Raw genomic sequence first — 54330 nt, 5'->3', positions numbered from 1 at the left:
AAAACTTGCATTTACAGAGGATACTGAAACCCAATTTGCAACACTCACACTAGCTACTCAAGAACACTAGAAGAAAGTTAACTAAGCCTTCATAATAGATGATCACAGTGAGTATAAAATAAGGTCACCTCTAAGCACCAGAGTGAAAGCTCATCTCTAAAGAAAGATATAGTTAAGTGCTTGATACCAAGATACAATCCTAAATTTGAACCCCTTTTCCGATGGAAGTCTCAATCATGCCGACCCTCCCTTCCTGATCATTGCACTTAGGTAGAAGCCACTTCAAAATTGCTCATTGTTAGACCTCCAAAAACTAATTCTGGGGGGTAACAGTTCCCAATCCAAGACCTGGACTTCAGTAAAGAGCCCTCTCTACTGGAGAATGACTTTTAAAAACCATACCCAAATTGAACAATTAGAGATCTCTATCGTCATGTTACTAAGCACCACCTAGAATAGAAATACACACATCTTCCCCACTCTCCTATTGTAAAAAGAAGTCACATTTAAAATATGCATTATTTTCCCAGTTTAGTCATAGGTCCCCGAAAGTCTGAAGTCTTAAATGCACAATTAAAATCCATCTAAAATTTCAAACCACTCTGCTATTTTTCTCACAATAGACCACACTCAAATTAGGCTACAACCTCTTTCATACCCACAACCTAGTTCTTCTAAGAAAAGAAGAAAGGAAAAACAGCAAAGGCCTACCTGTTGCGGTTTTATACAATCCCAGTATTTAGCTAATTAACTGACTGGACTAGTAAATTAGCATGAGGGTATATGAGGAACATCTATCAGCTTAGACTACTAGGGGATGTGGTGTTTTAAGATGTTCACAAATTTCAGTGGCTGAATTACTCATGGGTAGCTGGAAGTAGTGTTAAAAGTTCTATCTACAATTCTTTAGGAATACCAGGAAAAGTCTGAGTCTCTCAGTCATGAACAAGAAATGAAGTTCAGTGCATCGCGGTCATAAACTCAAGAAGTAAGTCTGCTATGCCACAAGAATAGTAAGTCTTGCCATAGTAATACTTGCCATAGTAAGTCTGCTTTGCCACACAAGAAGACAACAAGAAGTAGTAGAGTATTACAGTGAGGAGATATTCAGCTAAAACAGCTGAGCGAGAGAAGAAATTCTGGATTTTTCAGTTTAAACAGATATTTGTTGGTAAATCCTAGTTTATTTTCTGATTTTGTGGAAGAAACACTTGAGTTTGTGAAATGGAAGTTCTAGTTATGCTAAGCCAAATTTATCTCTAAGATCATTTTACTGAAGACAATGTAACTTCAAAGTGCAAAAAAGAAGAAAAAAGTTTCTAAATCCATTAAGATTGTTGAAGGACAACTGAATGCTCAGATAATAGTGGGATGGATATAGTATATAAACCTGAATGGAACAGAATTATCTATTGCCTCATTTACAAACCACAAGTATTTTAAAGCAAGAAATGAATAGTTAAGAATTTCTTAAATCTTACCCTATCATCATCATCACAGTCACATTCTTATTAAATACTAGAGCTACTTCTGGATTTTTTTAACCTCTTTTTGTTCAAAATGGAACCAAAAAGAAAATTCTCATTGGATAAATTATTAGAAATGTTGTTCACATACTTTGCTTACAAAAAACATTTTTGGTAAATGAAAAACTTTAATAACCATTTCAGTAAAGTTTTATTTGTTAATAAATATTTCCCAAATACTATTGCAAAAAATGATCTTTTGAATACTAGAGAATGAAAAGTTTGAAAAAATTGCACTGAAATATTTGTAAACAGAAACATTTTACATTAATTTATTTTGAAAAAAAATCCGTAAAAAAACAACAACCACCACCACCAAAAATGTTAAACTAAAATTTTCAACAACAAACTTAACTTTGCCCCTTGGATTTGTTTTTGTTTTCTTTAGTTTTTATCTTAATTTCAGCACCTCCATATTTTCTTTTAAGGCATATGCTGTTGATTGGGAAACACTAACCAGGTAATATATCTGACAGTAGATTTTTTTAAAATTACATTAACTGTAATTTAATAGGAAAAGTAACTATCATCGTATAGTAAAATGTACACATATGAACGTGTACTTGTGTAATTTTTCTTTTCCAGAGATGTTTTTGACCTGTTTGTATCTTGATATTCTCAATGGAAGAATAGTGTTTGTTTTGGGTCAGATTATTGCATTATAGTCAAGTATCTTTTGTACGTGATAAGCGTAACTGGGTTGATTTTCAGAGACTGAACAATTCCGTAACTCATACTGACTTTGGCCCAGATCCTCAAAAGTGTCCATTGGTGCTTAAATACATTTGAGGATCTGGGCCTTTTGGCCCCAATCCTGCAAAAGCCTTCATGCCTGCTTAATTTTATGGTCAGTGAGTAAATCTTTTTGAAATCAATGAAACTACATAAAGCTAAGTAAGCACACAAGTCTTGGCAGGAGGAGGGGCCTTCTCTTGAAATGGTGTATACTCAGCACCTCTGAAAATCTGATGCAATGTCTTTCAGAAATATGAACAGATAATTTAAATGGAACTGGGATTATCTAGTGTCTGGAGTATTTTCAGTTGTGTGACAGTTTCATAATGTACAATACCAATGATGAGGGATCTCTTACTGTTTTGTAAAGCAATCTGTACATTTACAACACTATGTAACTGAAGAACTGAGAACGCTTGTTAAAAATAAGTGTCAAGGTCTAACATTTATTTGGTTTTCACCACACTTACTGAAAGCTGAACTGTGCTGTGTGACAACTGGCAGCTGATCTATGTGACTGCAGCAGATGGCTCAGTTCTGGCACAGAGCTACCACATGGCTGTTTGATTCCCCCCCCCAAGACGTTTCCTAGCAGTACCAAGTAAGAGTAGCAATCCAGCTATCTTTGGACAGTAGCACTGAAGTCAAACTCCAGCCTCTGCTGCTGACTGTATAGTCAGGCTGTCGGCCAATATCAACATGCATAGTGTGGATGCTTGGGTAGGTACTGCTGCTGCTGCAAAGCCAGATGTAGAACAATGCAAGTTTGCAGTGTACGGTACTAAAATCAAGGGCTTAACTTAGCGCTGAACTGAATAAAGCCTCACAAGTATTATTCCCAGCTAGTCCACGGCCACAATGTTTCCAGTAGATTGATGTTCCTGAAGCCTCTAGGTCCTACTGAGCCTAGAAAGAAGTGAGGTGAAGTGAGGTCCTGCTAGCTGAGCCTAGAAAGAAGTGAAGAAACTCTCACCTGAGAAAGCCCTACCAGTGGTGAAGAGGGATCAAATTCATGAAATAAGTGCCACACCATTGATCCTAGTGGTACAGTCCAAAGAGAAGGACGGTCTCATAACTGTGATCCTGACTGTATAGGGCTTTAATGATTATCAACACCTTCAATCGCATCTACAAGGGTAAATGGCCCTAATCCTGGTTTATTTAACATTACCATTTAACAGCCAAACCACAACAGTCCTCTCCTCCGGAAAGGTGAGATGGTCCAGAAGACTCCCATGGAGATTCAACCCACGGAGCTTTCTTCAAATCACCCCCTCAGGGAAAGATTTGGGGAGGATCACAAAGGAGGCTGAGTGTAGCACACCAGCCCTGTAGATCTCCTGCTCCTGATCACACACACCATCAAGATCACCGTGGCCCTAGATCCCATGCTGGTATTGTATCAAGCGGCAGGTAGGCACAAGTGGGAAGGTGGTCATGGAGAAAGTAGATCCTCCTATAGGTCCAGCAAAGCCCAGTCCCTACTGTACATTGAATGGGGGAATGCAGCGGAAGGAGGGGACAGTAATTGGCATGCAAAAGTGGTGACTAATGGATGCAACTAACTCCTCTCCCCTCGTTTGCCTGCTCATTCAGCCGTTGCTTGTATCTCTACGTTCTTCAGGCTTCATGCGCCAAAAGCTTAGGCGCTCCCAGCACTAGAGGAGTCAATTAGGCACCTTTATCTTTTTTTCCCTCTCACTTTTCCCCTCATAGTTGAACTACAGCAAGTTCTCTGGAGTTTCTTCCATTGATTTAGTATTAATCATAACGGACTAAAGAGCACAAGGAAGGAAACCAAGCATTAACTCGGTGTAAACCCGTTCCCCGCCCCCTTACCGTACCGGAGCCCGCCACGCTGCCCAACAGGAGCGGCAGGCCAGAACACTGCCCGCGCAGCTGCAGGGGAGGGGGGACAGTGGGGGAAGGGCCCCCGGGCCGTAGTTTGCCCCCCTCTGATATAGTCTAATTTGATTAGACTGCAGGGCAAGTGGAGACCCTCAAGAGGTCAGTATTAAGAGATTTCAGCTCTCGGTCACTGATTCAAATCCAACCCAGGTGAGCAGTGAAAGCTGTTGCCAGCCAAAGGCTGTTAAGTGATCTCTATGAAATGAGGCGCTGAGCTCAGGGTGATGGCAGGCAGCCATCCATCCCACCGAAAAAGGCATCCTCCTTGTTGGCGGGCTGCAGGGCTTGAATAGGCTATAGTGACCTTACTACTGTCAGTGCCCTACTACTATGCTCAGTGCCTTCCATGTCAGTCTCTTCGATCTATGTCTGCAGCAGGCACCAGTTATGTTAAAGTGGGGAAAGTAATTAAACTTTGACTTAACAGCTAGAACTCTACATTCATTTTTAAAAAGGATTTGAAGAGGAGAAAGGAAAAGTGATTGATGTTGGGTGAGGAGACTCATCTCACAAGATGTAATAACGAATACTGTCTAGTTTCTCTTGACTCACCAAATAGAGGACCCTTCCAAGACTAGAGATCCAGAACCTGATAGGGTAGAAGAAGAGACCAAGACTAACCAGACAGCTTTCTATCAAGCCCCAACTTCTTCCTCCTTCCCTCCCTTTTTCCCCAGTTGATCTAATTTAGTAAAGCAGAAGATACCTGGTACAGACATTGAACCATTCATAAAACTGCTTGTTTGCTGATTAGGTCGCCATCTGCAGGTCATTTACCAGTTTTAGCTCATATTTATAAAAATACATAGAGAAGGAAGCCTTGTTTTTATTATTCAGCCTTACAGAAAACAGAAATATACATACTTTTTACAAAACTAAAGCTATGAGAAACCCTCAAAATCTGTGCGCCTGGCAGAAAAATGGCAAGTTTGCAGGCCCCAACAGTGTGGAATACGCCACCATGTTTAGGAACCCAAAAAGTCTTTAAAAAAAAAAAAAAAAAAGTGCAGTCCTTTTCCCACACAGGTGACTTTAGGTAAATCGGCGTTTGCTGGGCTCTGGTACTGACAATGCCATCATGTCCACTTTACTGGAGAACTCAGCCTCAAGAGTATTCTAGAGGAGAAAGAAGCAAGAGAAATCAGTGGCAATGCAAATAACTTTTACATCATTGTTAGACAAATATGTCTCTAACGGTCAGCCCCATTGGACATCATTTGTATGCATTAACCCAGCTGACTGAAAGAGCCTTACTCGTGTGGGATGTTTATCAGTACTCAGTACAGAGCACAGTTAGTTGAGAATATAATAGCATTTAGCAGCTCTTGAACAGAGAAAAATGAGTCATTACAAACAGCCAAAATTAGCATTACTAATCCAAATGATGACCCAAAAAGATATACAGTATTCTTAAATATTATGACAGTGTTGCATTGTTCCCAGGACAATCTCCAAATATCAAACCCAATAAAGCATCCATTGTTTATGGACTATAACAAGACAAACTTGTTTGTTATACTAACATCTAGAGAGCTTATCGCCAGGAACCTAAAAGGCTAAATCACAGTAATTATTTCCAAACTGACACCACTGGTCCATGCTGTGTGATCCTCATGGTCCTTGGAATGCAACATTTTTAGAACCAAGCAGCTGGTGAACAGGGGGTGAATAGAGAGCCCATGACACAATCTCTTACAATGTGATGCACAGAACATGAATGTTGGAGAACCTTGTACTCTTGTTTTACTGAGATTAACATACAAATTCCACACGTATGCACAAATGATAGTCATATGTGGTGGGCTTCCCATCATGCTCGGAAGGATTACTAGACACAGATAGGCTGCCAAAGCAAATTACTAAGGTGAAAAAACTCTCACCTGAGAAAGCCCTACCAGTGGTGGAGAAGGATCAAATTCATGAAATAAGTGCCTCACCATTGATCCTAGTGGTACAGTCCAAAGAGAAGGATGGTCTCATAACTGTGATCCTGACTGTATAGGGCTTTAATGATTATCAACACCTTCAATTGCATCTAGAAGCAGGTAGGAAGCTAGTGCAAAAACTAAAGCACAGGTTTTATGTATATATTAGTCCATGACACTCAGGAGGAGGGCAGCTGCAGTCCCATGTGGACTTCAAAAGGAAGCATATACACAGCATTTAACAGCAATCAAGCCTGCAGGTGACAAATGCATGGACGACCATTGCGCAGTCTGTTTTATATAGAAATGGCCTTACTCCTGTCCAGCTGCTGATTAAAAAAATGCATTACAGGCCACAACTACCCTCTGAGAATCCAAGAGCAGCGAGTGATGTATCCAAAAGGGCCTAGAGACTGCAAACCATTTTAGCAAAAAGCACCCTCGAAAAGTGGCGCAAAACTTCCGCACAGTTCTTCAAAGCTATTTAGGGGACTAACTTCCACTGATTGCAGTGAGAATAAGGCATCTAAAGAACTCTGAAAAGCTGGGCCTTCCCTCAACATCTGTTCCTCCCTATCAACAAGAATCACTTCTATCTAATCTGAGCCACATTTATACCCAGATCTTTATCTCTGGAGAGCATCAAGATTAGAATCTGAGGCAGATGAACCCGAACCTAACCATCAGCTACGTTGGAGTTTTAGATGATTTTTTTCAGGAAGTGACAGTGTCCATTTAAATCTCTGTAAGTAACAAAAGCTCCTACCAGCTCCCGCTTTGCTTCTTCAATCTTCACTCGAGCAAGAGAAGGATTCTAAAAGGAAGAAAAATGGCACGTTAACTGCAAGTAGCGACAGTCCTATTTCAGCTTGAAAACACAGAGTTTCTCCTCACCCAAAAGATTTTAATAAAGGATAGGAGAGGAGTGGGGGCTAAACAAATGGTCTCCATGCATTCCCCCAAGATGCAAAAAGTGCTGCAATTAAAGATAGAAAAACCCCAAATGTAATGGATTTTGAAAGAGCTGTTATGAGGCCTAATGTTAAAAGAAACATCTCCATGAAATTTGCAAAATTGTTGATCAAGAGAGCCTGGCTTTAAACATTTCCAGCAGTGTTTGCAGCCCAGACACTGGATAGGAAGGTGCCCACATGTGCACATAGCCTGCTTGTAGGAACACTCTTCGCCCCACTCAGCATCTCAGGCACTCAGCCAGTGATAAGAGAAGCACAAAGGCTCAGGGGCAGGGGAGGCCGAGCCTTCCACATTCACTGAAAGCAAGATAGGGAAAATGGGAAGATTAAAAGCCAATTTTGGTGTCTCGAGTCCCTTGACAGAACAAAGCAAACTGCCTCTGGGGACTAGGATAGAGCCAGGCCCCACCCCTTCCCCAGGAATGACACAGCAGGAAGCTTTCTGTTTTTGTAGCAGGGGTAGCAATGGTCATCTAAGGCCGTGGGTCTCAACCAGGGGTACACAAACCCCTGGGGGTACACAGAGGTCTTCCAGAGGGTGTCAACTCATTTAGATATTTGCCTAGTTTTACAAAAGGCTACATGAAAAGCTCTAGCAAAGATAGAACAAACTAAAATTTCATATTGACAATGACTTGTTTATACTGCTCTGTATGCTATATCAGTGTTTAACAACCGGGGGGGGGGGGGGGGAGGAGATCACGATTTAGTTTATAATTACATGGTAAAAATTTGAAAGGAAGCAATTTTTCAGTCATAGTGTGCTGGGACACTTTTTCATTTTTATGTCTGATTTTTTAAGCAGTAGTTTTTAAGTGAGGTGAAACTTGGGGGTACGCAAGACAAATCAGCCTCCTGAAAGGGGTCCAGTAGTCTGGAAAGGTTGAGAACCACTGATCTAAGGTCAGGCCTGCAGCAAGGATGTGTGTAGTGGGGAACTCATGGCAAGGAGCGGGTTGGTGAAGACAAGAAGGATAGTCTAGTTGTTAGGGCATTAGCTGAGGACCTGGATTCAGTTCCCTGTTCCAGCACAGATTCCCCATTTGACCTTGGGCAAGTCACTTAATGGCTCTGTACTTCATTTCCCCATCTGGGATAGAGGATAATAGCACTTCCCTACCTCACAGGGTGCTGTGAGGATAAATACATTAAAGATTGTGAGGCGCCCAGAGACTACAAGAATGGGGCCAGATAAATACGAGAGGTAGAATTGTGAATCTCGACACATAGGTTCATTTAATAAATCACAGTGCTACCCTCCCAATTGTTACAGCATCTTCCTTATGTCCAAGAGGGAGAATCCCTCACTGATTTGAGAAAGGAACATGAATTGCTTCTTTCATCCACTTGCAGAGGAGCTCTGCAAGTGCTGCAATTAGATTGTCCCCCAACCAACACATACAGGTGACCTGTCCACTTCATACAAAGCAAGGGTTTGGATACCTCTCACGTTGTGGATTTATAAACTACTGTTGGCTCTAATCGCACAGTTATCTACAGAGGTTCCCTTAACTGAACTCCAATTACTACACAATGCTGTAACCATTTATACGGCTACATACATGAGTAACAGTAATGGTGGTATGTACCAGCAGATTCAAAGTTTGATGCATATACCGTTTAAAATTATTGATAATCTTTGGAAAATAACCGTGCCATAGACTTTTGTTTTCCTCTCAACTTTTCCAGATAATTCACCTGATGCCTAGCTTATCCAACCAGTTTATTTGAGTTCGATTCCCATGCATTATGGTAGGAAAGAGCAAAATCTATCTATTGAAACTATTTAAACAGCCTTCTGTTTAAGCAAAATCCTTCATCTAGACAATTCATTAAGGGACATACACAGAGTTCAGACACAGCACAACTGTCAGCCTGTCAACTCCATTGCAACAGAATTTATTTACATTTTGATGTCTGTCTACATATAAAATATTTCAGCTACAAACACAACCTCCACCCCCTGAAGTTAATTTGACAGTGAAATTAATCCCTAAGTATAGCACCTAAAGAGAAAGTTATTCCATTTTCTTATATATGCACATAAACGTTTAGGATACTAGAAGATAGTAGTAGTAGAAGAAGAAATAATTACAGGAGTTAAGTCTAAATAGGACTCCAGTTTCTTCTTCAAAGGCACAGTCTGTTGCTTTAGTTCAGTCAGTTTCTGTGAACACAGCAAAGCACCAGGTTATATTTCTGCAATCTAATTTGGTATAAGTGATGCAAATCGGTAAAACAAAGCATTTATGAATTTCCAAATGTTTTATTCTGTATAGATTTTAAGGGAGCCCATTGTTGCTGTAATTCTGATTAAGGATCTATAACTCTTCCCAGGATTTAATATTCCAACAATTTTATTTAGTCAAATCCAGTTAAGTTTTATATTGAAGTAAAAATGCAAATTTTTGTATTACCCTTATGAAAAAATACAAGGTCTTTAAACACAGTGTACCATTTGATGGCTGTTCGCTGGTCTGTGTGAATTGAGGTGTTGATCTCAATGTAGAACCCAGTGGACAGGTGTCCACGTCACAGAAAAACACCTTCGCAATGGGTACTACCTGAGACCCTTGCTGGTGATCTCAGCACAGGCCAAGACTGAATAGATCATGAAGAAATGAGTTACACACTAACACCTAGAGGCTGCCCTGACAGAACAGGGCTGAGCCACATAGGTGGGAAAGTGTGGGGAACCTTCCACCGCCACTTTTGGTGCTGTACCCATTCAGTGCACAAAGGAAAGAGTTAACTCTTGACTGTTACTGATCAAGCAACTTTCACCAGCACTAAAGCTATTTAAAAGTCAAAGATAAACCCATGATGCATTATGATGCAGTAATTTACAACCCCTCCACCCCAAACATTTGTTCTGCACTCTGCAAAACAGATAAAAACACTGTCAAGTCAAACTTGCCCCCATATTTAGGCTCTATGAGAAAACAAAAGTTTTACAAAACCAAGACCTACATAGAAGTTTCTATGATTTTTTTAAATTTAAGATTTCAATGGGAACATTTTTCAACCAGCATTTCTCCTGCAACATTTTGCAATCCAAATACTGCCAAACAATGCTAGTTCATGACATCCACAAAGTGAAACTGACTAGGCTATACTCATCATTCAAACTAACTAACAAGCAAGAAATAAAACAACATAACTGGCAAAAAGCACATTTCAAGTTTGGAATTCTCTCGGTTATGGTAACAGGGTGATATTAGTGTTGTGACAGTAGAAAGAACACACTCAGACAGACATCATGTGCAGCAGCAAAGAGCTGGACAATCCACAATTAGAAACACAGAAAACATGTTTTTAAAAAATGAAAGTATTGTGACAGTGTCCCTTTAACAAATTACACCATTATTGTCTTATGTAGTCACAATTATATCCAAAAATGTTATATTCACATAAAACTGGAGGTGGCCTCAGGATGTAAAATTTGGATCACAGATTAGATTTTGGACACCCCCACACATCAGAGGCATTTGTATGTGGGATGTTGGTTTGGGCCCATCCCTACCGTACACATGTACTCAAGTATCCATATGGAGAAATGTTATTTCCTTAAACTATCCAAACAAATGCTGATTCACATGCACCACTTCAGAAATGCCCCTCTTGTCACAACACACCCACCTCTGAGAGGCTCACTAATGACTGATGTGTCAAGGAAGGATCCATCCCGCTTGCCGAAAGCTGTTCCTACAAGAGAAAAAAACAGTTCACAATTTGTACAGCACACCCTGCTCCTCTACTGAACAGACAGTGTACAATACATTATTCATCACAAAAATTTAAACAGAAAATGCATAGAGATATTTTGATGCTTACTTGTATTTTAACATAAGCAGGCAAAAAGAAAAAAAAGTTAACTATAGCAGGAATTTAGGTCTGTTTTAAGTGCTAATCTCCAAGCAACTTTAACTGTGGAGTCAGTGGCTAATGCAACATGCATAAACAGCAATATACCTACTAGAAAACCAGCATGACTAGAGCATTCAGAGAGGACATGAGTAGGTTTACCTAGTAAAATGTCATCATACTAATAGAACACTTATCCCTCAAAATTGCCAGACTATCGTACATAGTTATTCTGTCAAAGTAGCCTGTAACACTCACCCTTACTTGCATCATAAGGGGGTTGGGAAACTTTATTTCTCATATAGTGCTTAACTAGTCCAACATTGGGTTTCAGAATCAGTCAAGTAACCAATATGCAATGCACGTTACACTGTACGACTACCAAAATCATGACACTGGAAGAGAACATGCTCTCTGATATCATCTGTATAGAAAAATGTGAAGAGTAATTCCAACTATAATCCATGCTTATACGTTTTTAAATTTATGAAGGTTCCGCAAATTTATGAAGGTTCCTGCTTTGAGCAGGGGGTTGGATTAGATGACCTCCTGAGGTCTCTTCCAACCTGAATCTATGATTCTGTATCAAGGAACACTGGAAAAAAACAGCTATTTTTCTGTTGAATAAGAGTAATGGGGGACCTGAATTTACTCACGTGTAACTGTTGCTTTAAGGTCCCAGTCCTCCAACACTTAAAGCCCACGTGTAACTTTGACTTTAATTGGACAATTCATGTGAGTAAAAAGCTACATACTTGCTTAAGTATTTGCATTTGTCCTCCCAGTATACAACTAAGGCTATATTTTTGGCACAGCAGTGTTCATGGTAATCATTAAAGTCAATTTAATAAAGCCACCATTGTGGGGTGAGCTCATTCTTCAACCCCCACACCCCCAGACAGTAACCTTTCTGTGAGTATGGTTCCTCCTACCCGCCTCCTGTTGTGAAATGACTAAATATTTGTATGACAAAATCATAGCCTTATATATGATTAGCAGGAACTTCCCTAACTTTAAAATATTGGGGCAACTACTTGCCACCCCACTCCAGCAGGGGACACATTCAACCCCTAAGGCCTCTGTTACCTTTTAACATCCATCCACTTATCCCCAGCTCTGCAGGAAAGGTGACTGGGGATCAGTTACAACCGATTCCCTTCAGGGACCAACCATACTTTATTTCCAAGTGTCAGCTGTAATAGATTCCCCCTCTGGGAGGCTAAGAAGCTCCCAATATGTCTCTAACTAGTAGTGAAACCATACATTTTGAGGCCGACTTTGACATAATCACATATTCCTTTAAGAATACTGGTAGAAGACTTTTATCATCAACCTCTGCAGCCTTGATCCTGAATTTAAAGTCCTCAGATTTATCCTTCAGGAACTTCATATTCTGGGTTCGGCTGTCGGCTTTGGCTTTTTCCGTTGCCAGATGTTCTTCTGTTTTTTTAAGGTCCCTTTAAGAAGAAAATTATGGTGAATATATGTGGCTTACTAACCTTCAGCCAAATTAACGCTCTCAAGTAAATACCCACAGGAAGGACAAAGTGAAGCAGAAAACGGAGTTGCACTCAGTCTCTCCACCAGTCTATTGGTGGGATGAGATTTCCATGTGCACAGATACCCCAAAGATTCCCAAGACCCTAGGATATGCCTACTGATAGCAGGGCATCTGCATGAAAACTCTAACAACCGCCTGGTGGGTCACTATACTAGATTAGTTAGTGGAGAACTTGGGAATACAACTGTTAAGTGACTTAACTAAAATCACGCAGTGCAGTAATGGCAGAGCTGGGACAAGTACACAGGAATGCTAGTTCTACAACATGAGCTATGCTGCTGCTGCTCTCAGTGCCACAATAGTTAGAGTTTACTGTAGTGCCCCTCACTGTAGTATCCAAGCACTTCAATGTAAATTAAATCTGCATGGTGAGGTCGCTGGTAGACTTAGTGGAATTTGATAATCTTTTGGTTAAAGAAGAATCTTCTTGGGAATCTTTTTTGTTCTAACCCAGTCCTTTATTTTTACCACTAAACAACACTGCTCATGCTCAGAAAAATATGCTCACTTTGAACCTGTGCACAAAGCAATAAATGGGAGATGCAGGCACGTACTTATGAGCACTATTCAACCCATAATATTTAATTACATCATTGTAGGCTTGGGATTTTTAAACCTTTTTTGACTATTTGAAGTAAATTTGCTGCAAGGACCTTGACTAGTGGTTTAAATTGCGGTGAAGTAGAGCAATATTGAACTGAATGTTCAGATATCCTGGTTACTGTTCATAGACAATAAAGTTGCTGAGAACAGGGGACCAGCAAACCCCATTCAGCTCTTTCCCTTTTTCCCCCACTACTCACTCTTTGAGATGTTTTTCCAGCACCAGAGCTGCAGTTAGCTTTTTCCTAAGGCTGGTCAATTCAAGCTCCATTTCTCTGTTTCTCGATTCTGTCGCATGTAAATCTGAGGTCAAATCATTGATAGCGGAGATGAAGCTAATGAAACAAGAGATTTCATTGATCTCTTTAGAAGTCAACTCTGCTGAAGCTCAGGGTTATATAATCACTTATTTTCTTTCACACTTCCCATAAACTTTTCTCAAATCATGGCAAATCTGATAGGTCTCTCTATACTATCTTACAATCCAAATAGCTAAGAACTTCTCTAAGCCAGTGTTTGACAATGTACATAAAATTCAAAATAGCTTAACATTTTAATTGCTATGCAATACACATGTATACAGCTCCTTTTATCATGAAGCATTTCACAAGCTATAAACATGCACTAACTGAACTGCAACCACTTCTGGGACAGATGATGGCATGCAGCCTGAGCACACCCCACTGCACAACAGCTGGAGTAGGAAGGAGAGGAACAGAGGCAGAAAGGGACATTTTAGCTAAAGGCACATGGAAAACCCCTACTTTTATTAAGGGAGCCAGACTGAACCTCATTTTTGTATGGTTTCACCTGAGAAATCTACGCAGGGTACACAGCCAAATACTCAATTTAAATCTCTCCAAAAGGATGAAGGGCTGGGCAGACCCGGGCAGGTTTTAGGGAATCAGATTTGAAATAATGAGGTGTCCAACCCATGGCTCTTGAGGATGACTACATTAAGGAAAAGTCTATTTAATTATGAATTGAAAATGCAACCCCTGAAACCACACCCTGCAATTCTTCAGAAGCCTCTGAATCAGCCAAACACTGCAGCTGCCCAGGGAGCAGCTATGGGTCCTTCCCTGCTGCAAGCGCTCAGCAGCGCCCCTGCTGGCCACCTGCTGCACCACAGGAGTAGGAGGTGAGAAGTAACATTGACTACTCCATTGCCTGCTTCTTTGCTGGCTCTGGGGGCCCCAGGAAGAGCATGACAGCAGCTAGACTGGCTCCCTCTGTGCCTATGGGAGTGGCTAGCAAAGGATGGCTCCCACCTCCACACACTGACTCAGAGCAGCCCAAGAGAGGGGAAAAAGAGGAGAAGCTGGGAATGAGCAGCCAGTTACAGCTCCCTGATTCTTTTGCTGAGTCCAGGTTAGAGTAGTCTGGGAGCTGCTGTAAATTGTGCCAGCTAGCATAAGAGCCCCCAGGGAGGGACCATATTCCAGCAGGGGATAGCTGGAGTGCAGCATCCTTCAACTACTCCCTCTCCTCACCCCTGACCTGCCACAGGAAGTATAAGGAGGGAGGAGTAGGAGATGGCCATTTCGTCTCTACACACTCCCCCACCCCAGAATTGCAGGTGCTTTCCACTCCCTTTGTGCTGCATGAGTGGCACAGGGCAGAAAGCTGGCCCCAGAGTACTGACTGTGGTCTCAAGCTGAGAAGGTTGGACACCATTGACCCAGACTTCAGCAAACTGTGGAAGAATTACCTTGCTAGGGAAGTGTCCTTTGTTTCAAGCGCCATTGCACTATCTACCAATGCGTTCAGATAGCTGGTGCCTGCCCTAGAGAGACTGTTGAAGGAAAGATTCACACTCTCCATGAGAAGATCCTGTAGATAGTTGACTGAAAAACCAAATAGTTACCTTCATTTAATATTCATCACAGGTGTGCATGGGACTGTACACATTTAGAATACACAGTCTCTGCTTCAAGGTGCTCTAATCAGACACAAAAGACACAGTTTAAGGTTCAATGTGCTGTGCTCCATTTTGTAAACATAAACAATTTATTGGATGGATCTTAAACAGAGTCCTACAAAAAGTGAAAACTAGGTCAAATTACACAGGATGGATATAAACAAATAACACAAGTATGTAGGGACAAAATTAGAAAGGCCAAGGCACAAAACAAGATTGAACTAGCTAGCAACATAAAGGATAACACAAAAACATTCTACAAATGCATTTACAGCCGTTCTCAAACTGTGCATCGGGACCCCAAAGTGTGTCGCCATCCCATTTTAATGGGGTCACCAGGGGCAGCATTAGACTTGCTGGGACCCAGGGCTGAAGCCTGAGCTCCACCCCCACCTGGGGTGGGACTCAGGCTGCGGCCCCTTCTCCCACCCTGGGTCATAAAGTAACTTTGTTGTCAGAAGGGGGTGGCGATGCAGTAAAGTTTGAGAATCCCTGAAGCAAGAGGAAGACCAAGGACAGGTTAGGCCCATTACTCAATTGGGGGGGAGGGGAGGGTGCAGCACGGGCGATAACAGAAAATGTGGAAATAGCAGAAGTGCTAAATGACTTTTTTTGTATCAGTTTTCACCAAAAAGGTTAGTAGCAAGTGGATGTCTAACATAGTGAATGACGGTGAAAATGAGGTGGGATCAGAGGTTAAAATAGGGAAAGAAAAAGTTAAAAATTACTTAGACAAGATAGATGTCTTCAAGTCACAAAGAAATGCATCCTAGAATACTAAAGGAGATATCTGAGCCATTAGCAATTATCTTTGAAAAGTCATGGAAGAAAGGAGAGATTTCAGAGGACTGGAAAAGGGCAAATATAGTGCCAATCTATAAAAAGGGAAATACAAACAACCTAGGGAATTACAGACCAGTCATCTTAACTTCAGTATCCAGAAAGATAATGCAGCAAAGAGTCCTGTGGCACCTTATAGGCTAACGGACGTATTGGAGCATAAGCATGCATCTGACGAAGTGGGTATTCACCCACGGAAGCTTACGCTCCAATACATCTGTTAGTCTATAAGGTGCCACAGGATTCTTTGCCGTTTTTACAGATCCAGACTAACACGGCTACCCCTCTGATACCAAAAAGTTAATGGAGCAAATAATTAAGCAATCAACTTGCAAACACCTAGAAGATAATAAGGTGATAAGTAACAGTCACCATAGATTTGTCAAGAACAAGTTGAACATAATAGCTTTCATTGACAGGGTAACAAACCTTCTGGATGGGCGGGGTGGGAAGGGAAGTGGTAGATGTGGTATATCTTGACTTTAATAAGGCTTTTGATTCTGTCTTGCATGACCTTCTCGTGAACAAACTAAGGATGGAGCTATTATAAGGTGGGTGCATAACTGGTTGTAAAACCGATCTCAGAGAGTAGTTATCAGTGGTTCACAGTCAGGCTGGAGGGGCATATCAAGTGGGGTCCCGCAGGGATCAGTTCTGGGTCTGGTTCTGTTCAATATCTTCATCAGTGATTTAGATAATGGCATAGAGAGCACAGTTATAAAGTTTGCGAATGATACCAAACTGTGTACGGTTGTAATTGCTTTGGAAGATAGGATTAAAATTCAAAATGATCTGGACAAACTAGAAGTAAATAGGATGAAATTCAATAACGACAAATGCAAAGTACTCCACTTAGGAAGGAACAATCAGTTGCACACATACAAAATGGGAAAAGACTGCCTAGGAAAGAGTATTGCAGAAAGGGATCTGGGGGTCACTGTGGATCCCAAACTAAATATCTGTGAGGAATGTAACACTGTTGCAAAAAAAGAAAAGGTCATTCTGGGATGTATTAGCAGGAGTGTTGTAAGCAAGACACAAGAAGTAACTCCGCTCTATTCCTTGCTGTTTAGGCCTCAACTGGAATACTGTGTCCAGTTATGGACATCACATTTCAGGAAAGATGTGGACAAACTGGAGAAGTCTAGGGAAGAGCAACAAAAATGATTAAAGGTTTAGAAAGTATGACCTATGAGGGAAGATTGAAAAGATTGGATTTGTTTACTCTGGAGAAGAAAAGACAGAGGAGACATGATAATAGTTTTCAAGTACAAAAAAAGTTGTTACAAGGAGGTGGGAGGTAAATTGCTCTTGTTAACCTCTGAGGATAGACAAGAAGCTAGGTTGGACATTAGGAAAAACTTCCTAATTGTCAAGGTAATTGTAAGCACTGGAATAAATTGCCTAGGGAGGTTGTGGAATCTCCATAATTGGAAATTTTTAAGAGCAGGTTAGACAAACACCAGTCAGGGATGGTCTAAATAATACTTAATCCCGCCATGAGCATAGGGGACTGGACTAGATGACCTCTCGAGGATCCCTTCCAGTCCTATGATTCTATGATTCATTGGGAGACTACACAGGGGAAAACAAAAAAAACACATTTTTGGGAGCGATTAGGAAAGAAGAAAGAAATTCTCCTGCATACAGTATCGGAATTCTTATGATATCGTAAACTTATAGAATCCTACCTAATTAAAACCTTGCAAGTGATTTTTTATTAGTATATGAAATGTTAAAATAAAAATGATTACGGTGGCCTGAGCTGCTCGAGAAATACTGATCGCTGTTCTCCATTTTATCCAGTGCTCACGCCCTATGATTAGCTAAGGAGTTGCTAAATAACATCGCTGCTGTTTCAGAATCCTAAATTGCTTCCCTTAGTTAGAGATTAGCATTGGCTCAGACACTTGAGATCAACACTATCCCTGACCCCCACCCTTGCACATATAGTATCACTATTTCCGTGCTGTGCCATCTAGCTTAGCAGTGTAGGAAGTTTAGCAGCTAAGCTGCTTGTCAGTCTTTACAGCCTGCTCAAGTTGATTTAAGAAACTGTTGTGGGCCAATCTGATGTCACTTTTGGGAGAAAAGTATTTGTGTACGCAGTGTATGACAATATATAGCTGGATTTCAGGAAAACCCTTGCCTATTGCTACTTTTTTACACTTTTTATAAGATATTACAGTGAATAGAAAATAGAAACCCAAACCCTATAGTGTCACTTAGAAAAAGGCGTTTTTACTGTAACTGGAGTTTGAAGCTCCACACTCACCTTCTGACTCATATTCAGCAGTCTTCTGTTTCATGTCATCTATCATGAGGGAGACATCCCTGTCTCTGGTTTCATTGCATTCCGCAAGTTCATATAAAATATCAACAGTCCGTGAATTCACTTCGTACTGTGGAATGGGTTGATCCCCAAATGTCCTTTTAAGCCATAAAGTAACCTGCCAGGAAAGTGGGAGTAAAAAAGGTAAATGGTTTAATTTAAGGAACTGGAATTAAATATCAGGCAAGAGACTAGAATGTAGAGCCATCAACCACAATTCTTACTCCTGTCTGCGGGGTTTTGTCTACACTATACTTTTTGAGGAGGATCTTCCATTGTTGCACTACCGTTGGTTGTAGCAATGGTAGAAGCACAAATGTAGACTGGAAGCACAGGGTTCATCCCCAAATTTAGTCTGCTGATTGGATCATTAGCTTCCCTGGCCCTGGCCGGGTACTGATGGGGAGCACGGCATGAATGCTTATCCATGCCACCCTTTGCAACCATGAAGGAGCACATAAAGCTCACATGCAAAGTGGGATAAGATTTCAGGACAACACTCTCAAGACAATGAAATAGTAGACAACATCTGGTAAAATCTAACAGTCTGGAATTTCCAATACTATACAAAACTGTTTGGCATGCTAACACAGATAAGCCTAAACAGTTTCGAAGGTACATTGTGGTTGAATGCAGTTCTTTAATTTATATTTAAAGAAATTTTTTAAAACCATAATTGGCTTTTAGGCAACCCAGTTACCTTGCCAGCAAGTGGTGTTAAATATAGTTTTTCTTCAGAATTCAACTGTAGCCTTGATTAGAAGCTGTTTGGCTGATCTGCTCTAGCCAGACAAAGACAGAACACACTGCGGCTCCTGTTGCCATAGTATCTCAGCCTCCCACAATGTTTAATGTATTTACCCTCTCAACAGCCCTGTGAAATAGGGGGATGTTATTATTCCCATTTTAACAAAGGACCAGATCCTCAAACTTCCCCCAGGGACATTAGGACCCTAAATACCTTTAAGGATCAGGGGTCTAACTGATGTGCCCAAGGTCATATAGGAAGTCTGTGGCAGAGTAGGGATTTGAACCTAGGTCTCCCAGATCTCAAAGTAGTGCCCTAATCACTGAACTATTCTTCCTGTCAGGTTAGCCTGAAATGGTTTTATATTGAATTTAAATGTGGTATGAATCCACAGAAAAAAAGCCCAGAAAATGAGAGACTTAACATCAGCAGTGATTTCAGGTTACAAACAAACCACATGAACACCGCAGCATGAACTAGACACTTCATAAACAAAATCCTTGGAAGGAAGTGTGAGATTTTAAAAAGTCATTTCAAAATATCTTTATGAAATCTAAAACCCATTTTCATATCACCCTTGTTCACCTCAACAGACCAAGCAGAACTTGGAGAGTTCAAAAGGCACACTCTTTTTTCTGCACTCCCACCAGAGTAGAATATTGACCTTGAGCTTTGTACCTCTCACTTAATCAGTGGCCTTCATCCTAAATCATACTGGAGAAAGCAAGGTTATAGCCCTGGGGGAAAAGCCAGACCTCCTGGAAATGTACAGCAATGACGTTTTATTGTAGTGAAATATTACAAAAGTTCCAGGGGTCCATCGACACACGATGGAATGCATCTTCCTGACAGGAACCTGGCACAACATAATGTGATGCTGGCAAACCCAGTGCTAGCTCCTGACAAAGTCCCCATAAGTCTCAATGGAACACTGACAAAGATGAGCCAGACTGAATCCAGCTACGTATATGGGTTAGTATTGTTTACAAGAATTATAAGAATGTGTTTAGACTTTATTGAATGCCTGTGAGTTGCTGCCTGCATTAATTTCATTTATAACATCTGTATCCCATATTGTAATATTTGAGCATTTGTATTGTGAGCCTCTCTGACTGTAAATCACCAGATAGTAGAAAGACATTAACCAGTGTGAAGTGCTGGTTTCCCACAGAAGGTGTTACATCCTGCCCTACATCCTACCGATGGACTATTGTGGGACATTAAAGAGGACAAAAGACGTTGGTTGTTCTGTCCCCCTCATTTTAAAGACAAGCCATGCAAGTGGATTCCGCCGATCAGCTGAGTCTGCAGCTCAGAGCACTATGGAGGAGGGGGAGAAAGACACCTAACAAGAAGGAACTGGATCTCTATGCTGCTTAAGGTCTGAAGGGCAAAGTTTTCTAAGCATAAACCAGAGGTCCACAGCCTCTTAGCCTGGGTTAGCCCTAAAGCAGTACTTTTCAACATATTTTTATTTGTGGACCCCTAAAAAATTTTGAATGGAGATGTAGACCCCTTTCGAAATTCAACCTGTAATTCGTGGACCTCTATCATAGAAGTCTTAGACTGAAAACCGACCGAACAGAATTCAACTATAAATGTTGCGTGTGCTTGGCACAGCATTTGACGTAGTGTGAGAAAGGGTGCTAAACAGTGGGCTTCTATGGTACTGACAACACTTCCAGGTTTTGACATGCATGTGGAGGATTCACATACTTTTGATTGAAACTTTATTTTCATAGTATCAGAGGGGTAGCCGTGTTTGCTGCTTTTACAGACCCAGACTAAGAGTCCTGTGGCACCTTATAGACTAACAGACGTATTGGAGCATAAGCTTTCGTGCGTGAATACCCACTTCATTGGATGCATTTCATCGGGTATTCACCCACGAAAGCTTATGCTCCAATATGTCTGTTAGTCTATAAGGTGCCACAGGACTCTTTGCTGCTTTATTTTCATAGTCACCTTTTGCAGACCCTTTAGATATAGTCTGCGGATTCCCCAGGGTCCTAAAGGACATATAGAACTTGCTGAATAGAGAAGCTTCTATTATCTTTGGAAACTTAAGACTGTAACTCATCTGGATGTGTATGTTCACCTGCTTTAATTTTATAAATAACTCATTTCCTTTTCCTACTTAATATATTTTCTACAGTTTATTATAAAATTGGCTACAAGCATCATCTTTGGTGTAAGATCTAAGGGTCTTGGATGACGAGGGGTAAGTAACTGATCCTTTGAGACTGGGTGTAACCTGAATATCGCTGTGATTCTTGGTGTAAGGAACCATCTATCACAAAGGTAAGCTTACTTGGATGTCAAGACAGTGCCCAAGGGGACTGTCTGTGACTGCATGTTAAGGCTGTATAGCATCTGAGGAGCTTATACTTGATAATTGGTTGGTGTTATCTAATTATAGAACTCTCAGCCAATTTGGTGTTTGTGCCCTGCTTCAAAAACAGTCTGCCCTGAGGCTGGTACTCCTGGTTTAGAGTCACTGCAGGCAGCTTTACATCAGCAAATCACAATTTTCTGACACATAAGATCTATTGTTGGATCATATTAAAGAAGTTCTGTATTAAAAATCACAAATAATTTTGATTCCCCATAGTTTAAATTCCAGGGTATTACTAATTAAGAGGTCTCTTGGTTTTTGGTCTCTTGTTTTTACTGTTTCTCTCCCTCTCTTTGTGAAACTTGCAAGCTGCTAATTGTGTTAGTACATCCTAAGACAGAGTCTGTTCTCAAAGCAATACTTTGTAACAATAGAAACAGCACACAGAGACTCCCCGCCCTTTTGTTGTATTTATCTCGCTTTGTTAACAATTGTGATTAAAACAGAGATAGAGGATGGATGCTTGGTGTGGATAGTAACTGAATGATCAGGGAGTTGCTAGCCTAAGAATCTAGTGTCCATCGGCCGAAGAAGGCATCAAGTGGAAATAATCAGAGGACCCCCGGACGGCAGACTGGAATCCACCCAACAGCCTCAAGGATGGGAGAACCGAAGAACAACAGGGAGCCGTCAGAAATGTGCCATCTGCTGATTAATTCAGCAACAGCATGATGAAGCAATTCCCATAGACTGGCATAGGAATAAATTCCTATAAAAATGGACTCTAGAAAGTGAGAACTTTGGGGTCTGATTCTGCAAACCAACTTCCAGGAGCATCAGATGTGCATCTAACAAGGCCCTGCTCCCTCCTCGTGTCCAGGCCACCTGGTCAGTGGCTTGGCATGAGCAACTCTAAGGCTGGTAACTATGATAACAACCTTGCAGAACCTGTCTCCCTGTGTGTGTATGAATGAATGTGTGAATAAATATGAAATTGAATGGAATGTTATAGCTATAACTAACTGCTTGCTATGATTCTTTCTGTATTCACAATAAATGTGGCATTTTGCCTTTCCCCCTTTAATAAGATCATGCTGGTTTTTATTTTATTGGTATAACACTATCTTAATAGTACAGTACCTTAAACCTACCAAGGCTACCAGCCCAGACATCATTTAAGGCACACTAAATTAGAGCTGACTACTTTTTTAATGGGACTTTGCTTTGTTTTAAACATTCCCCTTCCTTTCTTCTGGTTACAACCATAATAAGAAAGAAGGGTTTTTGGTTTAATACTCCATACAAACAGGAGACAGGAAAGCACTATCTAGGATAACATAGGTGTACACCAGCCTGTGCTACTGAAGTGGGATGTGGAATCTGCATCCCCTGTTCTTCCTGAGCACATATCTATTTCTCTGCAAACTTTTGTGCAAAGCACAGTGTCTAGTTAAACACAGCCCATAAGCTACAGAGTTCCTATCCCCCAAAATTGTTGAGAAGGATCAGGGGGCTTCAAGTAAGCCCAAGTGACCCTACCCATTAGTAAGTAATATACAGAATATATTATGAATGTACCCCTCCACATTCCATAGGATGGATGGATATTTGTGGCACACTTGGGGGTGGGGGGGAAGGAAAGGGGAGAGAAGGGAGGTCTTGAGGAGATTTGGGGCACACAGTGGGAATTTGAGGCACACACTAGGAGCAAGGGAGACTACAAGGGGAGAATATTTAGCGTACACACCAGGGAGCAGGAGAGGCCCATATTTGATGGCACACACCGAAGAGAGGAGGCCCATGGCAGGGGCACAGAGTGGAGATGGAGCACGGGCTGGGGGGGAGGCCCATTGTGAGCACATGGAGGGGACAGGGGCACAGGCTGGGGGTCCACTGAGGGCACACAATGAGGACAGGGGCACGGGCCAGGAAGGTGCCATTGGGGACACACAGCAGGGACAGGGAGGCATTGGGAGCATATATCAAAACCAGGGCATGGGCCCGAGGACCAATGCGGGCACACAGCGGGGAACTGTGGGGAAGCCGGGGCAAACACCGGGGGGGGGGAGCAGCATTAGGAGCACATAGAGAGGAGCTGGGGGGCATGGACTGTGGGGAAGCAAAGGCAAACCCTGGGGGCCATTGAGAGCAGACAGCGGGGAGCTGGGGGATGACAGCCTCGGGTGAAGAGGGGGCAAACACGGGAGAGGGCCGTTGGGGGCACAGAGTGGGGAGCTGGGGGGGTGACAGCCTAGGGGGAAGTAGAGGCAAACCCCATGGGGGCATTGAGAGCACACAGCAGAGAGCTGGGGGGGGGGGTGACAGCCTAGGTGTAAGCAGGGGCAAACACGGGGGGGGGGCATTGCGCACAGCAGGGAGATGGAGGGATGACAGCCTAGGGGGAAATGGGGACAAACACCAGGGGGGAGCATTGGCAGTGCACAGCAGGGAGCTGGGGGGGTGACAGTCAGGGGGGAAGCGGGGGCAAACCCCGGGGGAGGGCATTGGGAAGCGCACAGCGGGGAGCTGGGTGGGGTGACAGCCTAGGTGTAAGCAGGGGCAAACACGGGGGGGGGGGCATTGCGCACAGCAGGGAGATGGAGGGGTGACAGCCTAGGGGGAAGTGGGGGCAAACACCGGGGGTCCGCTGGGGGCTCAGAGCAGGGAGCTGTTGGGTGACAGCCTGGTGGGAAGTGGGGGCAAACCCCGGGGGAGGGCATTGGGAAGCGCACAGCGGGGAGCTGGGTGGGGTGACAGCCTAGGGGGAAACAGGGGCAAACACCAGGGCGGAGCATTGGCAGCGCACAGCGGGGAGACGGGGAGACAGTCGGGGGGGGCAGCGGGGCAAACCCGGGGGGGGCATTGGGAGCACACAGCGGGGAGACGGGGGGGAAGCGGGGCAAACTTCGTGTAGGGGGGCCATTGGCAGCGAACAACAGGGAGACGGGGGGGGAAGCGGGGGCAAACCCCGGGAAGGGGGGGCCATTGGCAGCGCACAGCGGGGAGACGGGGGGGGTGACGGTTAGGGGGGAAGCGGGGGCAAACCCGGGGGGGGCCCACTGGTAGCACACAGTGGGGAGTCGGGGGGGGAAGCGGGGAAGGCCTGGTGGGGGACACCGTGGCCGCGCTGCGAGGAAGCGGCCAGGGGGCGTCAGGGGCCAGGAGCCGGGGGCGGCGGGGGGGGGGGGGCGCTCGGGGACGGAGGACGATCCCGGGCGGACTCGGGCCGGACATGCTCCTCTCTGCGGGGCCCCCCGCGGGGACCGTCAGTCGGCAGCCGCCCGGCCCGCGCAGTGACCGTTACCCGTCTGAGCTTCTCCTCCATCCCGGCCTCCGCCGCGCGGAACCCCGATTCCTCCCGCCTCCTTCCCGGCCTCCTCCGCGCACTGCCCCGACCGGCGCAGCGGGCGCCGAGGCCCGCACAGATGACCTCAGGGCCGCGGCGCTTGCTGGGAGTTGTAGTTCGCAGCCGGTGTCCTTGTCTCAGGCCCCGCCCCCTCCCGAAACCACTCCCAGAAGGGCCTGGCAGGCTGGTGGCAGCTCCCGTTGCCCCAGAGACGGCACACGAGGTGTCTGGGCTGTGACCCGCTCTCTGTCTGCAAGGAGGGGCCTCGCCTTGCTCGGCCTGGGGCAAGAAGAATGTTGCAGAATATGCCAAAAAAACCCCATGTCACGGTACAGTACAGTAACGAGTCCCCAGCAGGGAACCTGTCACCGTGTCAGGACATGGTCCTCTCGTCGTGTCACCCCGCCCCAAAAAGCCCACCACCGTTGTATCACAATGTATTGATGCTGTCAGGAAACCCATCACCATGCCCTGGCGCAGTGACATGGTGTCACAAAAACTTGTGACTGTACCATCGTGTCATTGTCAGGAAAACCCATCATCATGCCTTATCACAGTGACACAGTGCCAGGAAAACCACCACTGTGTTGTCATGCCATGCTGTGATGACATACTTTTGTTCTGAGAGGAGAAGAGAGTGTTGTTAAAAAGTTACCACGTTGAAAATGTTGTTTCAAATGTTACCATGTCACACCACTTCCACACAGTCTTAAAAAATAACCACTGTGCTGTTATATGTGATGATTTAATGTTATAAAGAAATCATGGTGTGCAAAGATTACATGATATAGGGGGGAAAGTTGCTATACTGCAATGCACTAACCCTGTGGGGAGAAAAAGTGTTGCTCTGTCATGACGTGATGTCACAAACTCGTCTTTATATCATGACGTCATGATGTTGGTCACAAAACATGGCACTGTTGTGCCCAAAAAAAAAAAAAGGACCTGTGATATCACTGTGTATCCACACAGTGTAGTCAGGTTTCAGAGTAGCAGCCGCGTTAGTCTGTATTCGCAAAAAGAAAAGGAGTACTTGTGGCACCTTAGCAACTAACCAATTTATTTGAGCATAAGCTTTGTGAGCTGTAGCTCACAAAAGCTTATTTGAGCATAAGCTTGTTGCCGGCACCCAGTACCGAGAGGCTGAACAACAGCTTGAGTTGCTTCATTACCTGGTGTGCTACACCCAATAATCACAACGGGGTGGAGAAGCAGAAAAGTTTATTTGAAGCTTCAAAAAGGTACAGGGAGATTTGAATCTCAAATCCTGTACAACAGAGCAGGAAGTTACACAGGCTTTTATACATCCTTTTTCCCAGCATACTTATCCAATAGCAAGCTGCTCCAAGTATCCATATAGCCAGCCAATCCAGTTCTCAGCTAGTTCCCTGATTCTCTGTATCATTTGTTAAACTATACATAAAGCTGCTTTATTCAGCATTGTTCTTCCATATCTCCCCTGTTTGGCCTTGCTTAGTTTCAGGCAGTCTGACTCTGCAACATACTGTTGCAGATTCTCAGCATAACTGCTGTGTGTGCCTCCAGGCGGGGGGGCCAAGGACACTTGGGCCTAGTACGCAGAGCTGCTGCGAGTGCCTCCAGGCGGGGGGGGGGGGGGGGCAAGGACACCGGGGCCTAGTGCGAGGGGGCTTCATCGACACTCGTGGTCTTCCATCCCCTCGAGTTACCTAGTGGCCATGCCCCAGTGTTCCCAACAAGCTTATGCTCAAATAAATTGGTTACTCTCTAAGGTGCCACAAGTACTCCTTTTCTTTTTACAGTGTAGTCAGATTGCTAAAACGTGTTATCAGGTCACAATACAATGGAACAATGCCCTGAAAAAAGTCATCATAATATAGGATTTGGACATCTTGAAGAAAATAACATCACACCATGATATGATGTTGCCCATCTCCTCAGTAACACTAGCCGCTATGAACACATCTGTCAAGGTTCCTTCCCCACTCTGAACTCTAGGGTACAGATGTGGGAACCTGCATGAAAGACCCCCTAAGTTTATTCTTACCAGTTTAGGTTAAAAACTTCCCCAAGGTACAAACTTTGCCTTGTCCTTGAACTCTATGCTGCCACCACCAAGCATGTTAAACAAAGAACAGGGAAAGAACCCACTTGGAGACGTCTTCCCCCCAAAATATCCCCCCAAACCCTACCCCCTGTTTCCGGGGGAAGGCTTGATAAAAATCCTCACCAATTTGCATAGGTGAACACAGACCCAAACCCTTGGATCTTAAGAACAATGAAAAAGCAATCAGGATCTTAAAAGAAGAATTTTAATTAAAGAAAAAGTAAAAGAATCACCTCTGTAAAATCAGGATGGTCAATACCTTATAGGACAATCAGATTCAAAACATAGAGAATCCCTCTAGGCAAAACCTTAAGTTACAAAAAGACACAAAAACAGAAATATACATTCCATTCAGCACAGCTTATTTACCAGCCATTTAAACAAAAGGAAATATAACACATTTCTAGCTAGATCACTTACTAACTTAACTAACTGAAGAGCATTCCTGACCTGGTCCCGGCAAAAGCATCACACAGAGAGACAGACCCTGTCTTTCCCACACCTCCCCGTCCACCTTTGAAAATAACTTGTCTCCTCATTGGTCATTTTGGTCAGGTGCCAGCAAGGTTAGCTTCTTAACCCTTTATAGGTGAAAGGGTTTTGCCTCTGGCCAGGAGGGACTTTATAGTTCTGTATACAAAAAGGTGGTTACCCTTTCCTTTATATTTATGACAACATCAAACCTGTCTTCCTCTCCCTGCATTGCCTTCCCATAGACTAACAACTGAAGTTCAAGGTCAAGTCCTTCTCTTCATGATGCTCAATGGCCTGGACCAGGGTATCTGAAAGATCACCTAAAGGTCTGAGATGAAGACTGTTTTCAGCAACTTTGCTCCTCTGGTACAGAGCAACTTAACAGTGGAAAAGCTCATCTATGCAAGACGCAAAGCTTTCTCTGAGGCTTGCCCAAGTCTGTGGAATGAATGTCCCCAGCAATTAAGGACCATCATAAACCTCGCCACTTTCTGCTCTAGGTGCAAGAAGCATTTCTTTGACTTTGCCTTCTCCAACAAATGTATAACAACTTGTATATTTGTTATCAAAAAACATTTCCTAAATAAAACAGTCCACTGCATGTACTTCTCCCCATGAAGGGAGGATGAGACAACAAACCCATGACAGATGTTAGTCATGTTGCTTAATGCACTACTGGAAGGCGCTCAGATACTACCATGGTGGGTACAGTAAAGAACCTGAACAGAATATATTAGAATAGCATGTTTTACAGGTTTGGATATAATTTTATGATGGTAAAAAGATCTTTCACTATGCAAAATCGCCCCAGTAAAATCGAGACAATCCCTCTAAAATTCCAGACAGGTGGCAATCCTGGTTTAAGAGTAACAGCCGTGTTAGTCTGTATTCGCAAAAAGAAAAGGAGTACTTGTGGCACCTTAGCGACTAACCAATTTATTTGAGCATAAAGCTTTTGTGAGGTATCATAAAGACGGATCATAGGTAGGGCTCTGTGTCTGTCACAGTGGTCGTGGAAGTCATGAATTCTGTGACTTTCCGTGACCTCCTTGACTTCTCAGGGGTCCCACAGCCAGCTGCACTGGTGGTGCTCAGGTTACCCTGGGCATCTGGCAAGTGGGCAGACCTGCAACCAGCCACAACAGTGCTGAGGGCCAGCCGCACGGGCCGCTTCTCAGGTGGTCCCAGGCAGCTGACCACAATCCCTGGGGCTGTGGGAGCAGCAGCGGGAGGGCAGCCCCAGGGGCAGACGGAGCAGTCACTGCTTGGTGGCCCCCCGCAGCAGCTGGTGTCACTTGCCTTGGTGGCCCCCGGCTAGGGTTGCCAGGTATCCAGTTTTCAACCAGAATACCCAGTTAAAAAGGGACCCTGGTGGTTCAGGTCAGCACCGCTGACAGGGCCGTTAAAAGTCCGGTAGGCAGCGCAGTGGGGCTAAGGCAGGTTCCCTACATGCCGTGGCTCTGTGCGGCTCCCGGAAGCAGCGGCCTGTCCTCCCTCCGACTCCTACGCGTAGGGGCAGCCAGGGAGCTCCACACGCTGACCACGCCCCAAGTGTCGGCTCTGCAGCTCCCATTGGCCAGGAACCACAGCCACACCTGGCCGCGCCTCTGTGTAGGAGCCAGACAGGGGAGATGCCGCTGTTTCTGGAAGCTGCTTGAGGTAAGCGGCGCCGGGAGCCTTCCACCCTGAGTCTGCTCCCATGCCCCAACCCTCTGCCCCAGCCCTGATCCCCCTGCTGCCCTCCGAACCCCTCAGTCCCAACCCGGAGCACCCTCCTGTACCCCAAACCCCTCATTCCCAGCCCCACCCCAGAGCCCAGAGCCCCAGCCAGAACCTTCACCCCCTTCAACACCCCAACACCCTGCCCCAGTCTGGTGAAAATGAGCAAGTGAGTGAGGGTGGGGTGAACGATCAACAGAGGGAGGCGAGATGGAGTGAGCGGGAGTGGGGCCTTGGAGAAGAGGCAGGGCAAGGGGCGGGGTAGGAGTGTTCAGTTTTGTGCGAGTAGAAAGTTGGCAACCCTGCCCCCGGCCGCTGGTGCTGCTGGCCCCTGGGACCCCTCCCACAAGAGCAGCAGCCCCTCGCCCTTCCAATAGCAATGCCCAGCCCCAGCTCCCCAAAGCAGAGTTCCCCTCACCCCGCAGCTAGTAGGGTATATAGTAAAAGTCATTTCTGAATTTTAGTCTATTGACTGTGACCTGTCCATGACTTTTACTAAAAAGACTCATGACTAAATCGTAGCCTTAATCATAGGTACTGAGTAGGATAATAGATAGATAATACTTTGCTTTTCTGTTTAGAAGTCCTAAATTCCAAGCTTTCAAAATTCATGAGTCAGGCCACCAAAAACCATGAGATATCTAAGGCCACAAGTACTCCTTTTCTTTTTGCGAATGCAGACTAACACGGCTGCTACTCTGAAACCTTAAAAATAATGACAGGTTTCAGAGTAGCAGCCGTGTTAGTCAGTATCCTCAAAAAAACCCAGGAGTACTTGTGGCACCCTAGAGACTAACAAATTTATTTGAGCATAAGCTTCCGTGAGCTACAGCTCACTTCATCGGATGCATTCAGTGGAAAATACAGTGGGGAGATTTATATACACAGAGAACATGAAACAATTTATATACCTGATCACTCTCGTTACAGTGTGTATGGTAACATTGTTTCATGTTATCTGTGTATATAAATCTCCCCACTGTATTTTCCACTGAATGCATCTGATGAAGCTTATGCTCAAATAAGTTTGTTAGTCTCTAAGGTGCAAGTCCTCCTTTTCTTTTTTCAGAATCCCATGACTCCAGGATCTGGAGCTTCAAGAAAACCACCAAACATAGGGATATTATTGTGAGAGCTGGTGACACTGCGTACCAGTGTGGAATGGGCACTATCATGTTGGCTATGGGACAGGGTGGCAGGGGTCACAAGTTAGCTCTAGCCTCTGCCAGCCTGGACTGGCCTCACCCCTTAGACGGGGCCTGCCTGGGGAAGGGGGAGCTGCTTCTGCTTAAGATGGGTGGGGCCATTTCAAGGGCAACGGACAATTTTTTTTAACGATTTCAAACTGCTTTTTAAAAAAACAAAACAAAACAGGACACTGCCTAAAAACGGTGAGAAAACCCCGAAATCGTGAAATAAAAGGTGTAAGAGCTCACTCTGCGGGAGGGGCTTCAAGAACCGCTTCCGGGTCAGGGCCCGCGCTTGCCCCGTCGCGGCGGGGTGAGGGGCGTGACCTTCCCGCAGAAGGGGCGGAGCGGAAGCGGCCATTTTGTGCGGAGTGTGTAAGGCGCCGGCAGCAGCTGCAGGAGACGCTTCCCGCTCGCTCCTCAGCCCAGCAAGATGCTCTCGGTCCGTGTGGCTGCTGCCCTCGCCCGCTCGCTGCCCCGGCAGGCCGGCCTGGTGAGAACGCGCCGGGCGCGGGGGAGCCGGGCGCACCCGCCGCCATCTTGGAGTCCGGGCCTGGGGTGACATTGAGAGGGGCCCGTGGGGCTGCCCGGAGCCGGACCCCCCCCCTCCCCCACCATCCTCCTCGTCTGGCTGGGCGCTGCGCGGGGCCCGGCCCCAGCGAGGGCAGGCCCGGCCCGGGTCCCTAGGGCGGGAGGAGACGCGCGGGGGTCTGGGAGGGCAAGCGCAGGACTGAACTCCGGGCTGGGGTAGCCCTGGCACCCTCCCGCCCCGGAGCGGGCGCCTTGGGATCCCCGGTGGGGGCTGGGGTGGGAGCGCAGGGATCTCTGAGGCTACTCAGCCCCAGGCAGTGACCCTGGCGAAGGTGAGTGAGGGGCGGTGGGGGCGTCCCGGTCTGACTGGCCTGGCATTTGCTTGTGTTAACACACTGGATTAGACCGTCTTCTGGAAGCCGTGGTGCTGCTTTATGTCTTGTGCAGTCTGCCTTGGTGGCGCCAGCTTCTTTGTTGTTGTCTCTTACCCAAACTCGTGTTCGTGGATCTCACTTAGGAGGGTGAGAACTTAAGGAGGACACTCTGTGCTTACATTGATTACATTTTTTTTTTAAAAAAATCCCAGTTTCTGATAGTGCTCTTCTAAAATTCCTTAAAAAAAATCAAACGGTCTTGTGGCTTAAAAACCTTTATAGCAAAGAAGAATGTCATTAAACCCCAAGTGCTGTGAGTGATCACCTTGCTTAAAGCAGTTCTGGAAGATGCTCATACACTACAGTGATGAGGACAGCATAGAATCTGAATAGAAAATGCATTAAGTAAACTAAAAATTAGGAACGCTTTACTAGCTACTTTTAATTATACTAATCTTGGGCCTGATCCTTCAAACTGCGTAGGAGGCCTTCTGTTGAAGTCAGTGGGGTTCTGCATGGGGGTATCCCCAGGAAGCAACTTGTGAAATTGAGGCATTAGGTGTTGGGTTTCTGTCTGGAAATTTTTGTACATGCAGATGGCTTTCAAGGTGGTGGTGTCCTTTAAAATATTGTTTCTCCTGCATGTTTTTACATAATCAGTAGAAACCCCCCCCAAATTACTGACTCTTTAAACAAAATGCTTTTTGTTGTTAGGTTTCCAGAAATGCCCTGGGTGCAACGTTTGTTGCTACAAGGAACATCCATGCCTCCAAAACTAGTCTTCAAAAAGTTGGTGAGTTCAAAGAAACTTCTTAACATAAGACATACGCTATTCATGCAAATGTACAGGTTCAGATTTGCTAACTAAGCGGCAATATTCACAGCAGATAGAAAGATGACCTTGTGATATGAGTGCTATGTTTCAGTTTGTAACAGTGTCTCCCATCTCCTTGTTTTGTGGAGATTTGTTTATATCAAACCATCTTTTAGAAGTTTCATAGATATTAAGTGACAGGTTTCAGAGTAACAGCCGTGTTAGTCTGTATTCGCAAAAAGAAAAGGAGGACTTGTGGCACCTTAGAGACTAACCAATTTATTAGAGCATAAGCTTTCGTGAGCTACAGCTCACTTCTTCAGATGCATATCGTGGAAACTGCAGCAGGCTTTATATATACACAGAGAATATGAAACAATACCTATTCCCACCCCACTGTCCTGCTGGTAATAGCAGGACAGTGGGGTGGGAATAGGTATTGTTTCATATTCTCTGTGTATATATAAAGCCTGCTGCAGTTTCCACGATATGCATCTGAAGAAGTGAGCTGTAGCTCACGAAAGCTTATGCTCTAATAGATATTAAGCTGTACCTTAGTTATTTTGTTTGAATGACTTGGTCAATTGTCAATGGTATGCTCAAACTAGAGAGAATGGTGTGGTAGTCTTAAGCATCAGATCTAGTTTACCTAGACTGCCTGGAACTGAAGGTTGAATTTAGCCCTTCTAAAAGAGATAAAGGGAGTACCATATGGAAGAGCTTTGAAGTCTTAAACCCCTGGTTCATGTTGGTTCAGTATTCATGCTAAACTCATGGCTTTCTCAAGTGTTTGGCTTTGACCCTGTGTCCTTGGTCATAGTTTCCCTGTCCCTCCAGCAGTATGCTTTCTCTGGTTGGCTGTATTTTCAGTGCTGCTGTAGCCCACTAGTCAAGTGGTTTAATACCTTTCAGGATGAATGAAATTTTTTAATAAAATATAAATGTCTTAACAGCAGGGGCCTAGTTTGTCTACTCTGTTGGTACAAGCTTTTGACCTTAGTTTGGCAGTGTACCATAACCAAATTCTAATGGAGTAGGACACAACTCATTCAATTAAACATAAATTAAAACAAAGAACTAAACAGACTAGATTAATCCTGCTTTGGGGAAAAAAAAAACATTTGTTAGACTAAACAGATTGAAACAAACCATGTTTTGTGTGTGTGGTGGTGTGTTTGTTTGTTTTTGTTTTTTTTTAAACAAAGCAAGATTAATCTAGCCCAGGGTGGGCAAACTTTTTGGCCTGAGGGCCGCATTAGGGTGCAAAATGGTATGGGCTGCGTAGGGAAGGCTGTGCCTCCCCAAACAGCCTGGCCTGTGCCCCCCTCAAAACACCTGACCCATCCAACCCCCCTTGTTCCCTGACCTCCCAGAGCACTGCCTGTGCAGTGGTGTGGCTGGGGGGGGGGGGGGGGGCAGGGGCGGGGCTGGGGGCTAGCCTTGTGGGCCAGGAGCTCAGGGGCCTGGCAGGACAGTCCTGTGGGCCGTAGTTTGCGCACCTCTGATCTAGTCTTAGTTCTTTGTTTTGTTTTTCCCTTGCTTTGCAATAATGAAAATAAACTGTTCAGTTTCTTCATTTGTACTTCCATATGCTAATGCAACACTACTACAGTGTGAGTTGTGAATTTTAGGGGAATGTTCACTTCTTAAACTATCTGCTTTTTATGGGAACACTTCTCTGGGCTTTTTTGTAAAACTTTGTTTTTGCATTTACAGAATTTTAATGTTTATCCAGTCTGACTGAATGCTATAGTAGTCTAGCCACAGTGGAACTAGGTTTAGATCCTGCAACTGGATTAGCCCAGGTGCTCCCAAGTGGAGCCCTGTACACCTTGTTACTACCTGTCCACCAGCTTCTAACCCCTCAGTGGGTCCAAATCTAATGGTTTTTTTGAGAATTAAGTGGTCGCATCTTAATACACTTTAGCCAGCATCACTCCTAAATTCATCATTCTAAGCCTGACAGAGGCGCTGTACTGTTAATGGTGATAGCAAATTCCCATTTAGATATGGGAGCAGATAGGGCTACCATTGGCTGTTCTCCTCAGCAAGCTGTAGTTCTAAAGAACAGTTGTGCCTAAGATCTTGTATTATGCCAGGTTTAACTTGTATTTTCTTGAATTAATGCTCCTAAATTCATACAACTGTTTCAACAAGGTACTGTTCTAGTTTAAAATTATTTGTTCTTACCAGGCACTGCTGAGGTATCCTCTATTCTTGAGGAACGTATTCTGGGAGCTGACACCTCCGTTGAGCTAGAAGAGACTGGGCGTGTGCTGTCCATTGGTGATGGTATTGCACGTGTATATGGCCTAAGGAATGTTCAAGCAGAAGAAATGGTGGAGTTCTCTTCTGGACTAAAGGTAAACTTGATACAACTAAAACTTTGTTTCGGTCTGAGTGATCCTTGTGATGCTAAAAGCGTCATTGGAACTTCTGAGATTTTACTTGATGGCATGCTATGTGCTGAAGCACTTATTCTCTGCTTCATATGGGAGTGCAGGGAATATTTTGAGTAACATTTGTTGTGGAGACCAGAATTTAAATTGGAATCTGAACAATAATGTCACGGTTTTAGCATGTTGGTATTTAGTTTCCCTCTGATGTATCGCTGTCTTGCTGCTTTATTTCTTTGCATTTTCACTTATCCAGTAAGTCTTAAGATAGAAACTAAACGGAACAGGTGAACTTGTGAGGGTCTGAAGGAGGGACTTCCCTAGTTTCAGGGAATGTTTTTTAGTTCAGTGAAGGAACTTTTTAACATGGATGAATACAGTGCACAGTAATTAGCTGGATTCTTTATTCAGGAGTCAGCAGTCCATTATGAACAAAGTAGTGAGATGAACATATTCTGATCCTCACAACACCTGTGAATGCTTGGTTAGTAACTTATGAGTGACTTTTGTTTTCCATATGACTTGTCTCCAAAACAATGGGAGGGAGCTTGAACTTGATACTAGAAGCCAATGGCTACTCTGTTTCAGGGAGTGAGGTGGTTTTTAATCTAACTAGACATTAGATTGCCAAAACTAGTACAGTGAAGGAGCTTTAATTTAAAGATGACTTGGAAAACACACTTCTCAAAGACTACACTTCCCAGGAAGAGTTAATCCAGTATGTGCACCAAAACTTTTTAAAGGGGGCATTGTTTACCCCTTTGAACTGATATTTCAGTTGTCGTACTGAAATATTTACCTTGAGGGAAATTATTAGTACGTCTCTTCTCAGAGCTAACTGTCAACTTTTTGCTATTCTTAAGCCAGAATTGCTTGTTTTAAGATCATAAGAATGGTCATACTGGGTCAGACCAGTGCTCCAGTGATGCATCCCCTGTTGTCAAGTCCAAGATTTTGGCAGTTGGAGGTTTAGAAGCAGTCAGAGCATGGGGTTGCATCCCTGACCATCTTGGCTAATTGCCATTATGGACCTGTCCTCCATGAACTTACTAATTCATTTTTTTTTTAACCCACTTATACTTTTGGCCTTTACAATATCCCCCCACAAGGAGCTCCGCAGGTTGACTGTGGTTTGTGTAAAGAAGCACCTTGATATTTTTTAAACCTGCAGCCTATTAATTTCATCAGGTGACTTTTTTTGGTTCTTGTGTTATGTGAAGGGGTAAATAATACTCGCTTTCTCCACGTAGCCATGATTTCATAGACTTCTATCATATCCCACTTTAGTCACTCTTTTCTAAGCTGAACAGTCCCATTCTCTTTCATCTTTCCTCTTACAGGAGTTGTCCTGTATTCTAATAATTTTTGTTGCCCGTCTGTTTCTTTTCCAATTCTAATATCTTTTTAGAGGTCCAGTGACAAAAATGGATTTATATAATAGCATTATATTTTTCTGTCTTAGTCCTTATCCCTTTCCTAATGGTTCCTAACATTTAGCTTTATTGACTGCTGCTACACATTGATCAGATGTTTTCAGAGAACTATCCACGATGACTCTAAGATCTTTCCTCTGTGATAAGAGCTAACTTCGACCCCATCATTTTATATGTATAGTTGTGGTTTTCCAATATGTATAACTTTGCATTGTCAGAGTCTTGTCATTAATTTAAAACATACCTCTAGAGGTCCCTTTCCTTCTAGAACCAGCTTAACTATAGATACACATCCTCAGTCTACCTGTTGTGGCAACTTTATCTATGGAGAACTCAAATGTGTTTAAGCCTGTTATCATTCAGAATACCTTCATTTTTTGTAATTCTTAGTTCTTGCAACAGTTTAACCAGATATTAATTGAATTCCTGGCTGCTTCATGTTCCATAATGGCATCACCTCTGTTTTAGGGTATGTCCCTGAACTTGGAACCGGACAATGTTGGTGTTGTCGTATTTGGTAATGACAGACTGATTAAGGAAGGGGATGTTGTGAAGAGGACTGGGGCCATTGTGGATGTTCCAGTTGGTGATGAGCTCTTGGGCCGTGTCGTAGATGCTCTGGGTAATGCCATTGATGGAAAGGTAAATATGGCAAACAAACTTTGCTGTATCTTAGATTATATAGTCACAATGCTTTGTGAATAGCCACAGAATCTTTCTTTGCTTTCAAGGGTCCACTTGGTTCTAAGATACGTAGGAGAGTTGGTCTAAAGGCTCCTGGGATCATTCCCAGGATCTCTGTGCGTGAGCCCATGCAAACTGGCATCAAGGCTGTGGATAGTTTAGTACCCATTGGCCGTGGCCAGCGTGAATTGATCATTGGTGACAGACAGACTGGGTAAGCAATCTGTGTCTTCTGAAGCTTACTGTCTAATGTCTAAGCTGCTAAGGAGCTCTTCCTTTATTGAAGAAAAGGGGTGGACTATACAAAGCTAATCTGTACATGTGGAGGGAAGAAAACAAAGTAACTTGGACAAATTAGCCCATCTGAGTTCTCACTTTCTACTACTTTGCAGCAAAACTTCAATTGCTATTGACACAATCATCAACCAAAAACGATTTAATGATGGAACTGATGAGAAAAAGAAACTGTACTGTATATATGTTGCAATTGGTCAGAAGAGATCTACTGTTGCTCAGCTGGTGAAGAGGCTTACTGATGCAGGTATAAAGAGTTGGAGAAAACACTGGAATTCTTTAAAGTGACTTTCCAATTCAGCTTTTACACTAATACTATTCCTTCTGTGCATTTAATAATGGGTTAACTGGTGCAACTTGATTGATTAATACAAATGTTAAATGTCATGGGAGTGCACAAATCTCCCCAAGAACAAACTGTCTGCTGAATCTCTGATGCACAAGAAAAGAACCAGCTTGATTTCAGATCCCAAATTGTGTTTTGCAGTACTTCCAGTTGGCAGAAAAAGCACATTCTGTTCTTTCCATGCTTGCCTCAGCGACTTCCAGTTTGACAGTGCTCCTGTCTGGGTGGCTTTTCAGAGTAGAACTACGCTATTGATTTTAATGTCTAGCCAGCCCTTCTCTTTGGCAGTAGGCTGGTAACTATACCTGACAAATTGCTGTGCATTGTACACACTTCATAAAGTAGATAAATGAATGTCAAATAACCTGTGTCTATACTTCATGTGCAGATGAGTTTGCACAAAATAAATGGGGCATTTTAAGAGTAATGATAAGAGTAATGATAGCAGGTCAAGCTGAAGGAAAGACCTTAATTGTAGTCTCATGGTTAGTAACTACAAATGTTGTAGGTCGGTGGTTCTCAAAGCTGGTCCGCTGCTTGTTCAGGGAAAGTCCTGGCGGGCCAAACAGGTTTGTTTACCTGCTGCTTCTGCAGGTTCGGCCGATCGTGGTGCCCGCTGGCCGCACTTTGCCGCTCCAGGCCAATGGAGGCTGCAGGAAGCAGTGCAGGCCAAAGGACATGCTGACCGGCTTTGAGAACCACTGCTCTAGGTCAAAAAGAAGGTTCTTCTTTGCTTACCTCTATTTTGAATTCAATAGTCTTTCACTGGTATTTGAAAATACCTGACGCTGATCATGGAGATGTACTGCTTTGTTTCATGGGCAAGTGGTGTCAACTTCTGGCAGGGGGGGAAAAGGTTGAACTGTGCTGCAGTACATTCTCTCTAACATGCTGTAGTCCCATGGAGCAAAGGGCAGTGATAACTTTGCAGAAGCTGAGAAATTGTTACCTTGGAGTCACCTGAGGAAGGAGCCCTTCAGCTTATGCATACTTCAGCAGATAATGTAATACTATAGCAGCAGCTTCATTTCAATTTAAACTATAAATATCTCATTAGAGGGAGACCAAAACGGACTTCATCGCTATTATAACAGGTTTCTGTGAGATTTTATTTTCCTCTATCTAGGGAAAAGTGTTTTTTTGTAAGCCAAAGATAGTTTTGCTTGCTGTTCTATGCATCTTAATTTGAGATTGGCAATTTGACTAAATCTTACAGTACATGTAAACATTTATCAGATGCAGTTCTTAAAGAAACCTATCCTGATAGAAATTTTTCTGCAGCAAATTCCCTAACTGGGGAGTCAGTAACTGAATTGTCTTTGTATTTGCCAAACAATTACTGTTTTAGTAATATGACCTCAGACGTCCATTTTTATGTCCAACGGGGTATGTAATCTAAGAGGAAGAGTCTAAAGTGGTTTTTAAACAAAGCAACATTTATCAATAACTGTCTCAAACTCTTTTCAGATGCTATGAAGTACACTATCGTGGTTTCTGCAACAGCATCAGATGCTGCTCCTCTTCAGTACCTGGCTCCTTATTCTGGTTGCTCCATGGGAGAGTATTTCCGAGATAATGGGAAACATGCTCTGATCATTTATGATGACTTATCCAAACAGGTAAAATGAAATATTCCCTATTTCAAGAAACTGACATAGCTTTGGGAACTTAACACTGGAATTTAAACAGATGTATGATTTAAACTTGTCTTTAGAAATTTGTTACTTTTCTAAAGCATTTTTCTTTTTATACAGGCTGTTGCCTACCGTCAGATGTCTCTGCTGCTGAGACGTCCACCTGGTCGTGAGGCCTACCCTGGTGATGTGTTCTACCTACACTCTCGTCTCTTGGAGAGAGCAGCCAAAATGAATGACTCCTTTGGAGGTGGCTCCCTGACTGCCCTTCCTGTCATTGAGACTCAGGCTGGTGATGTGTCAGCCTACATTCCAACTAATGTAATCTCCATCACTGATGGACAGGTAGGATTTAAGAATCTATTCCTTGTGTGCTGGTGTAATTGAGTGATCTGATAAGTAATCAACTATGCACTTTAATAGTGAGTAAGTCTGTTAGTATTTAGGTAGAAACTTCAGAAATCTCTCTCTTCAGATCTTCTTGGAAACTGAACTGTTCTACAAAGGCATCCGTCCAGCCATCAATGTTGGGCTGTCTGTTTCCCGTGTGGGTTCTGCTGCCCAGACCAGAGCCATGAAGCAGGTGAGCATAAAATAACTCAAATGTTAACGGAACACTTGCTGCTTAAAAACAAAGACCTCTAGGTCCTGTCCTATACTCATTTTCACTTCTTTTTGCTAGCGGTTAAGATCGTAACACACAAAGTAGCTGCACACTTAAAATGTCTTCACTATTTACATAAAGCCAGTTGTAAATGACTGTAAACTCCCAAAGACTAAACCTCAAGAAACTGGTCTCAGCTTCCTGTTTTTGTAAATATTTTTGGAGTTATAGAAATCCCCCCCTCTCAATTTAGACATGATGAAATCAAACAGAAGTATCAAACTATTGTCTGTGTTGAATCCAGACCTGAAGGTATTATCTCTGATCAGACTTGTGGTAATCTGTTTAATCAAAATATGAAGGTGATAAACGCTAACTTTAGCTTTAATGTAAATTGCAACATTGTTCTCCACTTACAAATTTACTTCAGGATGCAACACAGCTCCACTACCTGAACTTCTGCTTACCTTCTCAGTTCTTGACAGTCTGTTTTTCTTCTCATCCTTATGCACATTATGGTGCTCTTTTATGCTTAAAAGTGAACATAATACCCATCATATGGACCTGAAATGAACCCATGTTGCTCTGATAGCTTTCTAAGGAAAATAAGTTAGAGGATTTTAGCCGCTTGCAAAATGGAGCATAAAACCAAACCCAATAATTTTTCTTGTATTTTAGGTGGCCGGTACCATGAAGCTAGAATTGGCTCAGTATCGTGAAGTAGCTGCTTTTGCTCAATTTGGATCTGATCTGGATGCTGCTACTCAACAGCTGCTGAATCGTGGTGTGCGTCTGACTGAGCTTCTCAAACAAGGACAGTATTGTGAGTTCCCTGTCTTTTTATCCAACACTTAACTAGCTGGGGAAGAAACAAGTCTGGGTCCATAGCAAGGTCAGACCGGCTGCAGCCAATGGGAAACACTTCAGTCCTTTTGGGTGACTTCTGGTTCTGATATGATGTTGCTAGGCCACTAGAACTTTGACTACTAATCATCAGGTCAGCTTGTTAGTACAGCTACAATAACATAAAGCTGAGTAGTTGTGAACAAGTTATGTGCAGAATGCAATCTTCATTATTTTTGAATCATCTTGTTGCACATACACTGAGCTTTCTAGGGACTCCTGCACAACTCTGAGCTATGTTCTGAGGCCAGAAATACAGGTGGGCTAACACTACCCTCTTCTCTTCTGTGCAGCCCCCATGGCTATTGAGGAACAGGTTGCAGTCATCTATGCTGGTGTAAGAGGTTACTTGGACAAACTGGAGCCCAGCAAAATCACCAGATTTGAGAATGCTTTCCTAGCCCACGTTCTGAGCCAGCAACAGACCCTTTTAGGCACAATCAGGTATATGTGTCTTCAGTGTTCCCACTTGTATTTTAAAGGTGATGTATGCATAAATACTTCAAACACAAAGATTAAGATTCTTATTGGTATGTAACAGTGGAGTCTTGAGCATTGAAATTGGATTTTTAAATTGTGTAAGTAGAGAAGGAAGGGATGAACTATTTGAAGGATAGCAATGGAGGGCACATGACCTGGTCTCTAAAACTTACCTGAAGCATATTGGATTATCTTGAAGTAAAGGTCACTGGCAACAAACAGAACCTCATTTAACCTAGATACTGAGATTTGTGCCAGAAGTGTACTTTTCTTCTCACCACAACTGAAGTCTTACTATTGTTGTTTCCACAAAATAGTATATTAACTTCAGTAGTACACTCTAAAGTACAACTTGATGCATTACCTTTGCATTCCTGTTCACTCACTTGCTAGCCTGCCACAGACCTCCCACTTACTAGTTAGCAAGATTCTAGATCGCATTGGTGGTGGTGGTTTTTGTCAAGGGGGAGAGGTTAAGGAATGACGTATTGGGTCTGAAGTGTAATTTGTGCCTGTCTTTTTCTAACAGGACTGATGGGAAGATCTCCGAACAGACAGATGCCAAGCTGAAAGAAATAGTCACAAACTTCCTGGCTACTTTTGAAGCATAAACGCTTAACTGTTCTAATATGCCACACTGTTTGTCACTGATAATTCTAGGGCTCTAACTCCATTCTTCAGAAGTTTGTGTGACTTGACTGTACAGATATCTCCCTGAGAATAAAAGGTCCCATGTAAAAAAGCTCTAGGCATTCATTATAAACTGACACCTTTCTATCCAGGTATTCTAGGTGTGGATACATAAACTACTAAAACAACACAAATTTAAAATTTTAACTGATAAAACTCCCTGAAACGTTCCCTACTCGTTGAAGTGCTGTTTATAATTCTGGAAAGCATGTGGAAAATATAAGGCTCAAATTTTGTCACAATACTCAGATCAAATTTTGCTTAATGTAAAACTATTTGTCCAGGGATGGCATTGAGAATCTAAAGTCTTAAAAGCTAAAGTCTGGGTCCCTTCTGGTTCACTTATCAATAGGAAAAGATTCTGTAGCTGAAATGAACAGTTCAGATACATGGTGGGCTGGTAGCAGGTGCCCAGATCATAATGACAGGTACTAGAAACCACGTAAATCACATTCTCCTATAGCTGTACTGGCCCTGCAGCATAAAATATCTGCTCAATGCATGTATTTGGAACCTGGAGAAGCATGCATTGAGTTAGGACTGTCTAGGAATCTTGAGTTTGGAGCTGTCAGTCTCCTGATCACAATCCCACTTTACAATCTTCCCTTCTCTCTCTTCTCCTCTTCCCCCTTCTCTCCCCCCCCCCCCCCCCCCCCCCCCAAGTAACCAAGAGCCTCTATAAATGGACTTTGTAGCAAGTCATGAACTTGAATTGAGGCTGAGAATTCTATCCGCATTCCTACCTAACACTTTTGGGGACACTTCCTAGAACAAATGGTTTCTGAATATGTTCAATTCCCTAATGTAGAAAACTCAAGAGGGGTAAAGGACCATTCTAAAACTCATGCATATGAAAGGCCCAGGTACTACTTGCCCCCATAACGCTAATTTCAGTTTGGGGGGGGAAAAACCATAGCTATTTGGGGAGAGCAGGGGGATATTTAGTAATGTTCACTAAGTCTCTTAAGGGAACTGAAGTTTACAGTAAACTTGCTATTTCATTCTTAATTGCTTTCAGCTCTGGCACTAGCCATTTCTATTGCTTGAGGTATAATGTACACAGCATGTACCAGTAGCCTGTCGCAGCTTTCAAATCTGTATATGTGTCTCTCCCACTTTTGACATGATTCAAACAGCAACTCTTAGAAAACTAACAGCAAGCAGAGGAAGCAAACAGTAACCAGACTGATATAAGGCTGTTGTACCTGTCTTGTTGCACTATATACACTTGGAGTTCTGTGCACAATGAAGAAACGTCCTCCCACAGGTTGTCTTTGCTTTCCAGCAGAAAAATGGTTTTGGTGGGGAAGCGAGGAGAATCTGCCCCAGTGCTTGTTCACCCCTCCCTGGCAGCATGGGTAAGTCATGTGTGTGGTGTGGGGATGCCCTGGCTGCCCAGGGCTGTTAGTCCTGGCTGGGAGGGGGTGGAGGAGTTCCTCCTCTGCATGGAGCAGCTGGGTCTGGGTCAGATCACCCTCCCACAGAAACTCCCTTGGCTGCAGGAAGCTCTGCATCGTGGGGTGGGGGCCTGATGGGGTCTGAGGCTCCGCAGTGGGGTTTGGGTCTGGGGGGAGGAGAGGGTGTCTAGGTGCACAGGGGTTGGACAGGCAGGGGCAGCAGCTCAGTGGACAGTGATCCCCCTCCCCCCACTTGCCCCATGGCTCCTTCGCCGCAAGGAGCAGGGTCACTGTATGGGGAGCTGTTCCCCATATCTGCCCAACCCCTATGCATCCAGGCCCCACCCAGCTGCACTCTGACCCCCCCCCATCCCAAGTCCCCCCCTTTCCCAGCTGAGCTCCCCCCACCACACACACATTGAGCCCTAGCCACCTATACCTGGACTTTGCTGTGGAGTCCCATTCCCCCTGCATCCAGAACCCCTACCCTTCCTCCTCCTCTCCCCCCCCCTCCCCCCCCCGGCCAGAAGCTCCTGTGCATCCAGATCTCCACTGTTCCCAGACCCCGCACTGACCTGCTTGTACCTATGTTGTGCCACACAGTACCCTGGTACTCCCTGGGGGAATTCTGCACCAAAAAATTAAAAACCTGCATACAATATTCTGCACATTTTATTTGTCAAACATCATCCTATAAATTACACCACTTTCAAATATTTTGAAATAAATTACTAAAATATTTGAAAGCATAAATAACCCTCAACACTTTTCTCCAGGCATTGGTTCTGGATCACTGAGCACCCTTCAGCTTTAATTTACAGTGGTATTTTAAGTGCCTAAATAGGCAGATAAGTATGCAGACATCTAGTGGAATTTACAATAACCACCTTATCTGCTTGTGTGCACACCTGCTTCTGGAGGTGCTTAGTGTAACTTAAGTGCTTAAATATGTTATGTAAAGTTGCTAAGTAACAGCAGTCCAACCCTTACTAATATGTGATTATGGAACAAATTGCAGTAGAAGCAATCAGTGTTCTCTCTAATTTTTTCCATCCATGTGTGGAATGAATTTTATGTGCACCATCTTGAGGTAATGTGTGGATGTGCACCACCAGTAGAAACAAAAAAACCTAGATATATATTTAAAAGTTACCATAGGGATAATTACTTCAGCCAGGACAGGTTAGGCATTTTAGAACTTACACTTAAATTTAATTCTGAGTAGTAAGAGAAATAAAAATTATGGAGGGCATAGACCAGTCAAAAAACTAAAGGAGTACTTGTGGCTGCTACTCTGAAACCTGTCAAAAAACTAAACATATGTTGAAAAGTGTCAGGTAACAACAATAATACAAACTTGTGTTGGGAGGTGAGTGTGAAAGACAACGTGTGGCTGAGAGACCGACGCATGCTGCCCTTTTAAGGAGATCTGCACTCAGCAGTCTGAAGCCTGCTTGTTTAGACGCAGCAGCTGTCAGCAAGGTCCCTCCCTCCTGAGTCATGTCATGTCCTGTCCCCCTCTCCTGCTCTGTGGAGATGGGGCTAGAGCGGTGGAGGGAGGGGGACACCCTGACATCAGTGACCCCCTCCTCTATTCCCTCCCACCTGCTCTGCACAGAGAGCAGGAGGCTCCTGGGAGCAGCTGGCCAGGGGCTCCAAGGCAGAGAGCAGGAGCAGCCTGGCAGTGGGGAGAGGGACACCTGAAGTGCAAGGCACTTGATAGCCTGCTGAGCGGCTGCCCGGCCACACAGGTTAGTGGGAACTTAAGAAGCAATACTCTATCCATAAAATCATTACATAAAATTATCACCTGTTTATAATAGGATGGCTATAATGAACAATGCTCTCAAACCAGCTTATCAATATGTAACTTTGGGGGGAGGGATAGCTCAGTGGTTTGAGCATTGGCCTGCTAAACCCAAGGTTGTGAGTTTAATCCTTGAGGGGGCCATTTAGGGATCTGGGGCAAAAATTGAGGATTGGTTCTGCTTTGAGGGAGTTGGACAAGATGATCTCTTGAGGTCCCTTCCAACTCTGATATTCTATGAACTTTCAGATACACTGTGCTTTCCTTGCATGTTATAAAAATGTAAGGGTCAGCTGCCAGTACCATCTTAGTCCACATTCTTCAAACTCTGGGAAAAATATAACTTGTCTGCTTTTGAGAGTTGTAGGTATGTATTAACCACCAGGAATTTAATTTGTGCTGTTGAAATAAATCATCCTACAAAAGAACCCTATTACAGTTAAGACAAAACTACAGACTTTAGCATGTGCATGAATAAAATAGCTATCTTTGCTTTTACATTTTTTATTAAATAATGAGCTCTAAGTTCCTCGGAGTCTGGTGGGTCCAATATTCAGAATTTGCTCCATAATATTCAGCTGCTTCATCCTTTTGCAAGCCTAAAATAGCACCACTAGTGTTAATTCATTGTCAAAGTTCTGTATGGAGCAATACTCCACTATCTAAGCATGCTGGGATTCACAGCTGAAAGGTCTGACAAGTGGGAAGATGTGACTATTTAGCGTGGTGAAGTCGTAACACAAACTACTAGGATTCTGTAGTTGACAGCGAAAACCGACTATGTTGTATGTTAGCACAATATGCATGTTTAGTCCATAGCAGGAAAATGCACTGGCACTGAATAGTCCATAGGTCCTCACTACGCAGCAAATGTCAATACCTGCCATGTGTAGCACTTGTCTTCAGAGTGCTTCACAAACATTAATCAATACGATATTACCTACTTGTCTTCCAGGAATATCCCCTTTTATACAGTAAGTGTCTGAGGCTCATTTTAATTGAACGGATTTGCCCAAGTGCTAGGGTTAGGATGTTCCTAGCTCCCAGATCTGTTCTCAGACTGCCAGACTTTCCAGTTTCCACATTCTACGGGGACTAGTTGCAGAGCAAGCAAGTATAATTTTTTTTGTTACTGTATGGTCTGTAGATGTGACAGGATTTATTGACATTTTTTCACTATGAGTATTGGAGTATGAGGTGTGTGCATATTGTATATACAGTCTGGTGCACTGGTTCTCAACCTATTTGCTATTGTGGGCCGCATCCACAGCTCTCTGTTATGTGGGCCGCATCCACATGTATACACTATCTGTATGGCCTTGAGGATGTTACATGGGCCGCAGCTGTGTGCTGATTGAGCTGTGGGTTGAGAACCACTGGTCTGGTGTATAGTAAGATTGGGGGCTAAGGTAAGAGTTCAACAGCCTCTTAAATTGTAATGTTGTCTACCATTGGTAGGCCTTTGGACAAGTGTAAATTGTTTCCTCGTGGTGATGGAAAGCACACCATATAAAGTAGGTACTAAGAGGCATACAAAAAATTTAAGTTAGGACTTCCGAAAGGTTAGCTGAAAGTGAAGTGACATGCTTTGACCACAGGATGGTGCTAGATTAACAATGCTGTTATCATGGAGTACTGGGCCTGGATAAACTGTTAGAACACAATGTGGTGACAGCTTTGATTCACAGGGTGTTCATGCTCTGTGGATACTGGTATATAATCTTGAGCACCTATTGCAAAAGGGGTGCTAGCAGACATACAAAAAATAAGGAACACTTCTGAGAGGTTGTCCATAAAGCCCTGTACAAGTATTAAACAAGACTCAACCCTGGAAATCAAATACTGCTGAAAAGCAAACTTTTTTATCTCTGCAGTGGACTCAAGATTTCTGCAGTGTGGTGAAATCTAGAAGTGCCCTAGAGGCGACTGCCGTAACCTCCCCAGCTGTTTAAGACCTTGAACGCTGTCCAACTACCACTCTGAAAGGGGTAGTAACTGCTGTCAATAAGGTTGCAAAGCCATTTCCGTTACAAACTCCTGTTGTTTTTCAACACAGTTCTCAAGAACAAAGTATAAATGTCTTCAGCAAATGCACTGTTTGCCGAATGGTGTCATCTTGGTTACAGTTGAGCAGCTTTTCTTCAGTAAAGGGGAAGATAAATAGGCCTTCAACCCTCCTCCATGTGAACATGGGGGTTTATCTCAGACTGGTTGACATGTTTTTAGGAGCCCTTTGTTAAAGTATTGACAGCACATCACGGCCAAGTTCAAGTGACAGGGACAAGAGGAACTGTTAGGAATAGATCAGCTGAACACAATGCAGTGACTCTACCCTCATGAAAATTGAGTGGCTTTGATTCACTGATGACCGACCGAGCATCATGGGCCTTCTCCCTTCCTTGTAGGGGAGAACTGATTTCTGAAATACCCAGCTGGAATTTCATATAGTTGCTGATGATGACAGAGGTGAATTAGTCCTCAAACTTACCGTAGTTGCACAACAGAGCACATCTTATCCATCACTACCTACAAGCTTGCTCAGTTTGGCTAATTTCATTCCGCCTGCTGAAATTCCCCTTCCGTTCCAAAGGGCAGTTGTGGTTTTCAGTTTCTGTCCTTGACTGTGTGCTGTGGGTAAACAGCTGTCATGTTCCACTTGAGAGGTGGCTGCATCTCACTAGTGGGTGAAGTAATTCTCAGCAGTAAATGGCATGCTCTACATCTATTTTTATTAAACCTAGTTAACTATGCTCTTTCTGGAGTTAGTGGCCTAAAAAAGGATTGTGTGGCAATTCAAAGCTCTGCATCTTAAAAGAAGCTTTGCTTTCCTCAGTTTCTCCATATGGAACTGCCCTTGGACCATACTGGAAACCCAGGTGCGTATGGTTATCAATTCCCCCAATGCTGAGGCATTCGTGTCCTCTCTCAAGGTTAGGGATTGAAAGAATGACTGGAAACTTATTGGAGAAGAAGTGGAGATCTCAGCACAGTCAACACTATAGAGAGGAACAAGCAAAAGTGACACATCATAGACACAAGATCCAGAGGAGACAGAGATGGAAAAGACCCAGCAGGTCATAAAGTTCATCCACTCTACAAAGGCAGGACATGTGCATTCCATTCATGGCCATGATAACCTAGTCAGTATTTCCTTCATAAGCCTCGCCCTGTATCTCTACAAGAAGTCACATGCTCTGAGAAGCAGCTTTTGGCTCTTGCCTGCATCCTGGCTTGTAGAAACAGAATCCAAGTCTGTTGGCATCTTTTTAGTTGTCTGTGAAAGAGGAGGAAGAGAGGACTAGATCTTAGCTAATGCTTTGGAACATGCCAAATGAAGGTTTTGATTGGATGACCCACACTTTCTCAGTTAAACCAGCAACGTGAAATGTCATGCTAATTAGCAAGAACCACATTGGGTTCTTTTTTTTTCTACTCCTTTTCTTTTTGCGAATACAGACTAACACGGCTGTTACTCTGAAACACATTGGGTCAGAAATTCAGGCTGCTTTAGAGCATGCTGAGCAGAAAGGATCCTGGTTTCAAATTGGGTTTGGATAACATTTAAATTTTTTTTTGACTGCGGCATACAGTTATTCTATTTATGTTGTGACTTCTACCCTGAAGTGGATCTTTACAAACTTAAACAGAGAGAGAGAGACACACACACACACACACACACACGCACCACTTCGTTCATGCTCTTCGGAGCTGTTGTTTCCAGAGAGCAGCAGAGGTAGGGAAGGAGAGCACTCGGCAAAGGGCGGGCAATGCAGGAAGGCAACTTCCCTAGGCTTCACATGGAGGCGCTGTGCACAAGTGTCTGCAGGGGGGCCTAGGCCCTACATGTATTAAGGGGGATTAAGGGCAGCTTTTGAGACTGAAAGTCAGTTCTGAACCACCCTAGGCCTCTTCAAGGTGTCTGAACAGAGCTGATTATCCCGCACAGCTGGCTAGGAGGTGCCTGCTTGGCCCCTGGCCATGCTGAGCACATTGTAATGGACTATTTCACTAAACCAGTAACAGATAAGGGCAACACAGTGAGGGCAATAGAGGCCTAGCAGCCAGAGGCTTGGCTCTAATGGATTTCCATGTGAAGTGATAGAGTAAAGCAGAGAAGCAGTTCCTGTAGCAAAATTTGGCTGTCCATGATAAAATCACTTTGGCTGTAGAAAGCTGCGTTACACACACAGAGAAATGTGGTGCTTCTCTTAAAAGCAATGTAGTGAATTCTCCATTTCCTGGACCCACTGAGAATCCAGCAGTGGAGCGCTGCACAGCTCTGAAGTCAAGGGAAAGACATTTTGCAACCCAATAGCTGCTTCCCTTCTGGAAAAGTACTTTGAATTCACAACCCAGTGCAAGGAAACAGGTTGCACAAATGCCTGGAGCATGGGGTATATTTGTTGCTTTCATCAGTCTCATGTACGAACATTCAAGTTTCTGGCAGGCCGGCAGATAGGATTATTATTTGTATTGTGGTAGCACTAAGGAGCCTCAATCATGAACCAGGACCCAGCTGCACAAACACAAGAAAAAGCCCATCCTTGCTTCAAAAAGCTTACAGTCTAAGAGCGAGAGGGTGATCCCTTAGGGGGAGGCTTTTTAAGACTTGTTTTTATTGTCGTATGTTCAGTGCAACTCACAAAAGGAGAGATCTGAACGACATTCTCAACTCCCTGACCTAAATATACCATGGGGGGGAAAAAACCTGAGTGTCAGTATAGATTCGCTATATGTTGTATTTCCTTGCTCAATAATAATCGATTAGGGGTTTGCACTTCTGTGGAGTCGTTCATCTGAGGCTCTCTCAGCACTTCACAAACACTAAGCAAGCCTCACAATGCCCCTTTTAGGTATAAAAGGATACAGAGAGGTCACTTTACCCACAATGGAAATGCAGCCACCTCTGGGGTGGAACATGGCAGCATCCACATTATTTCATCTTCTCATTTAAACTGGTTTCTTATGTGAATAAGTAAACCCCCTCAAGATACCACCTCTACTAAGAATGTACTGGTTATGCTCATGAAGAAAATAATTGTAGGCCAGGCCTTTTCTAATGTGTCTGGTGTGTTCCACCCCTTTCCAATTAATGAGTTATAAGCACCCAAAATATACTAGAACCTTTACAGACCAATATACAAACAAGGCTGCTTCCCCAAAGTGTTTACAATCTATGGCCTTGGTCCTGCATTCTCATCTTTGTCAGCCAATCTGCAGAGAAGTCACTAAGTCAACAGTCATCCCTCCCGCTGCTGCAGCTCCCTGGGGCCTAAATAGTTGGGAATGATCTAATGGAAGTGGCTGAGTGATGAAATTAGCGCACAGCTATAGTGGGCAGGAGAAACCGTACCCCACAGAAGTCAATGACAAAATTAATTGACTTCAAGAGGGCCAGGATTTCACACTCATGTTTTTTGTTGAAGAGGGTTTTTTTTTCTAATTTTAACTTGATTCTCAGATACTCATTTCCATGCTGAGTGATGGATGCAAGTGCCTGTACCTAAATAACTTCTGTAAATTTCACTGATTTTTTTAAAATCAGTGAAAATAGTGAATGGTAATGGAGTGGAGGTATTTCAAGATTGACTGTATGTTGTTGATAAAAATTGCCCACACAGATCTTCAATTTACTTTGTTTATTTAACAATTATTTTAGAAGCATTAACAAATATATATGTGCAGTAGCTTGTTTTATAGCTCAGGAAAATGAGCACATAGTGGTTAAGAGACTTGCACGAAGCCACAGAGATAATCCATGTCAGAGCTGGAGCAGTTCTCAGCTCCCCATCCTGGGTTCAGCTGACCAGACAAGGGTTTCTTGCAATAAACAGGTTTCAGAGTAACAGCCGTGTTAGTCTGTATTCGCAAAAAGAAAAGGAGGACTTGTGGCACCTTAGAGACTAACCAATTTATTAGAGCATAAGCTTTCGTGAGCTACAGCTCACTTCTTCAGATGCAATAAACAGTACTGATTATAATAATTAGAGACATAACACTATTTCAGGACTGAGAGATCTGGGGAAACAAAGCACCGAAAAGAAAACAGGACAGTGACTCTTTAAAAATATGAAAAGTGGAAGTTTGCAATAGCTAAGAATCATAATTGCAAAACTAGGAAAGGACCACACTGAGATTGCTTCATATGTGCTAGCTGTTACAGTGACCTGAATCTCCCAATGGGGAAGGCAGGCCCGTGACCTCACTTTGTGTTTTGATCAGCCCAGACTGGTTTCAGGTTGGCAGCACGAACGTTCTGTTTTGGAATCCGCAGACCACCTTTTCTAGTTAACTTTTTTGTTGCCAGGCTGGACAGAAACCTCACATCCAGCTGAAATGTCAGGGTTTGTTGTTTGGTTTTGAGGTCAGTATATTGCTGCAGGGATTAAAAAGAGGTGATCTTTTAAAAAGGATTAAAAGGCTTCTAAAATGAGTTTGTCCTATTATATTGAACATCTTATTTTCATAGCGTTTCTTCATTTTCATTCATCTATTCCCTAGCTTGCTTTTACTTGCCCACTCACTAGCATTAATTTCTGGACAATAATTCTTAGGTTTAGTGCACTGTGACGGCTAGATGAATTTCAAGGCAAGGATTGTCTGTTGGGGGATTCAGGCATTGTTCTATAAATATTTACTTATGCTATTACCAATGTGTGACGTTCCCCTGTGGTGTTATCTGGACCGGTGATCTGCTAGGTCACGCCAATCCTTGACTCTGGGACCCAGCCTTACCCTGCTCTGCTGTGAGAACCCCCACTCCTGGGCTGTTCACGCACATCGTCTGGCATGTAAGCTGCTCCTTGGATTGTGCAACCAAATGACACTGGCCAATATCTCTGGTCCCAGACACAACCCTAGGAGCCTCCGTCTTGCAGTGTCTAGTTATGACCGCTGGACACTGCAAGCTTATATGAGTTCATCAATTTAACAAAGAAATTGATATTCACCAGGCTTGTTATCCCAAGGGGAGTCTCTGACATGCTTCAAACCAAATGCATGGCTTCAGGTAGAATAAACAAACAGATTTATAAACTACAAAAGATAGATTTTAAATGATTATAAGTCAAAAACAACAAATCGGATTTGGTCAAATGGAATAAAAGTGAAATGCATTCTAAGCTGCTCTTAACACTTGCAGTGCCCTTACACACTTAGATGCTTCTCACCACAGGCTGGCTGGTTGCCCTTCAGCCAGGCTTTCCCCTTTGATCAGTGCTTCAGTTGCTTTGTGGTGATGGCTGTAGATGGAGGTGGAAGAGAGAGGTAGAGCATGGCAAATGTCCCTTTTATCATGTTCTTTCTTCCCTCTTGGCTTTGCCCTTCTGCCCCCTTCAGGGGCAGGTGAGCATTACCTCATCATAGTCCTTGAGTGACCAAGGGAAGGGGGGTGACTCACTCGAGAGTCCAGTAGATCCTTTGCTGCTGCCTAGGCCAGTGTCCTTTGTTCCTGTGAGGGTGGGCTGGGTTTGTCCCATACGTGTCCTGATGAGGTGTGAACTGCCCCTCTGTTCCTGGAGAGTTTTGCCTAGGCTTATTTTAAGTCATGAGGGCACATTTTCAGCCTCATAACTGTATACGTGAAATTACAACCTATAACATTACTGTAACAACAATGCTCAGTGCATCGTGCGCCTTCCGAAGACACCCGACGTGACAAACTGCATTGGATACCACACAATCATAAGGATGAACATGGGGGTGCAGGGTGTTCCCCCGAGGTACATAGTGTCACACAATGGATATGATGTATTTTCTGCCCTGAAAAACTTGCATTGTCAATAAGGCAAGACAAGTCTCCGGTGAGCAGAGCTGATTTAAAAATTAAAATAAAAAAAGTTTGTGACCATTTTTTAACTAGACGTTATTTTTTGTTTCACAGGGATTGAAAAGGGCTAGTTTTTCGTGAGATTTCTCTCCTCCCAACTCACATTTCTTTTATCAAAAATTCTGTTGAAAGCATTATTGGCATTCTAAATAATTCAGTTACCATTTTGAAACATTTTTGTTTACCAAAAAAACCAGGGGTTTTGGTAAACAAACCATTTTGATAAAAAAAAGATTTCAAAAATATTTTTAAAAATTCCAAACAAAAATGATGTCAATGCTATTTTTTGCAAATATTTTGACTGAAAAAGAACTGTTTTTTAATTAAAAAAAAAAAAAAGTCATGAAAAATTTCAAGCCGTTCCATCTGTGAAGCACTTTGTGGGGTTTGCTTACCAGGCTGGATACTGGCAGGGTTCTGAAGGTGCAGAGAGTAACTGGTAAATGAAGATAGGTGTTTTGGGAAGCGTGACAACAGAAAGGGGGAAAAGCAGTGAAGTTCCAGTCCATGTTGGTATGAATGACTCTTGACTGATTATTTTTTCCGCACCCCCCCCTTTAGCACATTTCCGTTCAGTGACACTCCTTGCAGATGGCTCAAAAGGGAGCATGAGCTGTGCAGTCAGTTTCCACGCAGAAGCAATGCACGATCCTGGCTCTGTTTAACAGTAAACATTCAAGGTCCATTTCCCTGGCAGGTGGATATAGCTGAAACAAGAAGTACTGTCAAGGTGGGAAACTGAGCAGAAATGCTAAAGAGGCCTGTCCTACATGATGAAAAAGAGGCCGTGTATTTCCCCACCCATGGTAGCAATGGTGGAAGCTTCATAGTGTAGTCAAAGTAGGGTTAGATAACCCAACGCTAAAAACACCTGTGCTCTATCTGGACTACAGCTTTTCCCACTGTGACCACTAGTAGAGCTATACTATTGGAGGATTGCAGGTGTGAATTTTGACTGTGCAGTTGGGGCCAGGGCGGTAGTTACGAATTGCCACCCAAGGTCAGACCAATAGCCCAGCTAGTCTCCAGCAGTAGCCGTTGCTGCTGCTTCAGAGCAAGGCAAAGTCCCCCAAAATGCTCCTAATTTTGCAAGGCTCTCCCTTGGATATTTTGACCAAGAATCTCAATGCACCTTAGACGCATTGATTAAAGCTCTTGGAAGTTATCAAAGTATTTCTATTCTCATCTGATAGGTAGGTCAGCTAAAGTTAATTGACTTGTCCAAGGTGAAACAGTAAGCCAATGGTAGCCTATAGATAGGGTGACCAGACTTCGTGATATTGGGGGCTTTGTCTTATATATGTAACTATACTCTCCCTCCCACCCCACCCCACCCCAAAAAAAAAAAAGATGTGTCCTGATTTTTCACACTTGCTATCTGGTCACCCTACTAGAGGTAGGACTAGAACCAGGAGTCCTGATTTCCTATCTGTAGTACTACCCTGCCTCCTTAACAGAGAATATTGTATTAACTGTTCCATATTAATAGCCTGATCTAGGTCCCATTAGCAGGAGGGTACATACCCACTGCTACACCCTTCAGAGGATTCTTCATAGTTCCCCCACATGCTGGTTCTGCTCCAATGCCATTGATTTTAATGGTGGTTGGATCAGGGCTTAACAGAGGATAAGCAATTTATGCTTGAAACTGCAAGTACTTAACAGTGTAGCAATGTACAGGAAGAGTGACCAGAAAATACACTATTACAGTAGTAATCTTCCCCATCAGCACAGACCACATGACCCAGTGGTTTGGGCACTAGCCAATGACCTGCTCTGGTTCAGTTCCCTGCTCTGCTACAGACTTCCTGTATGACCTTGGGGCAAATCACTCAATCTCTCTGTTCCTCAGTTCCATGGGGACAGTAATACTTACCTGCCTCCTGGGGATGTTCTAAAGATAAATACATTAAAGATTGTAAAGTGCTTTGAGGTCTAGTGATAACACGGGCTATATCAGAGCTACGTAATATTACTTTAGGAACATGCTTGCTTGACTAGAAAAATATGATTAGGTCAGAAATACAATAC

The 54330-nt window shown here is 43.5% G+C and overlaps 2 protein-coding genes across 3 annotated transcripts; one reads left to right on the top strand and one right to left on the bottom strand.

The window, feature by feature from the left end:
* Positions 1-4975: 4975 nt before the first annotated feature.
* HAUS1 (HAUS augmin like complex subunit 1) lies at positions 4976-24683 on the bottom strand. Of its 2 annotated transcripts, none has more exons than XM_073343454.1 (9): positions 24577-24683; positions 18133-18307; positions 14808-14943; positions 13297-13431; positions 12266-12389; positions 10708-10773; positions 9164-9235; positions 6861-6908; positions 4976-5285 (listed from the first exon to the last, which is right to left on the bottom strand). In XM_073343454.1, the coding sequence occupies exons 1-9, from the start codon at positions 24595-24597 to the stop codon at positions 5202-5204; spliced, it is 861 nt and encodes a 286-aa protein (XP_073199555.1). In that variant the 5' UTR covers positions 24598-24683; the 3' UTR covers positions 4976-5201. The 2 variants fall into 2 exon arrangements, with proteins under 2 accessions (XP_073199555.1, XP_073199556.1); XM_073343455.1 differs by lacking the exon at positions 24577-24683 and adding an exon at positions 23020-23348.
* A 5725-nt stretch (positions 24684-30408) lies between these two features.
* ATP5F1A (ATP synthase F1 subunit alpha) lies at positions 30409-41282 on the top strand. Its single transcript, XM_073343453.1, has 12 exons — positions 30409-30577; positions 31704-31782; positions 33997-34166; positions 36101-36274; positions 36364-36530; positions 36709-36857; positions 38424-38575; positions 38711-38935; positions 39066-39173; positions 39873-40017; positions 40391-40541; positions 41107-41282. The coding sequence occupies exons 1-12, from the start codon at positions 30518-30520 to the stop codon at positions 41186-41188; spliced, it is 1662 nt and encodes a 553-aa protein (XP_073199554.1). The 5' UTR covers positions 30409-30517; the 3' UTR covers positions 41189-41282.
* The last annotated feature ends 13048 nt before the right edge of the window (positions 41283-54330 follow it).

Source organism: Lepidochelys kempii, chromosome 5 (genome assembly GCF_965140265.1).
Source record: "Lepidochelys kempii isolate rLepKem1 chromosome 5, rLepKem1.hap2, whole genome shotgun sequence".
In the NCBI taxonomy this organism is placed as follows: domain Eukaryota; kingdom Metazoa; phylum Chordata; order Testudines; family Cheloniidae; genus Lepidochelys; species Lepidochelys kempii.
This window is presented reverse-complemented; position numbering and strand designations above follow the sequence as displayed.

Bases quoted from the DNA above. Each gene is read 5' to 3' on its own strand.
- HAUS1 (XM_073343454.1), bottom strand. From the start codon at position 24,597: ATGGAGGAGAAGCTCAGACGG. The intron at 13,432-14,807 runs GTAATTCTTCCA...TTGTTTCATTAG, and splicing joins AAGGACACTTCCCTAGCAAG to CTTCATCTCCGCTATCAATG. The intron at 10,774-12,265 runs GTTGATGATAAA...TTTCTCTTGTAG, and splicing joins TCAGGATCAAGGCTGCAGAG to GAACAGCTTTCGGCAAGCGG.
- ATP5F1A (XM_073343453.1), top strand. From the start codon at position 30,518: ATGCTCTCGGTCCGTGTGGCTGCTGCCCTCGCCCGCTCGCTGCCCCGG. The intron at 38,576-38,710 runs GTAAAATGAAAT...CTTTTTATACAG, and splicing joins ATGATGACTTATCCAAACAG to GCTGTTGCCTACCGTCAGAT. The intron at 38,936-39,065 runs GTAGGATTTAAG...CTCTCTCTTCAG, and splicing joins TCTCCATCACTGATGGACAG to ATCTTCTTGGAAACTGAACT.